General features: G+C 49.0%; 1 long non-coding RNA gene across 1 annotated transcript; it reads right to left on the bottom strand.

Annotated features, from left to right (window-relative positions):
- Window positions 1-17,997: 17,997 nt before the first annotated feature.
- LOC140430168 (uncharacterized) lies at window positions 17,998-69,847 on the bottom strand. The gene is made up of 3 exons (XR_011949351.1): window positions 69,669-69,847; window positions 67,798-67,945; window positions 17,998-18,585 (listed from the first exon to the last, which is right to left on the bottom strand). It is a non-coding gene; the product is annotated as an uncharacterized lncRNA (long non-coding RNA).
- Window positions 69,848-72,089: the final 2,242 nt, after the last annotated feature.

Raw genomic sequence — 72,089 nt, 5'->3', positions numbered from 1 at the left:
CCGAGCTGGGGGATAGCACTATTTGGGGTATCGGATGAACCAGGAGTGCAGGAGCCGAAAGAGGCCGGAGTTCTGGCCTTTGCGTCCCTGGTAGCCCGGCGGAGGATCCTACTAATGTGGAGAGATGCGAAGCCCCCGAGTGTAGAAGCTTGGATCAATGACATGGCAGGGTTCATTAAGTTGGAGAGGATAAAGTTTGCCTTGAGAGGGTCTGTGCAGGGGTTCTCCAGGCGGTGGCAACCATTCCTAGACTATCTCGCGGAATGCTAGGTTAAGGTCAGCAGTGGAAACCTGGGGTGGGAAGGGGGGTTTGGTTTATGTTTTGTTAAAAGGGGACGTTTCCCCCACTTTTGTATTTATTTGTTAAATGGGGTTAATGTATCTTTGTTTGATTTCCTGGAGACAATTTTGGGTTTTTTTTCTTTCTGGGGTGTTTCGGTTGAAAATTGTTGAAAAGTTTGAATAAACATATTTTTTTAAAAAAGAAGTGCGGCTTCCACCACGGCGGCCAACATCGCTGGGTGATGACCAAACATAACGGTCTGCAGGGAGTGGGGGGGTGGGGGTGGGGGGTGGGGGGATAGACGACATGTCACCATTGCCCATACCACCCCGCAGCCAGGTGCCATGGGCTGCATGGTCGAGACTGTTGCCAGCTCGGTACAAGGCCAGGCGGACACCCTCCCCTCTCTCCGCCACGCACTGTCTCCCCAATTCCCCCCCACCTCTCCTCCCCCGGCAAGCACCCTCCCCAATCCCCCCCCCCCTCTCCTCCCCCGGCACGCACCCCCCCAAATCCCCCCCCCCCTCTCCTCCCGGCACGCACCCCCCCCAAATCCCCCCTCTCCTCCCCGGCACGCACCCTCCCCAATCACCCCCCTCTCCTCCCCGGCACGCACCCACCCCAAATCCCCCCTCTCCTCCCCCGGCACCCCCCCCCCCCCCCAAATCCCCCCTCTCCTCCCCGGCACGCACCCTTCCCAAATCCCCCCTCTCCTCCCCGGCACGCAAACCCCCAAACCCCCCCTCTCCTCCCCGGCACGCACCCTCCCCAATCCTCCCTCCTCCCTGGTACACACCCTCACCCAACCCCCCACCCCCTTTCCTCCCCAGCACGCAACCCCCCCCAAACCCCCCCTCTCCTCCCAGGCACGCACCCTCCCCAACCCCCCCCTCCTCCCCGGTACACAACCCTCCCCAACCCCGCCTCCCTCCCCCGGTACACACCCTCCCCAACCCCCACCCCCTTTCCTCCCCGGCACGCGCCCTCTCCAACCCCCCTCCCTCCACAACAGCACGCAACACTGCCCACACGCGCCCCCCCCCCCTCCTCCCAGCACACACCATCCCCAATCCCCCCCCCCCTCCCCGGCACGCACCCTCCCCAGCCCCCCCCTCTCCGCACAGTCCCCCCCCAGCCCCCCCCAACACCCTCACCCCCCAGCCCCATCCCCCTCCCCAGCCCCTCCACCTTCAGCCCCTCCCCAGCCTCTCCACCCCAGCCCCCCTAGCCCCTCCCCTCACAGCCCCTTCCCCCCCAGCCCCTCCACCCCAGCTCCTCCCCCCAGCCCCTCCACCCCCCAGCCCCACCCCTCCCCAGGGCCTTTCCCCCCCCCCCCAGCCCCTACCCCCCCCCGGCACGCACAGTCCAACTGCTCCTGCGAGCCCGCCCACCACCTGCGGCCATGCCGTCACTTCTCCGGCGGCTGCTCGACGCCGACCCCTATCTCTGCGCTGGCCGGCGTCAACCAGCACGACTGGTGTGACGCCGTTAAATAGGTGGTTTTGATTTATACCGGCGTGACCCGAGGTCACCCGGCCCGGGGAATTGGGGCAGGCCCGGTGCGTCGCGCGGGTCCTCGGCATTCTCCAGGGCGCGCGGCGCGATTCCCGTCAACGGGAGTTTTGAGGGGCCGGAGAATATCGCATAGCGGCCAGGCGGGATTTACGCAGCCTCCCAGCGATTCTCCGACCCACCCCAGGTTTGTAAATTGAATTACTGCTTACTTATAACAAGGCAGAATGGTAGCACAGTGGTTAGCACAGTTGATTCACAGCGCCAGGGTCCCCAGGTTCAATTCCCAGCTTCCGGTCACTGTCTATGTGGAGTCTGTACGTTCTCCCCGTGTCTGCGTAGGTTTCCTCCGGGTGCTCTGGTTTCCTCCACAGTCCCAAAGATGTGCAGGTTAGGTGGATTGACCATGCTAAATTGCCCTTAGTGTCCAAAAAGGTTAGTGGAGTGACTGGGTTACAGGTATAGGGTAGAGGCGGAGGCTTAAGTAAGGTGCTCTTTCAAAGGCCGGTGCAGACTCGACGGACCGAATGGCCTCCTTCTGCACTGTAAATCCTATGGTTCTATAGTTCCATGGATTAATGATGAAATGTGCAATAAATACTTTGGGATAACAACAAGCTAACTGGATACACCCCTTAACTGTCCCACTCTCTACCCACACACACACAAGACAGACAAACACAGAAGGGGTAAAGGGGTGAAAGCAATAAAGACAAAGGTTGGAAGATAAGAGTATTTGCTCTCAATGGTAGTTCTTTATCACACATTCCTCACAGCACGATGGTTGATCAAAGTCCTCGGTTTGTAGCCCATAATGATCTTCTCTGTAGTTTGGAAATGTATAACTCACAGCTTTTCCTGGAGAGGCTCTTTTGCTTCACATCAGACTTTGATATCAATTTGTGTTTGTTTCCCGGCCTCTGTCTTTTCTGGAGAGAGAGTTTGTTGGTTTACATCAGCCTTTTCTGCAGAGAGAGTTGGTCGGTTCCCCCCTGCTTGCACAGCCTTTAATTCTTCTCCTGAACAGAGCGACAACAATATTCTTCTCCTGAACATAGATTCATCCCGGCTCACTGCCAGATCAGAAACACAGACTTTCTGGAGAAAACGTAGAGGGGAGAGGACAGCAAGTCCTTCTTCAGTCTGCCAGGAGCCAGACTAAAACCAAAATTCAACCCTTGAAGCTCTGAAACATTCCAGTGGGATCAGATCCAATCACCAATTGTTACCAGGCAGAGCTCAGCCTTTTCGGCCAATTCATCAGGCATTAGCCAAATCAATCAAACTGAGTCACCACTTATACCAGCCAATCTCTGTCATTGGAGCCGCTCCTTCTGAAATCACCAATTTAAATCAGCACAGCCTTTTGGATCCTTCTGTTTGAATTAAAGGTACAGGCGACCTGAAAGACACAGGTCCATTAAACATCCATGGATCCAAAATGTCACGGCAAAAATAAAAGAAAGGGGAAATAAGGGGGATAAGCAGGGAATAAACAAGAAGGACCCTTATATATGTCTCAAATTCAAAATTGAAAATAACTCATTTCGGGTTGGATTAAGAAAGTTGGCAAACATTTAAGAATTAATGTTGTGTTATTCTTCCAGACTCAAGCAATTAAAAGATTGCAAAATTATATCGTTTTGCACATAGACTAGTTTTCATTCTGAAATATAGCAGACGGGTTGAGCACAGTAAGGGCCCATCAACAGCAATGTGATACTAATTAGAGAATCTGTTTTTTAATGGTGTTGGTATGAATATTATGTCAGGACAGCAGAGAGAACCTCCCTACTGTTGTTCAAGGATGTGTGTGGGATTTTTTAATTCATCACAAATGGCACAGTGTAATTCCCTATTTGAAAGACAGCACCGAAATTCCTTTAGTTTTGCACTGTCGTGTCAGCCTGGATTTCGCATTTGTGTCCCGGGAATGGGGCATGAATTCCAAACCTTGTGATTCACAAGTGGCCATTATTACCACACTATCAATGTGATAGTTACTGCAAAGACCTTCTGTCTGACCATAGATGACTCCCCACATATGGAAAATTATTCCCAGTTTTCCAGAGCTAAGTGAAAAGGTGGGTTAAACATTCTTCTTTTTTTTTCTTTCTTTTTTAAAAATAAATTTAGAGCACCCAATTCATTTTTTCCAATTAAGGGGCAATTTAGCGTGTTCAATCCACCTACACTGCACATCCTTGGGTTGTGGGGGCGAAACCCACGCAAACACGGGGAGAATGTGCAAACTCTACACGTACAGTGACCCAGAGCCAGAATCGAACCTGTGACCTGTGACCTCGGCGCCGTGAGACAGCGCCACCGTGCTGCCCTGTGTTAAACATTCATAACAGGCACGAAGAAACTCTTTGTGTTAATATCTCAGTTGCTTTGTTTCCAGTACCTCAGAGATGGAGATTATTTTCTCTATGTGCAAGAAAAGCAAAGAAAAGCATAATCTTAACACTAACTCCTCCCATATCTATCTTCCCATGCTGAGAGGTGCATGAGACAGGTCAAGCACGCACAGCTATTTCCGTAACTTGTTTTTCCTGAAACAGGTTGTTAACCTGAAGCTAGAGGCTATCACTTGAGGGGCACCAGTCACATTAAGCATGGCTGACCAGGAGACTCTCTCTCTCTTCCCACCTGCTATAGGCGTGTTGGAAAGATTTGTAGGTTGGTAATCAATCTGTTTGGCTGTCCAATGAACACAACTTCCATGGCAATCAAATCCAGGAGTGGGTCTTAAGCCTGAAACTTCTGACACCAAGGGCAATGACACTACCCGCTGTACCACTAGGCCTCTTACTCTTATATAGCTACCATATAATATAATCAGAATAGAAAATGCTGCAAGGAGGAGCTCGTATTCCGCAAGGACCACGGGGAAGATAATCATTCCCATCCTGTAGGTGCCATGTGGGATATTACAAGGGGAGTGTACAATGAGACTTTGGTGTCCTTGTACACTGAAGATAAGCATGCAGTACACCTGCAGTCGGTAAAGAAGGCAAATGGTATGTTGGCCTTCAATGTGAGAGGATTAGAGGACAGGAGCAGGGATGTGTTGTTGCAATCATACAGGGCCTTGGTGAGGCCACACCTAGAATATTGTGTAAGTTTGGGCCTCCAAACTGAGAAAAGGAGGGGCGGCATGGTGGTACAGTGGTTAGCACTGCTGCCTCACAGTGTCAGGGACACGGGTTCGATTTCAGCCTTGGGCGACTGTCTGTGAGGAGTTTGTACTTTCTCCCCATGTCTGCGTGACTTTCCGCTTGGTGCTCCGGTTTCCTCCCATTTTCCAATTAGGTAGATTGGCCACGCTAAATTGCCCCTTAGTGTCCAGCAATGTTCAGATAGGTTACAGGGTTAGGGTGGGGTGGACGTGGGAGAGGAATAGGGTAGGGTGTTCTTCCAGAGGGTCAGTGCATAGTAAATGGGCCAACCCCTCCAAATGGCCTCCTTCTGCAATGTAGGGCTCCTATGATTCTATGATGTTCTTTCTATCGAGGGAGTGCAGCAAAGGTTAACAGACTGATTCCTGGGATGGCGGGGCTGAGGTATGGGGTGAGTTTGAGTCGATTCAGATTATATTCGCTGGAGATTAGAAGAATGAGGGGGAACCTCATAGAAACCTATACAATTAAACCAGGACGAGACAGGGTAGATGCAGGAAGGATGTTCCCGATGGCAGGATATGGGCTGAACCATTTAGGACTGAGATGGGGGGAAATCTATTTACCCAGAGAGCGGTGAAAGAGGGAATTCAGTACCACAGAAAGCAGTTGAGACCAAAGTGTCACAATATACACCAGTATATTATGGTGCAATCACATACACACACTGATGGACATGCAGTAGGATCAACCAGCGTACATAACACCGCAGCCAATCACCAGTGAGAGCACAAGCACTATAAAGACAGGGGACAGGAGAGTTCCCGCTCATTCTAGCAGCAGCACAGAGCTCACAGCCTGCATCACAGACATTCACCATGTGCTGAGTGCCTCACCATAGCTAGTGATAGGAAAGGGTTCATAGTTAAGCTGGTATTGCTTATACCCATGTTTACAGTACGTTAGCATAGTTGAACAGTTAACAAAATAGCGTTACACCACTTCCAGCATTGTTGTCTTGTTTGTGAACTAGAACACCCAACATGACACGAAGCATTGTGGATGTGTTTCACCGTTGGCCTACGCCGGAATGAGGAAAGGCGATTGGGTGGAGAATCGGTCGTGAGGCCGAAATCGTGGCCGGAGCCAGGCACCCGACAGAATGCCATGATCCGCTGCCTCGACAGCGGCGTCAATGTGTTCTACTCCGTTTCATAGAATATTTCATAGAATTTACAGTGCAGAAGGAGGCCATTCGGCCCATCGAGTCTGCACTGGCTCTTGGAAAGAGCACCCTACCCAAGGTCCACACCTCCACCCTATCCCCATAAACCAGCAACCCCACCCAACACTATGGGCAATTTTGGACACTAAGGGCAATTTAGCATGGCCAATCCACCTAACCTGCACATCTTTGGACTGTGGGAGGAAACCGGAGCACCAGGAGGAAACCCACGCACACACGGGGAGGATGTGCAGACTCCGCACAGACAGTGACCCAAGCCTGAATCGAACCTGGGACCCTGGAGCTGTGAAGCAATTGTGCTATCCACAATGCTACCGTGCTGCCCCACGTACAGTAAACACTGTTCGTACATCAATAGCGGGCCTGACCCGGTATTCTCTGGGGCCTCCGCGATTCTCCACCTCCGGCAGGAGGAATTTCACTTGTGGTTTTAAAAATCGGGAAACAGGGCCATAGCTGATGAGGTAGAGAGAGGAGGCAGGACAGTTAGAGGCATAACCATGGGCTGCCTGGCCTGCCACTGGCATGACTGCCTGGGGGGTGCCTCTGTCAGGCCCACGGCGATGGGCAGCGTTGGGTGACAGGGGGTGACCAGGAGATGGGCCTTGGGGCCGGGGTGACAGCCCAAGGGACCGGGGTGTCCAGGCACGGACCGCAATTGCCATGGCTGAAAGGCAGCCATCTTGCTGCGCCCCCCACTATCTGCCCTTCATAGCCCCTGATTGAGCAGAGTGACACCGGCCGTATGGGTGCGCTCACATCACAACTCCCTGTACCCCAGCCCCACCCTCCATCCCATCACCCCCGCACCCCAACCTCCACCCTCCACCCCACCAGCCCCGCATTCCACACTCCCCTCCACCCCTCGAAACCCGCACCTCAGCCGCCACCCCAACAACCCCCCCAACTGGCCGTCACCCGCCGGGGGTCATCATGTGGCCCACCCAAGATAAAAGCTCACAGTAGCCCCTGAAGGTGGGTGCTGGAGGGTGAGCCATAGAATAACCCCAACCAACGGTACCCCCTGGCAGCAGGGGGGTGCCAGGGCAAGAAGCTTCTTCGGTGTCGGGCACCGACGGGGCCAGTAACGGCCAGGGTTGGGTGTGTGAATGGGGGAGGGAGGGGGACATGCGGGGGCAGAGGTTGCAATGCAGACCGGGACCACCATGTTGCCCGTTGGACCTGGTTGGGAACGGGGTTATGCAACATGCTAACATGTCTGCCTTTAACCCCCTGTAGACAACGGCTCTCAGAATCCAATCAGGAATGGTGGCCTTCACCCTGGTTACTGCAGCCCAGGGGGGATATACTGAAGCTGTACGAGCTGGAGCTGCTCGAGGAGAACCCTGCAATGATGGAGCCTGCCCCAGAGGAATAGGAGGCAGCCGGTGAGGATGGAGAGCCGGCCACCCAACAGGCCGAGGAGGAAGTGGGAAGGGGATACCATATCAGGCCTCATGTGTGCCAGAAATGGCTGTTGTTCGAGGACCTGCTGGACCGGGCATGCCATTGAAGACTCAGGCTGAGCAGGGGGACCATGCGGTACATCTGCCAGATCACGGTGCACCTGGCACTACGGGGGAATGGGGGAGGACACCCGCTCCCGATGGCCGTCAAGGGGTGGGGGTTATAGGGTGGAGCGGGATGGGGGTTGAGCACCAGAGCGCTGGCTGAAATGGGGCCCCTAGACAATACCCACCCCCAATGTCCGCCCATCTCCCCCTTTCCCCAGCACCCCCTCTGCAGCCATCCCTCACACCCTTCTGTCAGAGCGCTGAGCAGGTGGAATTGTTCTGAACAGGTGTTTATTGGGAAATGGTGAGCATCTGAATACAGGTTTGTGCCCTAGTCCCTAATGCTATACTGAGCTCCAACCGTGCCAACCTTTCTGGCCTTACGGACCCTAATGCTATGTCTAGGTGGATCCGCAAGCAGTAGACCAGGAGTGGAGATGGCTGCGGTTCCCGCCCTGTGACCTGGATCTACTTTAGCAGCCGTCTTCTGGGGCGACCGGGCCTGGATGGGCCCAACTGCTGCTCAGGTGTCCCAGGTGGTATGGTGCCGCCCTGTTCTGCCCGCTGCCCATTGGTTGCACAGGGACGAGGTGGGGTGTCCGAGGCTCTGTGGTGTTCCAGAACCACCCCTGCGAGAGTCACCAGCACGGGCCCCATCACCTCCTTCTCCCCCGGGGTGCCCGATGGCCCAGTGCTACTCCATGGGACGGGGGCTCGAGTGGAGCTATTCCCTGAGGCTCCCCCGGCAGTCCTGGAGGCCCACTCCAATCTCAACCTGGGTCTCAATGCTCGCGGCCATAGAACACAGGGAGCGGACAACGTCCCTCTGGGATGTGCCACATCAGCCGGTGACTGTGACACCTCCCTCTGTGCCTGGCTCAGGTCTGCCAGTGCTAGGGCAATGCCGCCGATGCCCTCAGCCATGGCCCCCTGTGGTTGGGCCAAGCTCTGTAATGTCCAGGTGGTCCAGGTGCATGGCTGCCTGTGACAGGGTAGCCCTGTCCTGGCCCTCGGCCACCACCTGCACAGAGTGCCCCAGGCCTTGGATATCCTTAGCCATGGTGGATACCTATGCCCTGAAGGCCTCCACCACAGACGATACCCAGGTGATGGATGGTTGCAGTCATCCCCTCATGCTCTGTGACTGCATCTCCACGATCGATAGTACTGTCTGTTCCAGAAGCCAAAACCCAAGTGAACAGTAGCTAGTCCCTGAGATCGGGCCGCCCGTCAAATGTCCACCCCCTATGGGATTCCTATATCCACCTGATGTATCTCAGCGCTTCGCTAAAGTGCCCAACCGAGGTGAGTGTCTCTGGGATGGTGGAAGGTTATTGGCGATAGCTGTGTCTATTCCCCACCAGTCCCCCTAGCCCCCGCCAAAGTCCCCCTCCCGGCCAGTGGAAGGGCTCCCCTTCCCCCCGCCCCCGACTGTGGTGGCACTGGACACAGTCCACAGCCGCCACGCGGGGTTGACGAAACCTCAGACCACAAGTTATCCACGCCGTCGGGAAGTCGGCCCATCGGGGGAGGGCCTTCAGGCGACACCCTGAGGCTGTCCCAATGATGTGTGACATACTCACCGATGACGCAGTGTTGGAGGAGGCGGAGCAACCGAAAACAGGCCCCCCCCCCCGCCCTGATTTCGGCGTCAAAAGGGATTCCAGCCCAATCGCCAAATGTGATTTTGGCGTTGGTAATTTTCCAGTCCCTTTGGCAACAAGCTTGGAGGCAATGGGTGGGAGTGAGGAATATTGCGTAGGAAGACGTTGGCCTGAAAGCCTGAAGTTGTCACATTGTTAGCAGATTTTCCTGATGGCGGGAGGACATGCACATGAACATGGCAGGAAGGTAGTTCAGACAATTAATTGGCCAATTCAGAGGAATTTTATGGAGGGGTTCACGCCGATTTTCCTGTCGTGAAAACAAGTTAAACTTAAGAGGAGAGAAATTCTAGACTTCCTCTGATTTCCAGCAAACTTTGTTGGGAGTAAAAGTTGCAGAGAAATGGATGTTTATGCTCTTTCTCCAAGGTTTCCAAGGAGATTAGAAGAATCCTTCTCAGAAAATCTATTCCAGGGTGTTTGTGTTTAACAAAGATTGATCTGTACAAAATCAGTTTCTATTGGGCCATTAAATTCAATTATAAAAGGGTCTTTATGATGTATCAAAGTATATTTTATTGATATCCTACTGTTTTGCATTTCCGCAAAGTTTTTGTGCGGCAGATTATTCTTCAGCGAATTAAATACGTTAAAAGTTTTTCTTTGTTGATTTTCGCTTTGAATTATGTACAAGCCTTGCTTCTTTTATTAAAGTGGCTGATTGAATAAAGGTAACTCCAGGAACTACTTTACACAGTATTCCCTGCTGAAAAATGTTTTTTCAGTCATAAAGAATATAAGAATATGATTTATCTGTATATTTAACAGAATGCAAACACCAAAAGCACAGGATGTGGAGATGCCGGCGTTGGACTGGGGTGAGCACAGTAAGAAGTCTCACAACACCAGGTTAATGTCCAACAGGTTTGTTTCAAACACTAGCTTTCGGAGCATTGCTCCTTCCTCAGGTGAATGAAGGGGTATGTTCCAGAAACATATATCTAGACAAAGTCAAAGATGCAAGACAATGCTTTGAATGCCAGCATTTGCAGGTAATTTAGTCTTTACAGACCTAGAGATAGGGCTATCCCCAGGTTAAAGAGGTGTGAATTGTCTCAAGCCAGGACAGTTGGTAGGATTTTGCAAGCTCTGGCCAAATGGTGGGGGATGAATGTAATGCGACATGAATCCAAGGTCCCGGTTGATGCCGTACTCATGTGTGCGGAACTTGGCTGTAAGTTTCTGCTCGGTGATTTTGCGTTGTTGCGCGTCCTGAAGGCCGCCTTGGAGAACGCTTGCCCGGAGATCAGAGGCTGAATGCCCTTGCACAGACATGGGTTGGCATTGTTCAAATGCTATGAGGTTTATTTTCGCTGCAGACATCTTGGTGGCAGAGAAATCCAGCAGGGTAGCTGCTCCCTGAGAGCTCTTACAATTTTCCAAAGGAGGTTTGTGGCTTCATTCGGGAACCCTAGATTCTCTGTACAACCATTGAGGTGTAGAGCAAGTGACCAGCCGAGAGATTCTCATTCCCTCCAATGAGTGATGGCTGCTTGGATAGATGTCTCTAAGGAATCACTGGGCGGGATTTGCCGTCCAGCGACGCAGGAATCGGGAAATGTGATTGGCCGGAGAATCGTGTGTGAGGCAAAAATCGTGGCAAGCGCCGGGCCCCTGGCGTAATGCTATGCTCCTCGACAGCAGCGTCAATGTGTTCCACTTCGCACGTACAATAAACCCCGTTGGCATATCACTAACAATAATAATAATCGCTTATTGTCACAAGTAGGCTTCAATGAAGTTACTGTGGAAAGCCCCTAGTCGCCTGTTCGGGGAGGCTGGTACGGGAATTGAACCCGCGCTGCTGGCCTTGTTCTCCATTACAAGCCAGCTCTTTAGCCCACTGTGCTAAACCAGCCCCTAACAGGCCCGGCATTCTCCGGGCCCCCGCATTCTCCGCCTCTGCCAGGAGGAATTACCGATGGTAAGTTTCACTATTGGTTTTAAAATTCAGAAAACAGGCGCAGTGGCTGCTGAGGGAGAGAGGAGGTAGGGCATGTTCCCAGAGGCGCGGTCATGTGCTGCCGGTCCTGCCGCTGGCATGCTGGCATGGCTGGCTGGGGAGGGCATCTGCCAGGGCCGGGGGGCGGGGAACGCAGCAAGTGACCAGCGGGTGGGCCGTGGGGTCGGGGTGACCTCGCGGGGTTAGGGGTGTCCAGGCGCGAATCGCCACTGCCGCAGCCTGCAAGGCCCATTTTGCTATAGAACCCACTGACCGTCACCATGGCCATGCTTGCGCAGAGTGACACCGGCCATTTGCGCGTTCCAACCCCACCATCCCATCCCACCCCCAACCCCTCCCTCCTCCACACCTCCACCACATAAATCCACCCCCTAACTGGATGCCACCCGCCAGTGGGGCATCATGCAGCACACCCAAGGGCAATGTCTATGACAGCCCCTACAGGAGGGTGCCGGATAGGGGCCACAGAGCATATTGCTGGCATGGGTAGAGCCAGCAACCGGTACTGCTGCGGGCAGAGCTGGGTGCAGTGCGGAGGGCAGAGTGCTGCGGAACGGCCGGAGGTGGGGGTGAGGGAGCAGGGTCTGCGGTGCAGGCCGGGCCACCGTGTAGCCCAGTGGACGTGGTTACGCATGGGGATACGCACCATGCTAACATGTCTGTCTTTCACCAACTATAGAAAATGGTCTTCGGAATCCAACCAGGATTGGTGGCTTTCATCCTGGCTGCCGCAGCTCTGGGGAATGCTGTACAAGTTGGAGCTGCTCAGGAAGCGTCCTGCAGTAGCGGAGCCTGCCCCAGAGAAAATGTGGTAGTTGAGACACTTGGAAGGTTTATATTGATAAGGAGGAGATACTGGTTAGGCTCTCTGTACATAAAAGTTGCTAAGACTACTACTGGACAGACTACTGACTGCGAGCGAGCTAACAGACATGTACGGACGATTATTGGAAGAAACGCGCTCACCCCTGGACGAGACAAGGGAGAAATGGGAGGAAGAACTAGGCAGGGAGATAGAGGAATGATTCTGGATCGAAGCTCCACACGACCTCCATGTGCACAGGGATGAGTCTAATGCAACTAAAGGTGGTACACAGGGCACACATAACCGGGATGAGAAGGAACGGGTTTTTCCCAGAGGTGGAGAACAAATGTGAATGGTGCCAGGGAGGCCCGGCCAACCACTCCCACATGTTCTGGTCTTGCCCCAGACTTGTCGGATACTGGACGTTCTTTTTCGGGGTGATGTCCAGGGTTGTGGGCGTGAGAGAGAAGCCTTGCCCACTGGTGGAAGTTTTTGGGGTATCAGAACAGCCAGAGCTGTTCATGGGGAGAGGGGTGGACGCCCTGGCCTTTGCCTCCCTGATCGCCCACTGGAGACTCCTCCTTGGCTGGCGATTGGCAGCACGACCCAAGGCTGCAGACTGGATGTCCGACCTGGCAGAATTTAGCAAGCTAGAGAAAACAATATATGCTATCAAAGGATTGTAGGAAGGCTGCCACAAAATGTGGAGGCTGTTGACCAACTTGTTCCAGGACCTGTTCGTAACCAGTGCCCAGTGAAGAAGGAAGGGAGGAAGGGTGGGGGAGGTGGGGGGACGCAGGACAGGCCACAAAATAAGGGAGAGAAAGGGGAAGGGGAAGAGCAGGAGGGGAGGCATGACGGGGTTGGGGGGAATAAAAGCACCAAAGGGAAACGCAGAAAAGATGAGAGACGAGAGGGCAGCAAAAGAAAGAGCGCATTCAGCGGACACGCCCACTCCCCCACTATTCAGCGGACACGCCCACTCCCCCCCTATTCAGCGGACACGCCCACTCCCCCCTATTCGGCAGACACACCAACTCCCCCCCTATTCAGCGGACTCGCCCACTCCCCCCCTATTCAGCGGACACGCCCACTCCCCCCTATTCAGCAGACACACCCACCCCCCCCTATTCAGCAGACACGCCCACTCCCCCCTATTCAGCGGGCACGCCCACTCCCCCCCTATTTAGCAGACACACCCACTCCCCCCCTATTCAGCGGACACGCCCACTCTCCCCCTATTCACCGGACACGCCCACTCCCCCCTATTCAGCGGACAGGCCCACTCCCCCCTCCTCCAGCATGACTAAGTGCCAGGGGGAATCCAGTGCGGGGGGGATCTGGGGGGGGGGGGGGCGGGGGGGATGGTAACCCACACAACAGTAATGACCGACCGCCGGGGGCATCCAAACAGGGATCCCATCCCAGGGAGACACAGCCAGATACTGGCCTCACACGACCGAGTGGGGATACTGCAGGCCATGGTCTGGCCCAGCAAATGCTCAGCAGCATTTTCATTGTAAACTACCTTTGTCTGGATCATGTACGATTACCTTATGACTGAAGCCAACACATTGTGTATGACAAGCTCCACGTATCGAGAGGATACATCCTACGGAAATTGCTAAATCTACAGCTGCTATCTTCTTATAGATACACGTTCTAATTTTGTCTTGTTGTGTAACTTATGATATGAAATGTCAAAACTCCAATAAAATATTTTTTTAAAAGTTGATAACGCGCCATGTTCAGATGAGATGCGTCCAAGGGTGTTAAGAGAAGCAAGAGTGGAAAGCCAGAGGAAATTGCTGAGCCGCTGGCCAGAATTGTAGCCTTCTTTGGACTCAGGGGTGATGCCTGAGTTATGGAAAATTGCAAATGTTACACCCTTGTTGAGCAAACATGATGTAACGATAACTCCAGAAACTATAAACCAGTCAGTTTATGAATAGTGGCAGGAAGCTTTAGGAAGGATAATTCAGGGGTAAAAAAATAGTCACTTGGGAAAATGCAGGTTAATTGAGGAAAGCTTAACTCGTCTCTGAGACAGCTCTCCCATTTTTGGCAGTAGCCCCAGATGTTAGTCAGGAGGGCTTTGCAGGGTCGATAGGGTGGAGTGTGCCATTGTCGTTTCTGGTGCCTGCGTTGATGCCAGTTGACCACCCAGTTTCATTCCTTTTAGACTTTGCCGCGGTTTGATACACATGAATAACTTGCTGAGACAATTCGGAGGGTCTTTAAGGGTCAGCCACATTTGTCCGAGTCTGAGGTCATATGTAGTCCAGATCAGGTAAGGACAACTGATTTCCTTCCTAAAGGGCATTAGTGAACCAGGTGGGTTTTTACAATAATTGACAATGGTTTCATGGCCATCGTTAGACTTTTAATTCCAGATTTGATAATTGAAATTAAATTCTACCAGTGGTCATGGTGACATTTGAATCTTTGACCCAAAGCATTAGCCTGGGCCTCTGGATTGCTGGTCAAGTGCCATTACCGCTATACCACTGCCTCCCCAAAATTACGACTTCATTGACGAATGCTTCCTACCACTTCTATATGATGCATCCTGTGAGGCTTCAGCAGAACTTGAGGTATTGACAAGCTTCTCAGCTCCTTTCCACCCCTACCAAACACTGCCCACCTGCACATACATGGGGGAGAGTGGGGTCGTAAGGACAGCATGTCAGATACCAGCTGAGTTATGGCAACAGACCAGAAGTAGTAGTGCCGTGAGTGGTATCCCCAATTCCTTACTCCCTTTAACTATCACCCTTCCTGTGCCAGCACCAAGTCACTCCTACCACTCTGTTGCAGGGCAGATTGGCAATGATCAATGATGCATTGTAAGGCCACAAAGGTCAGTTGACTTGTAGATTTCCTCCCCTTTAAATTCCACTCCTCTCAGTCCCTACCCTTTGGGGAGCCAGCTTCAGGTTAATATCTGCTGGAATAATAATAACAAAATGAAGCAAAATAAATTATTGATGCCATTGATTGCAGCGGAACTGAATATCAGATGCTGCGAACAATGGGCAGCCGATCCAATACTTTCCGCTCTGATCCGCAGCTGAATGTATTTGTACCACTTATCATTGAAGCACAGTACGAAGTCTTACAACACCAGGTTAAAGTCCAACAGGTTTGTTTCGAGGTCACTAGCTTTCGGAGCGCTGCTCCTTCCTCAGGTGAATGAAGAGGTATGTTCCAGAAACACATATATAGACAAATTCAAAGATGCCAAACAATGCTTGGAATGCGACCATTAGCAGGTGATTAAATCTTTACAGATCCAGAGATGGGGTAACCCCAGGTTAAAGAGGTGTGAATTGTATCAAGCCAGGACAGTTGGTAGGATTTCGCAGGCCAGATGGTGGGTGATGAATGTAATGCGACATGAATCCCAGGTCCCGGTTGAGGCCGCACTCATGTGTGCGGAACTTGGCTATAAGTTTCTGCTCGGCGATTCTGCGTTGTCGCGCGTCCTGAAGGCCGCCTTGGAGAACGCATACCCGGAGAGCAGAGGCTGAATGCCCTTGACTGCTGAAGTGTTCCCCGACTGGAAGGGAACATTCCTGCCTGGTGATTGTTGCGCGATGTCCGTTCATTCGTTGTAGCAGCGTCTGCATGGTCTCACCAATGTACCACGCTTCGGGACATCCGTTCCTGCAGCGTATGAGGTATACAACGTTGGCCGAGTCGCACGAGTATGTACCGCGTACCTGGTGGGTGGTGTTCTCACGTGTAATCGTGGTATCCATGTCGATGATCTGGCACGTATTGCAGAGATTGCCATGGCAGGGTTGTGTGGTGTCGTGGTCACTGTTCTGAAGACTGGGTAGTTTGCTGCAAACAATGGTTTGTTTGAGGTTGCGCGGTTGTTTGAAGGCATTGAAGCACAGTCATCCCAGTTTTCTACACGATAATCAGGGGACCTAATCATCACCGCTATACCACTGCCCCCCCCAAATTATGACTTCATTGACAAATGACCTAACCAGTTCTGGAAAGGTAAGTGCAGATTGATGGATTACTGTGAGGCCCTGAAAGCGCATCTGAATAATAATAATAATCTTTATTAGTATCACATGTAGGCTTACATTAACACTGCAGTGAAGTTACTGTGAAAATCCCCTTGTTGCCACACTCCGACATCTGTTCGGGAACACAGAGGGAGAATTCAGAATGTCCAATTCACCTAACAGCATGGGCGGGATTCTCCCATCCCGCGGCAGAGTGTCCACGCCGTCGTAAACGTCGTTGTGTTTTACGACGGCGTGAACGGGCTGCTGCCAGGAGTAATTCTGGCCCCTACAGGAGGCCAGCACAGCGCTGGAGCGGTTTGCGCCACTCCAGCTGCCGATCCCGGCGTGAACTATGCGCCGTGGGATCCGCGCATGTGTTGTGGCGCCGGTGCCAACACGTGCATGCGCAGTGGCCTCCATCAACGCGCCGGCCCCGACGCAACATGGTGCAGGGCTACAGGGGCCGGCGTGTAGTAAAGGAGGCCCCCAGCCAGAGAGGCCGGCCTGCCAATTGTGGGCCCCAATCGCGGGCCAGGCCACATCGGAGGCCCCCCCCCCCAGGGCCAGACTCACCCTCCCCCTCCCACAGGCCCCACCAGATTCTTCAACGCCGAGGTCCGCCGGCTCAGAGCAGGTTAGAATGCCACCGGCGGGACACGTTTTCTTTCTTACGACTGCTCGGCCCATTCGGGCCGGAGAATCGGCGGGCCGGCTGCGTAGAGTGGCTCGCAACCGACAATGTGCCAACCACGCCGGTGCCGATGGCGCCGATTCTGTGGAGAATTGCGTGCCGGCGTCGGGGCGGAGTGGCACGATTCGCGCAGCCCACCGCCGATTCTCCGACCCGGCACGAGGTCAGAGAATCCCGCCCTATGTCTTTCGTGACTTGTGGAAGGAAACCGGAGCACCGGGAGGAAACCCACGCAGCCACAGGGAGAACTTGCAGACTCCGCGCAGAGAGTGACCCAAGCTGGCAATCAAACCCAGGTCCCTGGTGCTGTGCAGCAACAGTGCTAACCACTGTGCTACCATAGCATTTTCATGTGAGAGTACCTTTAAGAAATGGGTGCTTATTACTGCTGTGATGTCAGAGAGTGTGTGGAGCTGGGCTGTCTGTCGGCTTTTTACTTTCGTTTTAGGTTGTTTGCTGCAGGGTGTGTTTTAGTTTTGTTTTCAGAGCTGGATAGCTGCAGTCACAGCCAGAAGGTGTATTAGAGTCTCTCTCTGCAATCGAAAGACTGTAAATCGATCCTGGTGATTTAAAACTAATAACAGTAGTGACTTTAACCTGATGTGCTTCTGGTAAAAGGTGTTTTAAGTATTATGGATGTTAAAAGGAAAGCTTAAACGGTTACTTAGTGTTCTTTTCTTTGGGGGTTGCATTTGAATTAATGGTTGCTAAGATGTTCCCTGTGTGTTTTAAAAAGGTTAACTTGAATTCATAGAATAAACATTGTTTTGCTTTTAAAAAATACTTTTCCATTTCTGCTGTACCACACCTGTAGAGTGGGCCATGTGCTCCCCATACCACAATCTAGTAAAAGTTGTGGGTCAGGTGAACTCCATGATACTCTTTGGGGTTCTCTAAAACCTGGCCCATAACAACATCCAGAGCTATGATGTTCAACAGACTAAGCTTGTAATAGAAGCAGATTGTGTTCTATGGATTAATGATGAAATATGCAGTAAATACTTTGGGATAACAACAAACTAACTGGATACACCCCTTAACTGTCCCACTCTCTACCCACACACATAAGACAGACAAACACAGAAGGGGTAAAGGGGTGAAAGCAATAAAGACAAAGGTTGGAAGATAAGAGTATTTGCTCTCAATGGTAGTTCTTTATCACACTTTCCTCACAGCACGATGGTTGATCAAAGTCCTCGGTTTGTAGTCCATAATGATCTTCTCTGTAGTTTGGAAATGTATAACTCACAGCTTTTCCTGGAGAGGCTCTTTTGCTTCACATCAAACTTTGATTTCAATTTGTGGTTTGTTTCCCGGCCTCTGTCTTTTCTGGAGAGAGAGTTTGTTGGTTTACATCAGCCTTTTCTGCAGAGAGAGTTGGTCCCCCCCCTGCTTGCACAGTCTTTAATTCTTCTCCTGAACAGAGCGACAACAATATTCTTCTCCTGAACATAGATTAGTCCCGGCTCACTGCCAGATCAGAAACACAGACTTTCTGGAGAAAACGTAGAGGGGAATTCAACCAAAATTCAACCCTTGAAGCTCTGAAACATTTCAGTGGGATCAGATCCAATCACCAATTGTTACCAGGCAGAGCTCAGCCTTTTCGGCCAATTCATCAGGCATTAGCCAAATCAATCAAACTGAGTCACCACTTATACCAGCCAATCTCTGTCATTGGAGCCGCTCCTTCTGAAATCACCAATTTAAATCAGCACAGCCTTTTGGATCCTTCTGTTTGAATTAAAGGTACAGGCGACCTGAAAGACACAGGTCCATTAAACATCCATGGATCCAAAATGTCACGGCAAAAATAAAAGAAAGGGGAAATAAGGGGGATAAGCAGGGAATAAACAAGAAGGACCCTTATATATGTCTCAAATTCAAAATTGAAAATAACTCATTTCGGGTTGGATTAAGAAAGTTGGCAAACATTTAAGAATTAATGTTGTGTTATTCTTCCAGACTCAAGCAATTAAAAGATTGCAAAATTATATTGTTTTGCACATAGACTAGTTTTCATTCTGAAATGTAGCAGACGGATTGAGCACAGTAAGGGCCCATCAATAGCAATGTGATAATAATTAGAGAATCTGTTTTTTAATGGTGTTGGTATGAATATTATGTCAGGGCAGCAGAGAGAACCTCCCTACTGTTGTTCAAGGATGTGTGTGGGATTTTTTAATTCACCACAAATGGCACAGTGTAATTCCCTATTTGAAAGACAGCACCGAAATTCCTTTAGTTTTGCACTGTCGTGTCAGCCTGGATTTCGCATTTGTGTCCCGGGAATGGGGCATGAATTCCAAACCTTCTGATTCACAGGTGGCCATTATTACCACACTATCAGTGTGATAGTTACTGCAAAGACCTTGGGCGGGATTTTCCGAGCCCCCGCCGGGTCAGAGAATCGCCGGGGACGGCGTGAATCCCGCCCCGCCGCCCCGGCGCCGGCTGCCGACTTCTCCGACGCCAAGGTTTTGGCTGGGACGGGAATCCTGGTTCCTCAGCGTTTTCAATAGATTTTTTTTACCACGGTTACAATGGATGATCGGGAGAGTCCTCACCCCAAAGCAATTCAATCCTGCAGCGTGACAATTTCCTGTGAGTTTTTAAACAGGATGGTGTAGGATGGAGTGAACCTGGGATGGGTTGGAGATTTCTGAATCTTTTCTTTAAGCAATCTTTCCATTCCCAACCTTTGCAAGAGTAATTAAAATGACAATGATGAATCAGCTCCCTGTTTTGCATCAGTCCCAGTTTCTATTCTGATGAGGCCGAAGATTCAAGTTCAAAGATGTGCAGGTTAGGTGGGTTACGGGGATAGGGCGGGGGAGTGGGCCCACATTGGGTGCTATTTCAGAGGGTCGGTGTAGACTTGAAGGGCCAAATGGCCTCCTTCTCCACTGTCAGCATTCTAAAATTCTCAAGCCTCTGGTACATGTAATCAGAATTGTGCTTGTTTTAGTGCATAATTACAATTTAGACTGTTATTTGCATGTCGACTTAAATTCTAAATAGAATCTTGCAAAATGTAACAGCATCTAATTGTGTGATACTCAAAGGCACTTTAAAAAGTTGTATATGATGTCTTCTAATTCCCGCAAGTTCAAAATAATCACACCTTAAGACTCAAAATGCTGGAGATACATCTCCATCTACATCCACATACAATTAGTTCCTAGCTGGTTACAAATGATATAATGCCTCTGTAGGAATAACATCCATATAATTAACCTTTTTAATATTATATTTAACTAAAGAAGATTAACAATAGACTTTTATAATTAAATTGAATATCTTTAGAGTATGTATTAGCTTGTTACATTTTCCCAGTTTCAATTAGGTATTAGGAAGCAGTGTCTCTACATTATAAATCTGGCATTCGTTGCTCACAGTGATGAGTTAGCAGGCTGCACAGGCGATATTGTGCATGTTGCTGCTTGTGTTGTAGGAGTTGCTAATATTGTGTGAATTGCTGGTGAGGTTGATGCTGCCCCACTGTTGGCGATGATGTTGATGTTGTCTCGTTGGTTAGTATTGTTGCTAATGTCATTCATGATCTTATCTGCCTTTCCAATTCAGGTGTAGGTCAAATATTGATTCTGTTCCTTCTCATTTGCTTTCTGGTTTCGGTCTCAATGATCTATGACCTTGGAGTCCCATCTTCACCAAGATCTTTTGTTGCGTTCCAAGGGCCTGAATTTTTCAGATGGCAGAGTCTGTCTTCCCTTCATTGGGGTTGTGTTCTCTGCCAACTCCCAGTTCCTGCAGGTGTTTCACACTTGAATGAATATGAAGTGGATACAGGCAGGATTCCCATGAGTCAGAGAAGTTTACAGCATGGAAACAGGCCCTTCGACCCAACTTGTCCATGCCGCCCAGTTTTTACCACTAAGCTAGTCCCAATTGCCCGCAATTGGCCCATATCTCTCTATACCTATCTTACGCATATAACTGTCTAAATGCTTTTTAAAAGACAAGTTGTTCCCACCTCTACTACTGCCTCTGGCAGTTCGTTCCAGACACTCACCACCCTCTGTGTGAACAAATTGCTCCTCTGGGCCCTTTTGTATCTCTCCCCTCTCACCTTAAACCTATGCCCTCTAGTTTTAGACTCCCCTACCTTTGGGAAAAGATGTTGACTATCTACCTTATCTATGCCCCTCAATATTTTATAGACCTCTATAAGATCACCCCTAAGCCCCCTACGCTCTAGGGAAAAAAGTCCCAGTCTATCCAGCCTCTCCTTATAACTCAAACCATCAAGTCCCAGTAGCATCCTAAGTAAATCGTTTTTGCACTCTTTCTAGTTTAATGATATCCTTTCTTTAAGAGGGTGACCAGAACTGTACACAGTGTTCCATGTGTGGCCTTACTAATGTCTTGTACAACTTCAACAAGACGTTCCAACTCCTGTACTCAATGTTCTAACCAATGAAACCAAGCATGCCGAATGCCTTCTTCACCACCCTGTCCACCTGTGATTCCACCTTCAAGCACTTGGGAGGAAGTCCTGCTTTCGAGAGTTGCTGGACAATCTGTTTGACTGATTAACTCCAACCCCGCCTGCAGTGTTGCAGTGGGCAGAAGAAGAAATGCAGGAGGACATCAAGCCTAAGTCCAGGCACCACAGGCCCAGGTATGTTCAAGGGGTCCCAAAGCAGGAAGGGTAGGGAAGCCCTTTGGGAGCATGAAGAGGGCAATAAGGGTCTGGGAGGGAGAGGCTGTAGAGGGGGTGGTGGATGTAGTCGCGGAAACTTCGAGACCTTAACAAAGTGGTGCCCAACTTCTGTTAGAGGTTTCTGATAGAGGTGTTCCCCCCCCACCCCTTCCTGCCTGAGATGTAACTCTGGTGATCTTCGGCCTTCCCCCATACAAGTTCAATCCTCCTACCGGCCTAAACATTGAGACTGTGTGGGAATTGGGGCAAGAGAGGGTTCCTATCCGAGGCCTTACCTTCCCCAGTGTAAAATTGCTGTGTTGTCAGGACAGGCAGGAATCTTGTCCCTTCAATTTCATGCAACCCCCCCTCCCCCCACATACACACCAAAAAACCTGCCGGCGGAAGATTGTAACATTTTGACGCAGGTGCATGTACATTTTGTCCTTTCAACAATTCAGGCAGGGATTTAGCATGTTTGTTGACGGGCTGGCCTCCTTCTATCTGCGTGTCAGTGAGTTGTTGTTTTACTCCCTTCACTTGGAGAGAGTATCTTGTTTAGCAGAGATTTGCAGGCAACTTCATGTCAGTCTCAAGAGGTGCAATTGGAGTAACAAAAATCCATAGTATATCCACTAAAATACCTACAGTGCAGAAGGAGGCCATTCAGCCCATCGAGTGTATACCGACCCTCCAAAAGAGCTATCTTGGCTCACACCTCCACCCTATCCCTGTAACCATACCTAACCTGCACATCTTTGGACTGTGGGAGGAAACCGGAGCACCTGGAGGAAACCCAGGCAGACACGGGGAGAACATGCAGACCCCGCACAGACAGTCATCCAAGGCTGGAATTGAACCCAGACCCTTGTCACTGTGAGGCAGCAGTGCTAACCACTGTGCCATCAGGCTGCCCTTAAGCGTTTGGGTCTTCCTTTGCCTCTCAGCATTTTGTGAGGTTCATTTTGACTATCCGGATATTTCTCTCTATGAACCCATGTCCTCTTGGCAACATGTTGATGCTAATGATATTTCATTGTTGTAAAATTTCCTGAGATTCTCTGGAGGTGAATTGGGTTCCGTTGTCACATATTATCCTTTCAGGAATCCCTTCTTCAGTGAATAGGGCTTGCCTGCTGAGATGATTGTTGTCGCTCTCTTTCAGCTTTTAAATTAAAGGGAACTTCAAGTAGTAGTCTGCAAACATGAACTACCATTGTTTGCGAATAAATCAGTTCTCACAATAAGCCAATATCTAGATGGTACTTCAGTCATTATCATCGCCTCTTCCTGCTGTGTATTTCTCTACTTCTGGCATGCACTGCTTGTAAACAGGATTCTTTCAATGTCTTTGTAAATGTCTATCCAGTACACTGGCTTTAAGGTTACATTTTGTCATTTCCATGTGGTCTTCATGTATCTTCTGTATTGGCTTTGATGATTCTGGATCTGGCTAGCAGAACACCTTTGGTGTCAAATCACAGAGGAGAGCTGCTTCCATTTTCTAGCTGCTAGCAAGCAAGGCAAGAGGACTGTGAAGCTGGATCATTTTCTTACAAGTAAGAGACGGCTAGAGACACAAATGGCAAGTGTATCTACTGGCCAGGATCTCATATCTGAATCTGCTGGAGTGAGCTGCTGAGGAGAGTCCAGGACAGGATAGAGCTGTGCTAGTGTTAGCTCTGTACAGATCTCCAAGGCTTCTGGTTAACAGTCTACAAAGGAGGAGCTTAACTCAGGAACAAAGCAGTATATAGATTATTTCTTGTGTTATGATTTTGTCAATTGTGCCAATGCAAATATGGATGTAAAGCCCATGTGTGTTATATGCAGGGAAGTATTGACAAATGAGAAGAGAAGTTTCAGATTTTGAAAGAGAAGTGGTCAGTGTAAATTTCTTTTTGAGGTTCAGATCCCAGAGTTAGTTATTAACTTACAGCTGACTCCAAATTAAAAGACAACATTGCTCTTTCTGAACTGTGATACCACATTAAAACAAGCCAAAAGCCCATGAGGCTGTCAGCATTCTGGAGTCGCATCTCCCAGGAGTATCCAGTGCTGAGTAAAACAGGCATTTTGTTGTTATTGCCCTTCACGACGACCTACATGTGCGAGTTTGGATTTTCCATTTTCACAAAGATGAAGACAGCACAAAGGAACCGGCTGAAGTCTGTATCTGATATGCACATTGCCCTCTCCTGTAAACCTGTTTGGAGTGAGACTGTGAGGACCAAGCAGGTTCCACTTTCACATTGAAAGTAGGTGAACATGGTGCGCATCATGAAGTTCGGCTGGCATAGGTCGCGAAGGTCGGCTGGCATGGGTCGCTAAGAACTGCCGGTTGGCCAAAGTGGGCCCGGGAAAAAAGTTTGAAAAACACTTTTGTGGTGAGATATCATATCCAAGAGTCCAGTACCACCCTATTGCTGGCTGTGTTCACTGTATTTGATCAGGCCATAATATCCAGGCCATCTTATCAGGCCTGGATCATTTTTTGAGAGAGCAATTTGGACCGTAACCGCCTCGGCGTGTCAATCTGTGCTCACTTACCTATGCCAAATTCTTTCCGGGTCTGTCTCGCCTGACCTTCCAGCTCAGGACAGGTGAGATCCAAGCAGCACAGTTATCGCCACAGCCCAGCATCATGGCCCAGCAGAGTCGCAATGAAGGAGGACCCCCCCTCCCCCCTATTTTACAGCTCTAACTGCCACAAACCAGATAGGCTTAAAGGCCCTAGTGAAATTGACAGGCCTGGGAGAAGGTAAGTGGATAGGATTTTGGGAAGGGAGGTATTGGAGGTCAGGTGGGGGTGGTGGAGGTTGGGCATTAGGGGTTTAGGCATTGGGGGAGTGGGGGTTTGGACCTGGGGTTGTGGGGAGGGTTTGGACATTGAGGGGATGAGGGGATGGACATGGGCGGGTGGGGATGTCGGACATGGGGCAGTGTGGGTGACAGACATTGGGGGTGGGGGGTTGGACATCAGGGGATCGGGTATCTGGTGGATTTGACATTCGGGGAAGGGGGTCAGGCATTGGGCAGTTGGACATTGGGGAGTTGAATCTGGGAGGGGGTCAGACATTGGGGGTGGAGGGTTTGGACATTGGGGGGAGTTGGACATGAGATGGTTGGACTTTCAGGGGATATCAGACATCTGAGGAGTTGGACATCAGGAGGGATGGGGGTTTGGACGTTGTGGTTTAGACATTATGGGGTAGAGGGGTCAGACACCGCGTGTGTCGCACATCGGGGGGATGGTTAGACCTTGGTGAATGAGGGACACCCCCCAGGGCGAGATCCCCCTGCGCCTCCCTGAGGACTCTGAAGGCCGCTCGTGGAGCCAGGTCCCGCCGGTAAGGACTTGTTGTGATTTACGCCGGCGGAACCCGCCGAAAATGGGCGGCCACTCGGCCCATTCGCGGGCCGGAGAATCGGCAGGGGCAGCCGCCGACCGACGCACCACTATTCCCGCCCCCGCCAAAACCCCAGCGCCGGAGAATTTGGCAGCCGGCGGGGGCGTGATTCACGCTGCCCCCCGGCAATTCTCGACCCGGCGGGAGATCGGAGAATCCCGCCAGAGATGTCTGGTTGAGTCATGTGGGTGGGGTCGGGTTAGGGTGGGCCAAATATCTAGCTATGACTGACAGCTCCTGACCACATCAAAAGTCTTCAAGTGCTTTTCCGAGTAAGTGAAAGCACTGAACTCCTAGATGTTTATGCACAGTGTGGTTAGGTTCAATGCAGGGCACTTGAGATGCATTCAAGCATGGAGTGAAATGAAAATAAACCTTCCAGACACCTGTCAATTACAGCCTACTAAAACCATTTATCTTTGAAAGTGAAAGAAGGCCGGCAGATAAAGGATCTGAGGGGGTTTAAAGCCTCGTGATGTGTTTTGTCTATCTATGAAGTAACAGTTGCTGATTTCTACACATCTGTCTGAGGAAGCAGGTGTGAGGGACAGCTGAGTGAAAAAGTAGCGATTTTTCACTGCTTCTGCCTGGACTGCTCTTTAGCTCCAGGCAGAGAGACTGATGGAGGAGCAGTGTAGCTGATATTGGCGGTCTCTGACAGGGGGGACTCTGATATGGAGCATCTCTGATATAGGGGTCCCTGATGGGGGTATAATGGGGGTCTCTGATCAGGGGTCTGATATGGGTCTCTGGTGGGGGGGTCTGATGGGGGCTTCTGATGCGGGCTCTGATCGGGGGGTCTGATGGAGGAGGCTGGAGGTGGGGTGGGCAGGATTTGGGTTATGAGGAGGAGGCGGCCCTCTGATTGACTTTGGGGGCACCTACGTTAAATATGTACCTCTTGACCCACTGCGAGGTCCACCACATCAGGACCATGCTGGCAAATACTTGCACCAATCCCGATGGCTGGCACCGATCCTGATTTCTGCCCAACACGAGATTCTCTGCTGCATCAGGAACTCCACTCCCAGTGGCGGGTGGCGGAGAATCCCGGCCCACATCTCTGAACCTCTGCAGGTGTGTTGGTGATCTTTCTCCCATGGAGGTATGTGTGGAATTTCTCTCAGCTATACATGACTGCCAAAACCTCGCTCTCTATGGTGGCATATCTGGTCTCAACTGAAATTAGAGCAATAATGTGAATGCTATCAGTTTTCCCTTTTGTACAAGTGCGACTCAGAGTCCTTTTCTGGAAACATCTGCTTGCAGCTTTCTCTTTTTTATAATGTGACAGACTTGTCTTCTTGCTTATTACTTCTCTGAATTTGTTGAAACCTCTCTGATGTGACTCTGGCCACCGGTTCTCAACACCTTCTCACATCAGCTTGCATAGATTTGCTGTGTGCTGTGATGTGTGAAGTTTGAAGGAACTCATGTACTGAAACAAACCAAGAAAACGTCTCAACTCTTTCTTGTCTTTTAAAGCTTCCATCCCACGTTCAGCTGCTTTTTCAGGACTTGTGTACAACATGGTGAAGAACTGGCATTCGGTCATCTTCACAATGCAATTGTCTGCGTTTAACCTGAACCCAGCTTTCCTGGCTCTCCTCATGTAGATGGTGATTATATTCTTTCCATCTCCTCCATAGACCTGGATATCATTAGCTTTTTTACATCGCCTGCATGTCTCGTGTATTTTCTGCTGGAACACATCCTATCTCATTTTATTGCTGTTATGACCCACCAGGGAAGTAAGGGAGTGTGCAACATCAGGGGCGAGATTCTCCCACCCCCCGCCGGGTCGGAGAATCGCCGGGGGCTGGCGTGAATCCCGCCCCCGCCGGTTGCCGAAGTCTCCGGCACCGGAGATTCGGCGGGGGCGGGAATCGTCATTTCCGTGCCAGCTGGCGGGGCACCAAAGGCCTTTTCCGCCAGCTGGCGGGGCGGAAATTCGTCCGGCGCCGACCTAGCCCCTTAAGGTTGGGGCTCGGCCCCCAAAGATGCGGAGAATTCTGCAACTTTGGGGCGGCGCGATGCCCGTCTGATTTGCGCCGTTTTGGGCGCCAGTCGGCGGACATCACGCCGTTTCCGGAGAATTTCGCCCCTGGTTCCCATTAACTCATAACGAGTAGGAACTCCCTGGGTAATTGGGGGAGGAGCTTCCCCTTAACAGGGCAGGCTCCACAGTATAAAAAACCCGTCCTGGGTGCAGGTTGGGGAGGGTGACCCTTCGGGGTGCAGTAGTGTATCTTAATAAATCTCTTTCTTGTATTCTACCGTGCTTCCTGTGAGTGTTTCTCATCCATCGGATTCTACACTGGCGACGAGGCTGAAGTAGAGTTACCGCCGGCACTCCATGTTCCATACCCAGACCACTTTGTCAGGGCTGCAAGAGGCCTTATCCAAACTGACAGAGATGCCTCATATAGGAAAGCTGGAGGCCTTCGACGTGAGTTACGATGATTGGGTTCAATAAAAAGAATGTGTGCAATTTATTTTTGGACCAACGCCATAATTGGAGAATGACAATAGATCGTAACCCTACTAATAGCAGTTGGCGGGCCAACGTATGCACTTATCAAAAGCTTGACATACCCAGGTGTGTCTGACTCCCAATCTTTTGCAGCTTTGGTAGAAAACCACTTAAATCCAAAATCGGCACTCATCTTTACAGTGGGCAATTGAGATTGCCGTCTCCCACAAGAGCGCAGAGCTGGGAGTTTCAAGAGCTTCAAGGGATGGCAGGATTGAATCTGGGGCACTTTGGAAGATGCCGCCACGATCCATCCCAGCCAGATGACCGGGAGACCCGGCAATGGGGTGCCTGCCCAAACGTTGGTGGCCGCTGCTGCAGAGCAACCGTGGAGTGCAGGGACGAATCCACTAAGCAGGGGTACCCAGACAGATGTCCAGGCCCAAGGCCTAGTGGGCCATCCTGCCTGCCACCCCTTTAGACAGTTCCGCCCCCACCCCCTCATGTTAGGCATGCTATGTCAGAGAGCGCGAGGAGAACCCCTACCAACAACTACACAGTGTCATGGCACCCCGAGTCGCCCCAATTCGAGTGTCCCTTTTGGTAAATGGGCACCCCATCGACATGGAGCTGGATATTGGAGCAGCTATGTCCACGATGAGTCATCGCACATTTGAGAACATCCGTACGACCCTCTACAGATTGAACTTCCGTGACACCGAGGCAAGTTGACAACCTACACCGGAGAGCCACTGGCCATTGAGGGCACCGCCCAGGTACCGGTGACTTATGGGCTCCAATCCACTAACCTACCATTGGTAGTCTGTGGTGGGGGACCAGGTTTGCTGGGTCGGGACTGGCTGCGACATTTGAAACTCGACTGGCAGAGGGTATGCCGCATGAACCTGCAGGGTCCCGAGGGGGTCCTCACCAGATCCCCCAAGGTCTTCGCAGATGGACTGGGGACATTCAAAGGAGCTGTGGCTTGAATTAGCACAGCCTTGTTATTTCCGTACTCGTTTGGTCCCCTACGTATTGAGGCCAAAAGTCGATGCCGAATTAGATTGGCTCGAACATTTAGGAAAGTGCAATTTGCCAATTGGGCTACCCAGGTCATGCCAGTCTTCAAACAAGATGGTTCTGTGCGTCTCTACAGGGACTATAAGATGACGGTGAACGCCGTTTCCCATTTGGACCGATAACTGGTCCTCCGCATTGAGGACCTCTATGCAAAGCTGAGCAGATGATGAACATTCACAAAACTGGACATTGAGTCATGAATATCTACAGTTAATATTGGACCCAGACTCCCACCGGTTTATCACCGTGAACACCCACAGGAGTTTATAAAAATATACCCGGTTGCCGTTTGAAGTCTCGTCCTCATTTGCTAGTTTCCAGCGTATGATGGAGAACATCCTGCGGAGATTACCCAGGGTGGCTGTCTACTTGGACAATGTTCTCATCACCGGGGCATCCGACCAGTAACATCTGGCGAGCCAGACTGTAGTCCTCTGGCGTTTTGATCAGGCGGGTGTCTGCCTCCGGCAGGAAAAATGTGTCTTTCATGCCACCAAGGTCACTTATTTGGGGAACCGAGTGGACCAGAACGAGTTACACATTGTAGAGGACAAGGTACAGGGGATAAAATGGATGCCCGTCTCCGGCAGCCAGACAGAACAGCGCTCTTTCCTCAGATTAGTGAATTATTACAGGCAACCCTCCTCAGTCTCCTCCACCTCTTGCTAAAGAAGGGCTAACCGTCGGACTGGACACCATCTCAACAGTGGGCATTCAACGCGGTAAAACCTGCCGTCCTCGAAACTATTAACGCACTTCGACCCCGCCAAGCTGCTTCTGTTGACATGTGATATGACCCCTTATGGGGTCGGCGTGGACCTTGCCTACCGCATGGCTGATCGATCAGAATGACCAATCACATTCGCATCCCGCATGCTCACTAATGCGTGTGCAATTATGTGCAGATCGAAAAGGAAGGGTTGGCGGTCGTCTTTGGAGTCCGTACGTTCCATAAATATGTTTACGGACACACTTTCATGGTCTACACTGACCATAAACCATTATTGGGCCTAGTCCCCTCATCGCGTCTGTCAGGATCCAACGATGGGCCCAATTGCTGGGAGCATATGAGTACAGCTTGGAACAAAGATCCCACACGCGGCTGTGTTAAGCCACCGTCCCCTCTCCACAAGGCTGCCAATGCCCCCGTCCTTGGAGGAGGTGGTGGCTGAGCTCCACTTTATGGACTCATTGCCGGTGATGGTGCCCCGGATAAAGGGTCAGACTCAGACGGACCCATAGTTGTCCCGGGTCCGCCATCTGGTGCTGTACGGACTCAAACAGACTGGTCGAACGGGCGGTCCAAACATTTGAGAGGGGGATGAAGAAGCTGACTAACGGAACCTGGGAAACGGGAAATGGGCATTGGGCCGAGAATCTAACTGCCATGTGGACCACATCCGTGACCACCTCCAAGAATTGCCAGCACCCACCACTGACGCCCAGATTCCACGGATCCCCCAGCCACAACCTCTGCCACAACCGGCGTTCCCCCCCACCGTCAACAGCCAGGAGGTAGACATGCCCAAAGCCATTTTCTTGGACCCCAACTCGGACTCTGACATAAACATCCAGCAGCAGGAAGATGCACATCTGCGCCATCGACACCCGCGTCCACTCCTCCTCCGACACCAGCCACACCGGTCCAACCTCGATGCTCCGTCTGGAAGGGCCACTCACCTCCTGGGCCAAGCCCTTCAATGCCAGAACGCTGACACCAGACAAAACAGACAAAGGGTTCCATAGATTGGCCATAAGACATTGATATTTCTCCGGACTTTGTTGGGGGGTGGGTGGGGGTAAGGGGGTTAAGACCCCCTGGGAAGTAAGAGAGTGTGCACCATCTGGTTCTATGATTCTGTCCAGATTTCCTTTTAGCTCTATTGGCTCTGCGGAGGATGAATCAATGGTTTCTTCATTGGATCACTAGGGTGCGATACTCAAAATCTTCAAAGTATCCAACCGTCTCATCAAAACATTCTGGGTACATTTGTACCAGATCTTCCTTTCTTCTGATCAATAGGTGCACTATCTTCAATCCTCAGTTCCACCTCCATCTAATGATTTACTGAGGTAATCTGCAGCTCATTGCAACTACTGAACCCCTGGACAACAGTGATGTACAACATACAATTAACATATTTTTCCTTTGTGTATCCCACTGATTTGGGTTGCTCCAAGCTATTTTATCTCCATTTCCCTGTGTGCAGTTAGCATGACATTGCTTGCCTTCAAAGCATTTTTCCTTGGGTATCCAGTTTCTTTCAAATTTTCAAGGAACATCTCTTGGTATAGTCTGAGTAGGAGGATATTATTCTGTGTTCCGGTGTCCAGCTTCAGGTCTATGGCTGTGGATTTATTTCTCCCCCTCTTCCTGATCTGAATGGTAGTGTGAATTACTTCTCTCTGGGATCTGCAGCATCCAACCAGTTCATGCAATTATGTGGTTCCTTTGTCCAATTGTGTTCTCAAACTCATCATGACCTTCCAAGGTATCGGTATTGGTTTATTTTCCTGCTCATTCACTCTGTTGCTCTGCCTCTGATAACCCTCTTAGCATCTTCTTGGTTCTGCACACCTTTTGCCAGTGATTGAGCTTTCCAAAAACTCTACAGTTTGATGCATGTGCAAAACATTTCCTTCTGTCAGAACAACTCCTATGCATCTTTCCCTCTGACATGTATTATTTTGCTGCGGTTCCACTCCATGCTCTTCTCTTGACTTAACAGAAGGCTAGCCATTTTGTTAGTCAGCATCGTCACCTGTCTGTTCAAGGCTTCATGTATTTCTAATAAAACTTGTTTTGTATTTCAAAGTGTGCAGAACCCCAAATGAGCTGATCTATCTGTCATCTGTTTCCTTGAATTTTCTGTCTGCATTTTGCAATCTTGTGAAGAAATTGTCAACAGGCTCACCTGATTCCTGCCACAGGCTTTGAAATTCATATTAGTGGATCCGATGGTTTGACTTTTTGTGCTGAATTTCTCGAAAAATTGTCTGAATTGTTCTGTCAACCTCACTGATCTCTTAGCAATTAAATAAATGTAATCCTTTCTCTCCTGCTCTTCGCTAGTGCCCTTTAGAAAGCTGTTGAATGTCAGTCTGCACTTTTCTTTCTTCTCCTGGCTTTTACCATGTTACTTGGTCAGCACAATGCTAGTTAATCACCTCAATGTCAACCATCATTTTTTGGGGGTGTGGAGAGTGATTTTACAGCTAGTTGCCCTTCCTGTTTTCCCATTTATCTGGGGTTGGGGACTGGAGCATGGCTAACCAGCAGTCGCTCCTGCACTTATGGAGCAGCATGGTAGCACAGTGGTTAGCACTGTTGCTTCACAGCGCAAGAGACCCGGATTCGATTCCCAGCTTGGGTCACTGTCCGTGTGGAGTCTGCATGTTCTCCAGTGTCTGCGTGGGTTTCCTCCGGGTGCTCCGGTTTCCTCCCACAGTCCAAAGATGTGCAGTTTAGGTGGATTGACCATGCTAAATTGTCCTTCATGTCCAAAATGATTAGGTGGGGCTACTGGGTTACAGGGATAGGTGGAAGTGTGGGCTTAAGTAGGGTGCTCTTTCCAAAGGCCGGTGCAGATTCGATGGGCCGAATGACCTCCTTATGCAGTGTAAATGCTATGACTCTATGATTCTTACTACCTTCCATAGGTGCGTTGGAAGGATTTATAGGTTGATAATTATCATGCTTGGCCATGTTATGAACACACCTTCCTTGATCATTGAGTTCTGGAGTGGAGCTTGAACCCAGAGCTTCTGCCTTAGAGATAGGGATGTTATCGGCTAAACCTCAAGACCTTCAAGCTGCACTTTTCCTTAAATGTCCCAAATGCCTGTACAACATTTTGAACTACAGCATTATGGACTGTAGCTGTGTATTCATTGCTGTGGTGGTGGCCACTTTGTTTTTGCATTGTCATGTGAGAGTACCTTTAGGAAATGGGTGTTTATAAATGGGTGTGTATATAAATATCTGTAGTGAGAGTACCTTTAAGAAATGGGTGTTTACTACTGCAGTGATGTCAGAGAGTGGGTGGAGCTGGGCTGTCTGTCAGCTTTTTACTTTCGTTTTGAGCAGGCTGCAGGGTGTGTTTTAGTTTCGTTTTCAGTGTTGGAGCTGAAACCAGACCAAGCAGATGTATTGCTGTTCTCTCTGCCAACAAAAGACTATCTCTTGATCATTTCGTGAATTCAAAATTATAAATGTTCTCAGTAGTGAATGTAAACCTAATGTGCCTCTGTTGAAAGGTGTTTCTTCTGTCTCCTGCATGTTGTTTGGGAAGCTTAAAGGATTACTTAGTGTTGTAATCTTTGGGGGTTGTATTTGAATTAATGGTTGCTAAGATGTTCACTGTATGTTTTAAAAAGGTTAACTTGAGTTCATAGAATAAACATTGTTTTGCTTTTAAAAAATACTTTTCCCTTTCTGCTGCACCACATCTGTAGAGTGGGCCGTGTGCTCCCCATACCACAATCTATTAAAAGTTGTGGGTCAGGTGAACTCCATGATACACTTTGGGGTTCTCTAAACCCTGGCCCATAACAAATTGGGGGCTCGTCCAGGATAAATGTCTATCTATTGGATTGGCTTAGTGAACTTAAAGACAGTGAGGGGTGAGCATATTATGTTGCTTTTCACGTGTGGTGTTTTAGTTTAAGTAGGGAGTGTGTTGTGGACAATAGCTCTTTCAGAGGCTCAGAAATTTGTGGGGGTGGAGACGGTCACACGCAGTACCTTACGGACAGAGATAAAAAGCAGACTGTTAGATTTGGCAAAAACATTGCAGTTAACATTACCTGACAAAATGCGAAAAGTTGAGGTCATTATGGCGGTGGCTAAGCATTTAAAGTTGCCTGAGATACAGTTTGACTCATTGGGAATAGCAAAACTTCAGTTGCAAATTAAACAAATGGAACATGAGAAACAATTAAAGCAGCTTGAATATGAAAGAGAGAGAGAGGAAAAAGAAAGAGAAAGAGAGAGGAAAAAGAGAGAGAAGAAAGGAAAACAGAAAGAATAGCCCTAGCAGAACAAAAAGAAAGAGAAAGGGAGATACAGATCAGGGAAAAAGATAAAGAGAGAGAGTTAGAACTTCAGAAAATGGCCATGAAACATGACAGTCAGTTAAAATTGGCAGACGTAAAGGGAAACGTACAGTTGGATGATAGTGATGAGGATAGTGAGAAAGGGCGTCAAAGTTGAAGGCTTGGTGGGGATCTATTTAAATATGTCCAAGCATTGCCAAGGTTTGATGAGAAGGAGGTGGAAGCCTTTTTCATTTCATTTGAGAAAGTGGCTAAATAAATGAAATGGCCACAGGACATGTGGGTATTACTGATTCAAACAAAGCTGCTAGGTAGGGCTAGTGAAATATTTGCATCACTACCGGAGGAGGTATCTGGGAGGTATGAGGAGGTGAAGAAATCCATCTTAGGTGCATAGGAACTAGTGCCTGAAGCCTACAGACAATGGTTTAGAAATTTAAGGAAAGAATTTGGTCAAACATACGTGGAGTTTGAAAGGATCAAAGAGAGTAATTTTGTTAGGTGGATAAGGGCTTTGAAAATAGACCAAACATATGAAGCTCTCAGAGAAATTATACTTTTGGAGGAGTTAAAAAATTCAATTCCTGATGTGGTGAGAATTCATGTGGAAGAGCAGAGACTTTAAAATGTGAGATTAGCAGCAGAAATGGCAGATGATTATGAATTAGTTCATTAATCAAAGCTTTGTTTCTGACATCAGTTTCAGCCTGTGAGAGATAGAAATACTCAAGTGGTAAAGGTGATCTGATGGGAGATAATAAGGAGAGTGTACCTCAGATTAAAAAAGAAATCCAGGAGGGTGGAAAAGAAATGAAAAGTTTCAAATGTTTTAACTGTAATAAACTAGATCATGTAAAGTCACAGTGCTGGTGGTTGAAGAAAAGCACTGGGAAGGCTGAGGTGGTAAAACAGGATAAGACAGTGGGGTTTGTTAAAGTGGTAAAGGAAGGTCCAAGTGAAACAAAGGAGGTGCAAAAGATTGTACAGCCTGATCAAGAGGTGATTGCTAAGAAGGTGCCAGATCTCTTTAAAGAATTTAATTGTGTGGGTAAAGTTTACTCATGTGTATCAGGAGGAGTAGGTAAAAAAGTCACAATTTTAAGAGATACGGGAGCTGGTCAACCTTTAATGGTAAGAGGTGAGGAGTTATGTAGTTTGGGAAGAATGTTGCCAGAAAAGGTCATAATATGTGGAATTCAGGGTGAGAGGAGTAGTATTTAATTATATAAGGTAAGGTTGGAAAGTTCAGTGAAGAGTGGTGAAGTGGTAGTAGGAGTAATAGAGAAACTATCTTGTCCAGGAAAACAGTTTATCTTGGGTAATGATATGGCTGGATCACAAGTGGGAATGATGCCTACTGTGGTTGATAAGCCAGGGGAAAATCAGACAACTGAAGGACAAATATCCTGGGATTTTTCCGGATTGTAGGTCGCAAAGTCACATGTTAAGACAAGAGGAGAAATCAAAGAGTGAAGATGAAGTTGAAGTGCACTTATCAGAAACGATTTTTGATCAGATGGTTGAAAAAGAACAAGAACAGGTGGAGGATGAGGCGGATATTTTTAGTTCAGGAAAATTGGCGGAGTTACAACAAAAAGATATAGAAATAAAACGGATGTATCAGAAAGCATACACGAAAGAGGAATCTGAGTGTATACCAGAGTGTTGTTATCGTAAAAGTGATGACTTGATGAGAAAATGGAGACCTTTACATATGCAGGCGGATGAAAAGTGGACAAAAGTTCATCAAGTAGTATCGCCGGTAGGGTATAGAAAGGAGGTGTTGCGAGTTGCACATGAGATACCAGTGGGAGGTCATTTGGGAATAAGGAAAACTCAAACTAAAATCCAGAAACATTTTTATTGGCCTGGACTACAGAAAGATGTAGTTAAATTTTATCAATCATGTCACACATGTCAAGTGATAGGGAAACTTCAAGCAGTGATAAAACCAGCGCCCTTAATACCCATTCCAGCATTTGAGGAACCTTTTACAAGGGTCCTAATTGATTGCGTAGGACCGCTTCCGAAAACGAAAAGTGGGAATCAATATCTTTTGACTATAATGGATGTGTCTACTAGGTTTCCAGAGGCCATTCCAGTACGTATTATTACAGCTAAAAAGATTGTGGAGGAGTTACTTGAATTCTTTACTTGATATGGACTACCCACAGAAATACAATCAGATCAAGGATCAAATTTTACCTCGCGGTTATTCAGAGAAGTTATGGATAGCTTAGGAATAATACTATTCAAATCAACTGCGTATCATCCAGAATCGCAGGGAGCGTTATAAAGGTGGCATCAGACATTGAAGACAATGTTGAGGGCTTATTGTCACAATTATCCAGAAGATTGGGATAAAGGAATTTGATTCGTACTGTTTGCAATTAGGGATGCACCTAATGAGTCAACTAAATTCAGTCCCTTTGAACTAATTTTTGGTCATGAGGTAAGACGAACACTTAAATTGATTAAGGAAAAATTGGTGAGTGATAAATCAGAAATTACATTATTGGATTATGTGTCAAATTTTAGGGAATGATTAAATAGAGCTGGTGAATTGGCTAGACAACATTGAAAAGTTGCACAACATGGGATGAAACGGGTCGCGGACAAGAAATCTAAAGTTCGTAGTATTGCCAGTGGAGATAAAGTTTTAGTATTGTTACCAGTGGTAGGTGAACCTTTAAAAGCAAGGTTTTGTGGACCTTATCAGATTGAAAGGAAATTAAGTGAGGTGAATTATGTGGTAAAAACACCAGATAGATGGAAGACTCACCGAGTGTGTCATGTGAATCTGCTTAAAATGTACTTTGAAAGGGAAGGAGATAAAAGGATGAGGTTTTAATGATTCTAACTCAAAGTGACGAACCAAATCCAGATGACTGTGAATTTGACATACCTCAAATTAAATTGGAAAACGAGGGTGTTCTTAAAAAATGGGGTAAATTGTTACCTTCCAGAGGAAAAACGGACTGACCTTAAAGCGTTATTGATATCACATGGGCAAGTTTGTGGAGATAAATTGGGAAGTACTAAAATGGCTATACATGATGTAGATGTGGGAAAGGCTGTTACAATCAAACAACATCCATACAGACATAACCCTTTAACATTGGCACAGGTTAACAAAGAGATTGAGAGTATGCTTCAAAATGACATAATTGAAGTGGGTTGCAGCCAATGGAGCTCACCCATAGTGATGGTACCAAAACCAGATGGTACCCAACGGTTGTGTGTGGACTATAGAAAGGTTAATGTAGTTACAAGAATGGACTCTTATCCTATCCCACGTTTGGAGGTTTGCATTGAGAAAGTGGGACAATCAGCTTTTATTTCCAAACTGGATTAGCTTTAAAGGTTACTGGCAGATACCTTTATCCGAAAGGGTGAAGGAGATTTCAGCTTTTGTGACTCCAGATGGTATATACCAATTCAAAGTTATGCCATTTGGCATGAAAAACGTCCCAGGCACATTTCAACGGTTAACTAACAAAGTTGTTTCAGGATTATCCAATTGTGCGGTATACATCGCCGATCTGGTAGTTTTCAGCCAGACATGGACAGAATATTTGAAACATCTGATGGAGTTACTTGATCAACGTCAGGAGGCGGGTTTGGTGATATACCTAGCCAAAAGTGAATTTGAAAAAGCCCAAGTCACTTTCCTTGAGGAGTTTCCGATACCCTCAAGATGAAGGGAAATAATGCGATTTCTTGGCATGAGTGGATTTGATCGAACATTTGTGAAAACCTTTTGTCGCGTGGTTGCTCCACTGATGGACTTGCTGAAGAAACGTTGAAAACTTCAGTGGACAGCAGAGTTTCAACAGGCTTTTGACTGCCTGAAAGCTGTGATAACAAATGCTCCTGTTTTGGAGAATTACAAGGGACTCTGTGATCAGATTGAACTAAAGTATCTGACTTTAAAGAGAAATGCCGAGGCGTAGAGAAATGGACGGATCGTGCAAGGACCTTCTTGTTCAAAGAGACTGTCAATCGAGAAGGATTTCAGTTGGAGGAAGAACAAAAATGGACTATATTATTATACCTGTTTGCGTGTGTTGTTTTTTTTAAACAAAAAAGTATATTTACTGTGTGCATTTGTTAAATGATAGTGAAAAGGTGAAAAATGAAACCATCTTGAAGTTGATGGTTTATTTTTTTTTCTTGTGGGTGGTGTCATGTGAGAGTACCTTTAAGAAATGGGTGTTTATAAATGGGTGTGTCTATAAATATCTGTAGTGAGAGTACCTTTATGAAATGGGTGTTTACTACTGCAATGATCACAGTAAGAAATCTTACAACACCAGGTTAAAGTCCAACAGATTTGTTTCGATGTCAGTAGCTTTCGGAGCGCTGCTCCTTCCTCAGGTGAATGAAGAGGTATGTTCCAGAAACATATATATAGACAGATTCAAAGATGCCAGACAATGCTTGGAATACGAGCATTAGCAGGTGAATAAATCTTTACAGATCCAGAGATGGGGTACTGCAGTGATGTCAGAGAGTGGGTGGAGCTGGGCTGTCTGTCAGCTTTTTACTTTCGTTTTTGAGCAGGCTGCAGGGTGTGTTTTAGTTTCGTTTTCAGTGTTGGAGTTGAAGCCAGACCAAGCAGGTGTATTGCTGTTCTCCCTGCCATCAAAAGACTATCTCTTGATCATTTGGTGAATTCAGAATTATAAATGTTCTCAGTAGTGAATGTAAACCTAATGTGCCTCTGTTGAAAGGTGTTTCTTCTGTCTCCTGCATGTTGTTTGGGAAGCTTAAAGGATTACTTAGTGTTGTATTCTTTGGGGGTTGTATTTGAATTAATGGTTGCTAAGATGTTCACTGTATGTTTTAAAAAGGTGAACTTGAGTTCATAGAATAAACATTGTTTTGCTTTTAAAAAATACTTTTCCATTTCTGCTGTACCACCCCTGTAGAGTGGGCCGTGTGCTCCCCATACCACAATCTATTAAAAGTTGTGGGTCAGGTGAACTCCATGATACACTTTGGGGTTCTCTAAACCGTGGCCCATAACAGCATGATTCACTTAGTTTTTGTCTTTCTCTCTGGCACCACATAGAGCTGATTTTTCTCAATCTAATTCAACATTAAATCCATTTAAAATATTTGAGCTACTCATAGACACCTTGCTGCCACCATGTTATGTTTTCTGATTCCGATGAATTTGAAATAATCATACTTTTAGACACAAAATGCTCGAGCGTCATTGAGTATATTCCTTGTTGTTCTTCACGTTTGTAGCTCCACACCTGACTAGGACACCCTGGATGTATATTCTCATGGCAATTACTTCCTGGCTCTTTACAAATACAATATAACTGGATGCTTTGCTGATACTTTGCGGAAGATCTTCAGATTATCTTGTAAATATTTCATTGTCACCAGTGAGTTAAAAGATTTGCAAAATCTTTCTTGTATCAGCAGGATATGGGTTGAAATGCAAAGTTTCACATGAAAAATTATTTACAAATTTGTCCTCCACAGGGTTTTCAGATTAGGGTTATATGTTACAGGAAATTACATGATTGTTTGAAGAAAGATTTTAATCATTTACACATCTTTGCGGCTGTGAATGACTTGGTGTTGATGCATCTATTATTTTCTCAAGTGGCATATGCATTCTCTGCGTGGAGCCATGGAACATACGGAATACCGGTCATTAATTATACTGCAACTGATGAAACCCTCACTTGCTGATTTCAATTTCCTGGATTTAATATGCATATTGCACATTTTATGTCTATAGTGGTTAGTGCATCTTTTCAGGTGCTGTGAAGGACATACTGTGGTTTGCCATTACTCTAACTCCTGTAAACCGATTTTGCAGCACATATAATCATGGGGCGATCCTTTCAGAATAATTAGATATCAGAGCATACATATTTTGTGTACTTGTCGTAAAATCTGTCAAACTTTTTACGGTTGCTGTATTAACTCAATGTTAAAACGTGAGTGTCTCAGAGATTTGGGGGTTCAGCTGCATAGATCCTTAAAATTCCACGAACAATGCAGAAAATAATCACAAAGGCTAATGGAATGCCAGACTTTATATCCAGAGGATTGGAGTATAAAGACACAAAAATTATGCTGCAGCTATACGAAACCCTGGATAGACCCCACTTGGAGCACTGTGAGCAGTTCTGGGCACCACACCTTAAGAAGGATATCTTGGCCTTTGAGGGAGTGTAATGTAGGTTTACAAAAATGATACCTAGACTACAGGGGTTACGTTAGAAGGAGATACTACACAAATTAGGCCCGTTTTCACTTAAATTTAGAAGGTTAATGGGTGATCTGATCGGAGTATTCATGATATTAACAGGGAAAGACAGAGTGGATAAAGAGATACTATTTCCATTGGTTGGAGATTCTAAAAGGGGGCATAGTCTAAAAATTATGCCAGAATGTTCAGGAGAGATATTAGGAAGAACTTCTTCACTCAAAGTGTGTAGAGGTTTGGAACTGTCTCCCACAAACAATTGAAGCTAGATCAGTTAATTTTAAATCTGAGATAGATTTTTGTTAATTAAACATATTAAGGGATATGGGGATAAAGTATATGGGGCAGGATTCTCCAATAATGGGGCTATGTTCCCACTCCAGAATCACTCTGAACTTTCCTAAAGAAAGTCCAGAGTGATTCTCCTACCTAAAGGGGGCTAGCAGAGCCCCGGTGTAGTCCTCGCAGCTCCGGCTGCTGATACGGGGCCTTGCACTTCCGGTCGGGGGTCCGCGTGTGCGCATGGTGGCGGCCTGCGTCAACCGCCTCACGCGACATGGCGGACCCACACCGCGGAGCGCCACCAAAAAGATAGGCCCCCCGAGATCGCATGTGCCCGCAGATCGGTGGCCCCCGATCGATCGCCTGGCCGTCTGTGAGGCCCCCCCGGTGAATGACCCCCCGCCACCCCCAGCCAGGGCGGCCGCGGACTGAGTCCGCAGCCCCTACGCCGAGTTCCCGACGGGTGCGAGCATGAGAGAACCACGCCGGCGTGAACTTAGCCAGCTGCACTCAGAGAATCGCCGCGGGGGCCGCTTTCAATGGCCCCCGACCGGCGCCGCATCAACTGTGCGCTCGTGATTGCCAGTGATTCTCCGGGTACCGGAGAATTGCGAGAGCAGTGTCGGACTCGATCTTGGGTTTGACGCCCATTCTCTGCCATCGCGCCGATCACGGTTTCGGCGCGGAGGCTCGGACAATCTTGCCCATGGAGTTAGAGCACAGATCAGCCATGATCTCACTAAATGGAGGTGCTTAATGGCCTACTCCTGTTCCTATGTAAAAACTTTACCGTTTCTGGAAGTGTGGCGATTGTCCCTTTAAAGGTGACACGCAGAGTCAAGGTCACCTGGTCTGGGTGGCCAATCGGGACTCAGAGTGGGGAATCACTCCAGGCGAAGGAGCTTTCTCCTGCATAGTGGTATTCTAGAATTAGGTGCAAACGTGCTCTTGCTCTACTTCAGAGACTAATTGAAGTCTCTGAATATTCAACATGTCAGGAATCATGGGCGAGATTCTCCCCTACCCGGCGGGGCGGGGGGTTCCGGCATAATGGAGTGGCGGAACCACCTTGAGGGGCTAGGCCCGCACCGGGGTGGTTTCCGCTCCGCCGGATGGCGGGAAAGGCCTTTGGCGCCACGCCAGCCGGCGCCGAAAGGTCTTCGCCGGGCGACGCATGCGCGGCAGCGGCCGCTCACGGCATCCCCGCGCATGCGCAGGGGAGGGGGTCTCTTCCGCTTCCGCCATAGTGAAGACCATGGCGAAGACGGAAGAAAAAGAATGCCCCCACGGCACAGTCCCGCCCGCGGAACGGTGGGCCCCGATCGCGGGCCAGGCCACCGTGGGAGCACCCCCCGGGGCCAGATCGCCCCGCGCCCCCCCCCCCCAGGACCACGGAGCCCGCCCGCGCCGCCTTGTCCCGCCGGTAAGGTAGGTGGTTTAATCTACGCCGGAGGGACAGGCATTTTAGCAGCAGGACTTTGGCCCATCCGGGCCGGAGAATCGCGGGGGGGAGGCCCGCCAACCGGCGCGGCGCGATTCCCGCCCCCGGCGAATATCCGGTGCCGGAGAATTCGGCAACCGGCGGGGACGGGATTCACGCCAGCCCCCGGCGATTCTCCGACCCGGCGGGGGGTCGGAGAATCTCACCCCAGGTAACCGATACAGATGCTGACTAACCGGCGCCACTCCCTTTGCTAAGAAAGCCCAAACAGCCAAGGTCAATGAACGCTCAGGACACACCCAGCCCTCAAGGCACCCGCCCCTTTATTGGCCAAAATCGAAGGCAGTGATTGAAGCCTGTCGAATTATTGGGTCCAAAGGGTAGGACCGCTCCAAAGAGCGGGAAATCCCAGAGGGATAAAAAGACACACAGCCATGTGTTCGGTCTCTCTTGGCCCCGGCCTACGCCTAAAACCAAGTGTAGCATTACGACCAGAAGACAAGTTCAAGACCAACATTTTCAGCAGGCCGATGCACCACTCAATGACAGCACGGGTGACAGCACATGGGGTGCCACTTCCAGCCCCTGTTGGCCTTGCTGTTGTCTCCGGCGTTTACCAACCTCGGTTGCCACCAACGATATGAGGGCAGCCTCCATGGATTTATTCTACCAGACATAGTTTTACCTGTAAGGAAATGGAGGAGAGAGACCAACAATCAGTTAGGGCTTCCACCCTGGGGCCCTCAAATCCCCTGTCCTCCCCCACACTTATGTGTCCGCCTTCTCTCAGAGTGACATCCAGTGAGCCAGTTGCGCTGGCAGACCTTGCTCTGCACATGTATCCCCGGCCACATCAGGAGACCCTAGGGCCTGAGACCCCAGGCCTCTGCTAGGAACATTAGGGAAGCCATGCTCAGGTGCCCTCCTCTAATCCATATCGTTACCCTTTAGTCGTGAGAGGATTCTCAGTGGTGAAGCCTTGCTGTTCAGTGTTTGATTGTTGGCAACTGCCTTTATAGTGCCGATACTCCCAGAGTTCAGGCCACTGTTCAAGCTTCAAAGGTTGCTTCAAATGCAGTGCACAATCATCCTCTGAGACATGACACGTGTGCCCTCGAGGAGGCTTTTGAGAGTTGAGGAGCATGAAGTGCTCTCACAACTAACAAGGCTAATTCCTCATTTGTAATAGCCTTCTGCTGTGAAGCTAGAGGCTACTCACAGTCAAAGGGAGTGAAATTGACTTTCAGGATAGAAGCTGCAGCAGGGCTCTGTCCTGGGTGAGTCTGGCTGGACAGACAGGCTGCAGCTGGGGCTGCCCTGGTATGGGTCTTCTCAATATTTAAAGATGGCTTAAAGGTCTCACAGACTCAAAGACGCTCACCCCCCAGACCCAGGGCAACCCCGGACCTAGAACACTTCATCCACCCGACTAAACCCAAACCCCCCTGATGAGTTCCAAGGACTGGGGCAGCTGCTCCGGTGTCCTTGAGCTGCATGCCGGAAATGGAAATGGCCACTCACCTCCTCACTTACCCTCAGTGGCCATTGCACCAGCTTCACATTTTTGAACAGGTGTGCTAAATGACACCCAGATGACTTCTGACCTGCGAGTTGGGTAATTCCCAGGGGTTCGCTGCATTCAACTTCAATCTCATTAATAAAAGTGAACTAAAGCAAATGAGGGTTAATTACATTCTCGCTATTTTTGCGTGAGATCTGGAACTCGCCATCAGGAGGGGGTGGGGCGAGTTGCGAAATGGTTCGCATCTGGCGGAAACGTTAATTTTGGCCTTTCCCGCTGTACACTTGGTCTGCCCAAATCCATGCCAGGTGCAACACAGAGGTTAAACCGTGCCCATGGAGTTTTACAGCACAAAAGGAGTCCCTTTGGCCCATTCTGTTATTACGACACCCTGGGCTAGTGCGCAGTCAATTCCAGCCCCACGTGCCCCGGAGTCACAACACAAGTGAATCAACCAGTAACTTTTATAAAAATACCTAAAGTCTTGGCTGCCCAATAATTACAGCCACCAGGTTTTGTAAATGTAAGTTTTTATTTATAACCAGAACCATAATGAAAAATACAGTAAGCACAATTGGTTAGCGATCATCTCACCCCTGAATCCCACTTTCACTGCCCCACCCTCTACCCACACAAACAAGACAGACAAACACAGAGGGGGAGGGGAAGGGGAAAAATAAAAAGGATGAAGGTCATCTTTCCTTCAGATGGTGTTTTTTTGGGGGAGACATTTTCTTCTCAGCAAGATTTCAGATTAAAGTCATTGATTTGCAATGACCTTCTTTGTAGATTCATCGAATTCAGGATCTTTGTAGTTTAGAAAAATGCAGGGGGCTTTCTGGACAGGAAACTGATTGCTATTCAAACTTTACTTTCAGTTTGAGGTTCGCGTTCAGTTCTCTATCTTTCTGCAGAGAGAGTTGGTCAGCTCTGGACTCTGCTTCCACAGCCTGTAATGGTGCTCCTTTGCGTAGATTCATCCAGTCTCTCTGCCAATTCAGAAACACAGCCTTTCAAGAGAAACCCAGAGGAGAGAATAGCAGAAATCCTCGGGGGCTGCCAGGAGTCAAACTGAAACCAAAATGAAACCTCAGGGGCGGGATTCTCCATTGCCTGACGCCGAAATTGTGAAATGCGATTTGGGCGGTGTGGTGTTCTTTGTGTTGCTTATTTCAGGATGGTTGGCGCAGTGTTCACAAAGACCACAGAATAGCTTTTAACTTAAACAAAGCTATGATTTTATTTACACTACTAAACTGGGATTCGACACTTAGTCCTTAACAACAAACAACTGATCAATAACATCTAAATACACTCACCTACTGCTAATCTCACTACTGGTATAAACTGTAATTGAACCTTACTCACACTATCTGCTCTTATGACCTTCACTGGATGTCTCCTGCAATCACTCCTCCCCTAAGGTCCAGCATCAATGCCTTATATAGTTGTATTTGCAGCTCCATCTAGTGGCTACTCTCGACACTATATTAACCTTGAAATGCTGATAGTTATAATAATGCCACAGGCGGTGAATAGGTTCTGCACTAAAATCACGGTGGGCGCCGATTTGATGCCAAATTGCTTCTCCGTCATCTTGACAGCAGCGTCTATACAGTAAACACCATTTGTGTATAATTAGCGGGCCTGACCCGGTATTCTCCGGGGCCTCCGTGATTCTCCCCATCCAATAGCCTGATTTCCTGACCTCGCGGTTCACGTGTGCTTTTAAAGATCGTGAAACCGGTGTTGAGGCTGCTGAGGGAGAGATAGGGGGTCCAGAAACTGTCCAACATCGCCATTGTCTGCTGACAGTTGTACCATTGGCCGGGGAGTGTTGCTAACTTTCTCCTTGGTTCAATTGCTCTGTTTTATTACCTTTGCTCTCGCGTCACCAGGTATCTTTATGATACCGCCACGAGGTTCAAGTCCGAGTAATGATCAATAACCCAATACACCGATTAGTAAGATTTAAATCAAAGCACATTTATGATACACAGTAATCGCTACTCATGTATAAATTCTACGTCTAAGCTACTTCTACAACTAACAGGCCTATATTTAACTTCGGACTGGCCCACCAGGTCAGGGGAACAAATGGCCTTTCGTTCGGGTTCTGAGTCTGCGAGATTCGAAGTTGGTACGGATTGGTAGTTAGGAGTGCCTATCTCGTAGCGAGCGTTGAATTAAGACTTACTTTGTTCGGGGGTCACTGCACCGGTCACGGTCAATGTTGGTTCGTGTTGCTGGGTGACCCGGGCAGGACGCAGAGGTGAAGAGAGCTGAAGAGAGTGATTTGAACTTGGGGCTTAACTCTTATAGTCCCCAGGGGCTTCCCGCCTTTCGGGACGGACCCTGTACCTGGTCCCAAGTGATTGAACTTTGTCCCAATCGCTTGGTTCGATTTTCTCTAATACTGGAGCAGTTCCCTGATCGATGGCGGTCTTAAGGTGCTCGTTCACCTCCTTTGTGTTGGCTCCTGCTGGCGCCGAGGAGTCTGGCTTAGCTTTGTGTGTCAAAATGTTACTTATTGTTCCCGGGGATTCCTCATCAGTATGCAGATGGCTGCTACTTTGTTATGCTGATGGTCGCTGGTATCGAGGTTGTCTGGCCTTTGCAGAGGTAAATAGACAGCAAACCTGCAGCTGCTGGTTTCAGTCTATGTTGGCTGACTTTCCCATCAGCCTTTGCCGTTCGCCATTTTAAATCGGGAGTTGGCCAATTTAGGTGGCTACAGGAGCTTCTGCCAAGGCCAGTGGGAGGAGCAGGGTTTGTCCAGGAGATGGGCTGTGGGGTCAGGGTGAACGGACACACACCATTCCGGCAGCCGGAAAGGCAGCTGTGCAGCTGTGCACACTGCTGACAGCCCACTGTGAACTTAGGGCCATGGGTCGAATAGGTGTCCCCCCAGGCCACTCCCATAGGTGCGCTTTGGCCCCTGCCGATCCATCAGCTGTATGGGCACGCTTCAGCACAACCACTGCCATCTTGTTGGCTGGGATGAGTGTGCATGGGGACTGGAATGTGTATATGCAGCTGCAGCTGGTCAACCTACCGAATGTCAATCACGGACACCACGAATTCCGCACCATTTTTCATTGAAGTCGATTGTGTTCCACATGGCGCCGGTGCTAGCCCCACAGTTGCTGATTCGATCCACTTTTGCTGTCGTGGAAGTGCCAAAATCTGCATCAGCATCAACACTTAGTCTCAGAAACGGAGAGAATCCCACCCCAGTGGAATAAGATCCAATCACCACCGGTTACCGGGCAGAGCACAGCCTTTTGGGGAAATCCATTGGCCATCTGCCAATCAATCAAACCGAGACCACACCCATCTTTCTCTGGCACTGGTCAGTCTCCAGTTTAAACCAGCACAGCATTTTGGATTCCTCTGTTTAAATTAAAGGTACAGGCTGCTTGCCTTAAAGTGAGATGTCCATTACTCATCCAGGGGTCAAAATGTAACGGCAAAAATAAAGGAAAAGGGAAATAAGGGAATAAATGGGAAGGACCCTTGTAGTGTCTCCGCTCACCATCAAGCACCTATCTATGCCCCGGTTATTGACCTCTGATGCTCGATCAATAACTCCAGAAGCAAGATTGGATGACAATTGAAGGCTTTATTGGACTAGATGTTTCCCCCAGCAGCGCAGGTACAGAATGCGACTGCTAGGGAGACACAGACTCTTATACTCCGCATTACTGGGCAGAACCAGCAGGCAGGCTTCACCAATGATCTTCATGTCTCAGGTATCTCCCACACCAATGGTCTTACAGCCTCAACCTAGGTACCCTAATACCCCTAATACAGACTACCACATTCACCCCCTGTTAAAAAAGAGTCTGGTGGGGGTGGTGGTCTCGTGTCATACAATGGTTGAGGTTATGGTGATACCCGTCGGTGGTACAGTATTTTGCCTTATTACATGCCACAACTATTTACAATATTCATTTTACAGGTACATGTCAGAATGCAGCAATTAGTCGATCGGGGGCCCTGGTTGTCCTCTGTGATCATTGCAGTTTCGGCGGTGGTGCAGGCGCCGGCTCGGGCATCTGTGACTCCGGGAACGGGACTTTGGCTTCTTCGGTAGCTTCATCACCCCTGGGTGGGACCAGTGGAAGAACCGATCCACCTGGAAAAGGGGCAGCCGTGGGGTGCGCCGGTGGGAGGGAGGGTGGGGTTGGTGGGAGGGTGTTGATGGGGATCCAGCGGGCGCCAGGTCCTGTTGGGAGACCGTATCCTGCCGGCCATCGGGGAACGCCACGTAGGCGTACTGAGGGTTAGCGTGAAGGAGGTGGACCCTCTCTACCAAGGGGTCCGACCTATGCGCCCACACGTGTTTGCGGAGCAGAACGGGTCCAGGAGCTACTAGCCATGTTGGGAGCGGGGTCCCGGAGGAGGTCTTCCTAGGGAAGACAAGGAGACATTCATGAGGTGTTTTGTTTGTTGTGGTACACAGCAGTGATCGGATGGAGTGCATCGGGAAGGACCTCCTACCAGCGGGGGACTGGTAGATTCCTGGACCATAGGGCCAGTAGGACGGTCTTCCAGACCGTTCTGTTCTCCCTCTCTACCTGTCCATTTCCCCGGGGGTTATAACTGGTCGCCCTGCTCGAGGCGATGCCCTTGCTGAGCAGGAATTGACGCAGTTCGTCGCTCATGAAGGAGGACCCCCTATCGCTGTGTATGTAGGCGGGGAAACCGAACAGGGTAAAGATACTGTGGAGGGCTTTTATGACGGTGGCTGCGGTCATGTCGGGGCAGGGGATGGCGAATGGGAACCGGAGGTATTCGTCAATCACGTTCAGGAAGTACGTGTTGCGGTCGGTGGAGGGGAGGGGCCCTTTGAAGTCCATACTGAGGCGTTCAAAGGGACGGGAAGCCTTTATCAGGTGCGCTTTCTCTGGCCTGTAGAAGTGGGGCTTGCACGCCGCGCAGATTTGGCAGTTCCTGGTGGCGGTCCTAACCTCCTCGAGGAAATAGGGCAGGTTGCGGGTCTTGATAAAATGGAAGAATCGAGTGACCCCCGGGTGGCAGAGGTCCTCATGGAGGGCCCGGAGTCGGTCCACTTGTGCGTTGGCACATGTGCAGCGGGATAGGGCACCAGGAGGCTCGTTTAGCTTCCCGGGATGATACAGGATCGCATAGTTGTAGGTGGAGAGCTTGATCCTCCACCGTAAGATCTTATCTTTCTTTATCTTGCCCCACTGTGCGTTATCGAACATGAAAGCTGCCAACCGTTGGTCAGTGAGGAGCGTGAATCTCCTGCCGGTCAGGTAATGACTCCAGTGCCGCACAGCTTCTACTATGGCCTGGGCTCGGGCCTGCCCGCTTGGTTGAGGGTGGCCGCCAGAGCTACGTCGGATGCTTCGCTCTCGACTTGTGTATTGTGGCCTTTGCGATGTCCGCCTTTATGCGGCTGAAGGCCTGGCGTGCCTCTGCCGACAGGGGGAAAACTGAGGATTGGATTAGTGGGCGGGCCTTGTCTGCATAATTGGGGACCCACTGGGCGTAATATGAAAAAAAATCCTAGGCCGCGTTTCAGGGCCTTAGAGCAGTGGAGGAGGGGAAATTCCATGAGGGGGCGCATGCGTTCGGGATCTGGGCCTATGACACCATCATGCACTACGTAGCCGAGGATGGCTAGACGGTCGGTGCTGAACACGCATTTGTCCTTGTTGTGGGTCAAGTTAAGGGTTTTTGCGGTATGGAGAAATTTGCGGAGGTTGGTGTTGTGGTTCTGCTGGTCGTGGCCGCAGATGGTGACATTGTCGAGGTACGGAAATGTGGCCCGCAAACCGTACTGGTCAACCATTCGGTCCATCTCCCGTTGGAAGACCGAGACTCCATTTGTGACACCGAAAGGAACCCTTAGGAAGTGGTAGAGCCACCCATCTGCTTCGAATGCAGTGTACTTGACGTCATCCGGGCAGATGGGGAGCTGGTGGTAGGCGGATTTGAGGTCCACCGTGGAAAAGACCTTGTATTGTGCAATCTGATTGACCAGATCAGATATGCGGGGGAGAGGGTACGCGTCGAGCTGCGTATACCTGTTGATGATCTGACTATAATCTCCCCGGACTTTACAACCACTACTTGAGCTCTCCAGGGGCTGTTGCTAGCCTCGATAATGCCTTCCTTCAGTAGCCGCTGGACTTCCGACCTAATGAAGGTCCGGTACTGGGCACTGTACCTCTGCTTCTGGTGACGACAGGTTTGCAATCCGGGGTGAGGTTCGCAAAAAGGGAAGGTTGACCTTGAGGGTCCCGAGGCTGCAGACAGTGAGGGGGGATATAGGGCCGCCGAATTTAAAAGTTAAGCTCTGGAAGTTGCATTGGAAGTCTAACCCCAGGAGCGTAGCAGCGCAGAGGTGAGGGAGGACGTAAAGTCGGAAGTTTTTAATTCTCTTCCCTGGACCGTGAGGTTCGCTGCGCAGAACCCCTTGATCTCTACAGAGTGAGACCCGGAGGCCAGGGAGATTTTTTGGTTAACTGGGTGTATGGGAAGAGAACAGCACCTTACCGTGTTGGGGTGTATAAAGCTCTCTGTGCTCCCGGAGTCGATCAGGCAGGATGTTTTGCGTCCGTTGATGAGTACGGTCGTCGACACGGTCGAGAGTGTTCGGGGCCGAGGCTGGTCCAGGGTCACCGAGGCGATTCATGGTACAAATTGGCGATTTTCCTCGGGCAGTGTGTAGTCATCCGAATCGTGGTCCTGAGACTCCAGCCAAGATGGCGGCGCCCACGGATCGCATATGGCTGGGGATGGGCAAGATGGCGGCGCCCATGCATCGCATGTGATCCCTGGGGAAAAAGAAGATGGCAGCGTCCGCGGCCCCACATGGCCCGTGGAGGGAGTTGTGGTGGCGGCCCCGGTTCGCCCCCGGAGACAGCGGCAACAGCCCGGGCCTGGCATTCTGCCATGAAATGGCCCTTTTTGCCACAACCTTTGCAGGTGGAGGAGCGGGCCGAGCAGCGCTGCCGGGGGTGTTTGGCTTGCCCACAAAATAACAGCGGGTCCCCCTGGGGTTGCCTGGTAGCCGCGCAGCACAAGCTTGTGGGGGAATGGGGGATGCATCGGGGTCAGCCGCAGGTGGGTTCCACGCTGCCCAAGGGTCTGCCGCGCGGTCGGGAACATACGCGTGGGCGTTTTGGGAGGCCACGTCTAGGGAGCTAGCAAGGGCCCGTGCCTCTTGAGGCCTAGTGTCTCTTTCTCCAGTAGCCGCTGACGGATTTGGGAGGGCAGCATACCTGCAACGGATGCATCCCAGATTAAACGTTCTGTGTGGTCGCTGGCTGAAACTTGCGGGCAGTCACAGTTCCTACCCAGTGCCAGGAGCGCGCGGTAGAATTCATCCAATGATTCTCCCGCAATTTGTCGCCTTGTCGCTAGCAGATGCCGGGCGTAAATCTGGTTTACTGGGCGAATGTAGTGTCCTTTCATCAGGGCCATCACGGCTTCGAAATCGTCCGCATCCTTAATGAGGGTGTAGATCTCTGGCCTCACCCTCGAGTGGAGATCTTGCAGTTTCTGGTCCTTTGTGGGTGCAGTCATGGCCGTCCTGAGGTACCCTTTGAAGCACGCCAGCCAGTGTTTGAAGGTTGCCGCTGAGTTTGCCACGTGGGGGCTGAGTTGCAGTCACTCCGGCTTGATTCAGAGCTCCATTCTTTAAAATCTAGTCCAATAAATTGATACTCGATCAATAACTCCAGAAGCAAGATTGGTTGACAATTGAAGGCTTTTTTGGACTAGATGTTTCCCCCAGCAGCGCAGGTACAGAATGCGGCTGCTAGGGAGACACAGACTCTTATACTCCGCCTTACTGGGCGGAACCAGCAGGCAGGCTTCACCAATGATCTTCATGTCTCAGGTTCCTCCCACACCAATGGTCTTACAGCCTCAACCTAGGTACCATAATACCCCTAATACAGACTACCACACCCTCTATTAATCGGAAAAACTCCTTCCAATTCGCCCTGTCTCTGCCCCTCAGAATTTTATACACCTCGATCAGGTCCCCCCCTGAACCTTCTCCAACTCCAGCCTAGCCAGCCTCTCTTGATAGCTGAAGCACTCCAGCCCAGGCAACATCCTGGCGAACCTCCTCTGCACCCTCTGTAGTGCAATCGCATCCTTCCTACAGTGTGGTGATCAGAACGGCACACAGTACTCCAGCTGTGGCTTCACAAGCATTTTATACAGCTCCAGTATAACCTCCTTGCTCGGCTGCCAAAGGCAAATATCCTTTAGGCCTTCTTCACCACCTTATCTACCTGTTCTGCTGCCTTCAGGGGTCTTTGGTCAGGCACCCCAGTGTCCCTCTGGTCCTCTGTACCAGCATCCTACCGTTCATTGTCTATTCCCTTGTCTTGTTAGTCCTCCCAAAATGCAGCACCTCACACTATTCAGGGTTAAATTACATTTGCCACTGTTCTGCCCCTCAGACCAGCCCAGCCTACTTATATTGTCCTGTAATCTAAGACTTTCTTCCTTGCTATTTACTACACCACCAATTTCCTTGTTTGCGGTGGCTTTCATTTCAGCATTGTGCTCAAGCAGATGTTGTGATACTCAATGTATTACACCTGGAACAGTTGAGGCTCAGTATTGTGCCACAGATGACGACCACAGGCCCGGGTACATAAGCCACATGCTGCATGGTAGCTGCAGGTGTCCTTGCAAAGCTCGCCACCACCTTATATTGGCAGCAGTTTCTCGTGTCAGGAAGAGTTGGAAAGCATCAGGCAATCAGACTATGCTTCCTGCTGTTCAATTGCTCATCCTGGCATACAGTGTGACTAAAAGAATGACAGTGATTGGGCTACTTCCAAGGAAATATCTACTATGGTGCTTAGTCAGAAATTCAAATATTTTCAATGATGTTATTGCACCTGTTGTCAAACACATCAGAGAACAATTGTGTCTGAATGCAGTGCTCATCTAACACAAGGTATATTTAATACTATATTGGGCAGGGGGGGGGGGGGGGGATTTTCCGCACCGCCCACCGTGGGTTTCTCAGTGATGGGAGGCAGCCCATTGTTGGCTGGCAGTGGGATCTTCTGTCCCACTGCTGTCAATGGGATTTCTCATTGAATCCACCCCACGCCGCTGGGAAACGCATGGCTGGGGTGCGCCATCGGCGGGACTGGAAGATCTTGCTGGTGACAATGGCTGGGAAATCCCCCCCCCCCCCCATATTGATTTGATGTGGGTAATAGCAGGTGGGTGCGGAACATCTCTTATGCAACATGATGTTCCTGGTATCCATCTGTTGGATCAAAAAAATAATCTACAACAATTTGTACAATGTTCAGAATAATTTAACACAACAAACAAAAATCTGAAAATGATTCAGAACAAATGAACTTGCATTTATGTCCTAACACATTTCACATCAAAGAACAAAGAAAAGTACAGCACAGGAACAGGCCCTTCAGCCCTCCAAGCCTGTGCTGACCATGCTGACCGACTAAACTACAATCTTCTACACTTTCTGGGTCTATATCCCCTCTATTCCCATCCTATTCATGTATTTGTCAAGATGCCCCTTAAATGTCACTATCGTCCCTGCTTCCACCACCTCCTCCGGCAGCGAGTTCCAGGCACCCACTACCCTCTGCGTAAAAAACTTGCCTCGTAAATCTCCTCTAAACCTTTCCCCTCGCACCTTAAACCTATTAGGCAGCACGGTTTTGTGAAGTGGAGGTTGTGTCTCACTAACTTGATAGAGTTTTTCGAAGTGGTCACAAAGATGATTAATGCAGGTAGGGCAGAGGATGTTGTCTATATGGACTTCAGTAAGGTCTTTGGCATGCACATCGTGTTAGGTGTCACAGGCATTAAGCCTTTCAGTCTGATGTTTATCTCAACTACATTCAACCACGTTTTCTCGAGCTCCTTCGAGACCTTTACCAAACACAAATCTGTCGCTCACACTTAATTTTACTTGGTATTCAGTCAGAAGTTGCAGATTTCCACTACCGTTTGAAAAGATCCTTCCTGACCTTTCTTCTCAATATCCTAGACTGTGCTCCTATTTCTGGATTGTCCCAACAGAGGAAGTGTTACAACTACAACGCTGGCATCTTGACAAATTGAAAAATTGCCCAAGTACTTCTCTCCAGAGAAAGCAGGACAGATCCAATCTCAGCCGTTATTCCTTCATCAGTCTATTTTAAGCCATCAGCAAAGTCAAAGGAGTTTTTGTCAACTGTGTAATCAATGACTTGTACTCGGCGATAACGTGCTCATTGATGCTTATTTTGGATTTGCCAGGAACACTCAGCTCTCATCCTCATTATAACTTTGGTGCAACAGGGAGAAAAGAGCTGAATTCAAGAGGGTTGGTGAGAGAGACCTCCCTTTACATCAAGGCAGCATTTGACCGAATGGACATCAAGGAGACCTATGGCACAATTCACCCAAAACATTTCAAAGCACGGTTTCAGGCACATTTGGTGGAGTGTTTCACGATGGTCGCAAAGCAGAGATGCTATTCAACGGCACTTAGCCGTTTTCTTGGGCTTTGGGAGGTTTCACCCGCTTGATGCGGCACTTTGAAATGTTCCCAGCACTGGGGAGCTGAGCTCCCAAGCAGGACCAGCATCTCACAGATTGGGCCGCCATTTTGAGAGGCTGCCATGATCTCTACATAGCCCCCAGGCCCTGATCCTAGGCACTGCCAGTGTCTGGTGGGATTGCCAGTGTGCCCAGGTACAAGGGGAGTGCCAGGGTACTATCCACCCTATCCTTGACCACCTCAAGGGCTCTAATGGCCTCCAAAACCTCCAGAGGTGCCGTCACGTCAGGCCCCGCTTGTGGAAACCAATACTAATCGGTGCCCGGGTGAGGCCTCACAGGCGTGGCCATAGACTCCCAGGCGCCAGGTTAATGTGGTGTCAGGATATTTAAATGAGCCTAATGGCTCATTTAAATATCATTATCTGGACACTCCCAAAGAGGGTGTGATCCAGATTATGTTGGATAAAGCAAGCTGGATGACTTGTGATAGGCACGGCGCCTGGCACAAAGCCCTATTTGGGCCTCTCCTGGGATTCACCTGGTGGCCGAATCATGCCAATAGTTTTTTTTGAACCCCCCAGTCCGCCACCACCTTCTCCATCTGAAACTTCACCCTCTTGCCCACCAATACCACTACCCTCGAGCCCTACTATCGAACCCCAAATGGATCCCCTGACTCACCCAACCCTTCCTAAGCCTCACCTGATCCTTCACCCTCAGGTGGGTCTCCTGCAACATCACCACGTTGGCCCTTAAGCTTTTTAAATGTGTAAAAACCCTCAACCTCTTCACCGGCCCTTACAACAAACAAAGAAAAATACAACACAGGAACAGGCCCTTCAGCCCTCCAAGCCTGCGCCGACCATCCTGCCCGACTAAACTAAAATTTGCTGCACTTCCAGGGTCCGTATCCCTCTATTCCCATCCTATTCATGTATTTGTCAAAATGCCCCTTAAACATCACTATCGTCCCTGCTTCCACCACCTCCTCCGGCAGCGAGTTCCAGGCACCCACTACCCTCTGTGTAAAAAACTTGCCTCGTAAATCTCGTCTAAATCTTGCCCCTCGCACCTTAAACCTATGCCCCCTAGTAATTGACCCCTCTACCCTGGGAAAAAGCCTCTGGCTATCCACTCTGTCTATGCCCCTCATAATTTTGTAAACGTCTATCAGGTCGCCCCTCAACCTCCATCGTTCCAGTGAGAACAAACCGAGTTTATTGAACCGCTCCTCATAGCTAATGCCCTCCATACCAGGCAACATCCTGGTAAATCTCTTCTGCACCCTCTCTAAAGCCTCCACATCATAGAACATAGAACAATACAGCGCAGTACAGGTCCTTCGGCCCACGATGTTGCACCAAAACAATAGCCATCTAACCTACACTATGCCATTATCATCCATATGTTTATCCAATAAACTTTTAAATGCCCTCAATGTTGGCGAGTTCACTACTGTAGCAGGTAGGGCATTCCACGGCCTCACTACTCTTTGCGTAAAGAACCTACCTCTGACCTCTGTCCTATATCTATTACCCCTCAGTTTAAAGCTATGTCCCCTCGTGCCAGCCATTTCCATCCTTCTGGTAGTGTGGCAACAGCATTGAAAACTGTACTCCAAGTGTGGCCTAACTAAGATTCTATACAGCTGCAACATGACTTGCCAATTTTTATACTCAGTGCCCCGGCCAATGAAGGCAAGCATGCCGTATGCCTTCTTGACTACCTTCTCCACCTGTGTTGCCCCTTTCAGTGACCTGTGGACCTGTACACATAGATCTCTCTGACTGTCAATATTCTTGAGGGTTCTACCATTCACTGTATATTCCCTACCTGCATTAGACCTTCCAAAATGTATTACCTCACATTTGCCCGAATTAAACTCCATCTGCCATCTCTCCGCCCAAGTCTCCCAGCAATCTAAATCCTGCTGTATCCTCTGACTGTCCTCATCGCTATCCGCAATTCCACCAACCTTTGTGTCGTCTGCAAACTTACTAATCAGACCAGTTACATTTTCCTCCAAATCATTTATATATACTACGAACAGTAAAGCACTGATCCCTGCGGAACACCACTAGTCACAGCCCTCCAATCAGAAAAGCACCCTTCCATTGCTACTCTCTGCCTTCTATGACCTAGCCAGTTCTGTATCCATCTTGCCAGCTCACCCCTGATCCCGTGTGACTTCATCTTTTGTACCAGTCTGCCATGAGGGACCTTGTCAAAGGCCTTACTGAAGTCCATATAGACAACATCCACTGCCCTACCTGCATCAATCATCTTTGTGACCTCCTCGAAAAACTCTATCAAGTTAATGAGACACGACCACCCCTTCACAAAACCATGCTGCCTCTCACTAATACGTCCATTTGCTTCCAAATTGGAGTAGATCCTGTCTCGAAGAATTCTCTCCAGTAATTTCCCTACCACTGATGTGAGGCTCATCAGCCTGTAGTTCCCTGGATTATCCTTGCTACCCTTCTTAAACAGAGGAACAACATTGGTTTGTTGCCTTTTATACCTGCTATAAATATGGCAGTCAATGAGGTTGTCCTCCTTTCTTTGGATATCAAGATTCTATTGCTTAGAGTCGCCAGATATGAAATGATACCACCACAAGGTTCAGCCGGTCATCGATCAAAGAGCCAAACACCAATTAGTTAGTTCAAGGTCAAGGGTACTTTATTTACACACAATTATCATGCAACATAAACACTACTAGTTAAACTACACCTATCAACTATGACAACCTGTACTTAACTTCAAGCACCCGGGTTAGGTCAGAGGAACAGTGGCCGTTGTTCGAATCTGGATCTATCGGGTCTGTAGAAGTAACTGCTGCTCAACTGGGCTCATCGGTCTGGTAGCGGGCGTTGAACTTGAACTTGCTTCTGGTGGTGCTGCACCTGGAAGTGGATGTTGCCGGAGCTCCAGGTCCAAGAGAGGCCAAACACATGGTGGACTCTCTTTTTATTCTTGTGGATTTTCGCGCTCTTTTGGGCGGTCCTTCAGTTTGGGCCCCACTAATTGCCTGATTCCTGATCGATTTGAGCCAATAAAGGGGTGGGGGCCTTGATGGCTGGGCGTGTCCTAAGCGGTCATTGACCCTGTTGTTTACGCTTCCTGAGTACAGGGAGTGACGCCGAAATGTCTGGGATTGTATCGGTTACTCAAGCATCAGTCCTTTGTCTTACGGAGATGGGCCATCAAAATGCTAATCGGTTGGGGGTTTCGATGCTGTTTGGATTCCTCACTCACAAATATACATTCAGGCTCTGAGCCTGCCTGAATCTCGCATTGTCCATTTTTCCCGCTATGCTTTGCGACTTTCTCTGTTCCTGGTTGTAAGTGGCCATCCAAGATGGCTACATTCCGTCCTCTTGATCCTCAATGCGAAGCATGAAGGATCACACTACTGAATCTTTTCCTGTTCCCTGACATGCCGGGTGCCCTCAATCAAGGATAGGTTCTACCCTACTCTGTCCTATGGGTCAAAATATTTACCTACGTTTCCCTAATACAACACATATCTCTAAAAATTCCAAGGGGGCATTTAACATTCAAACATACACTTCAGTCTCTTTCCACAAAGGGGGAACCTCGAACTGTCTCTAACTAAACTACACTCATGCTGCTATCTAATAACCAAAGAACTTAAATACAATACAAAATAACCACTAGCAGCATCACATTCTGACTTATCACTAATGTCCATGTACAAAGAAAGTAACTTTATTGAAAAAAAACAACAATCGCGGAATTTATTAGGGAGGAAGGGTTCAGAGAAAGTGTGGGGTTTTCTGGAGTCCGAGGAAAGGGGCTCTAAGTGTGTATACTGGAGGGCGGGAGGCTCTCCTTCGCCATTTCCGAAGTCTGATCATCTGGATGACACTTCAAAGTATAGCTATAAACAGTAGGGCCTCTACTGTGTACGAAAGAATTTTGAAAATTATTCTCCGAATGGGGTGCGTATGATCCGTGGCAGGGCAAGAATGGGTGGAATCCCCGGGTAGGGCGGTGATCAGTGCTGTTACTCCACTACACGAGCTTGGCTGACCAAATGTATAGGGGGTCCTCAGGCAGGGCGGGGATCAGTGCCGTTACTCCACTGCCTGAGTGACCTTCCAAGAGTGGTAAGAATTTGAGAATATATGGACTTCAGCAAACTTGTGCCTTTAACTGCCATGTGGCGTCAGAAGAGTAGTCATTACTGTATCAAGAAATTTTTCGTGAGGCCGACACACAAAATCATACAAGAGCGAGAACATTCAATATTTTAAAAAACTGAAGAAGAAAGCGGGCAGGTTCCATCAGGGAATAGGACACCGTAAATCCCAATCGGTTCCTTTCTCTCATCATCAGGACACCTCAAGGTTCCATTCCAAAAAGGGTCTCAAAGGGGTTAGCATGGTGGGAGTCAGACTCGGAGTCATCACCATCTCACGGGATCCAAACTCGTGCCTGGAGTTTTAGTGCCAATGCGGTGTGTGCCGATGTGGGGTCCATCTCGTCATTCCGCGTCAGACGACAGGAATTGTCGCGGTGCCAATGTTTCGCATTGTGAAGGGCGGTGGGGGCAAGGGGGGGTGTCGCTATCATCGGGTGGTGGGTCAGGTTCTGGTAACGGCAAATAAATTGTCTCTAAGTGGCTGAACATATCGTGGTCGGTGTCACTGGGGCCTGGTCTGTGTTTCCTTTGTTCAGGTCTCTCAAGGGTGTCAGTTGTGCTGTATCTGTCGCTATCGCTGCCGCTAGCAGCCGAATCACGTGTTAGGGTGAAATTGGACTCTGGGGGCGGAGTCAAGGTCGTGTCTGTGGACGTGCTGTCCTGGCTGGGAGAGGGCTGGATTGGGTTGTCAGTGGGCGGGTCTTCGCTGTCTGCCATTGCCAATGAGAGGTGGTGCGAGTGGCTGCACTGTATTCCATAAACCGTAAGCTGGTTTATATGGAACCATCCTGATTTACCATTAGGATATGTGATAACAAAGAACAAAGAAATGTACAGCACAGGAACAAGCCCTTCGGCCCTCCAAGCCCGTGCCGACCATGCTGCCCGACTAAACTACAATCTTCTACACTTTCTGGGTCCATATCCCTCTATTCCCATCCTATTCATGTATTTGTCAAGATGCCCCTTAAATGTCACTATCGTCCATGCTTCCACCACCTCCTCCGGTAGCGAGTTCCAGGCACCCACTACCCTCTGCGTAAAAAACTTGCCTCGTACATCTACTCTAAACCTTGCCCCTCTCACCTTAAACCTATGCCCCCTAGTAATTGACCCCTCTACCCTGGGGAAAAGCCTCTGACTATCCACTCTGTCTATGCCCCTCATAATTTTGTATACCTCTATCAGGTCTCCCCTCAACCTCCTTCGTTCCAGTGAGAATAAACCGAGTTTATTCAACCGCTCCTCATAGCTAATGCCCTCCATACCAGGCAACATTCTGGTAAATCTCTTCTGCACCCTCTCTAAAGCCTCCACATCCTTCTGGTAGTGTGGCGACCAGAATTGAACACTATACTCCAAGTGTGGCCTAACTAAGGTTCTATACAGCTGCAACATGACTTGCCAATTCTTATACTCAATGCCCCGGCCAATGAAGGCAAGCATGCCGTATGCCTTCTTGACTACCTTCTCCACCTGTGTTGCCCCTTTCAGTGACCTGTGGACCTGTACTCCTAGATCTCTTTGACTTTCAATACTCTTGAGTGTTCTACCATTCACCGTATATTCCCTACCTGCATTAGACCTTCCAAAATGGATTACCTCACATTTGTCCGGATTATACTCCATCTGCCATCTCTCCGCCCAAGTCTCCAAACAATCTAAATCCTGCTGTATCCTCCGACAGTCCTCATCGCTATCCGCAATTCCACCAACCTTTGTGTCGTGTGCAAACTTACCAATCAGACCAGTTACATTTTCCTCCAAATCATTTATATATACTACAAAGAGCAAAGGCCCCAGCACTGATCCCTGTGGAACACCACTGGTCACAGCCCTCCAATTAGAAAAGCTTGATCTTGTAAACTGAGGGGTTTACTTTGTCAGAAATTGAATAGGGTCCTGCAAATCTAGGGGAGAGGAAGGAACTAGGATTGTACAGGGAGATCATGACTTGCTGTCCGACTGTATACTCCGTCGGGTGTACTGTCTTATCAAAGCAGGCCTTACTCTACTTTCGTCTAGCGCCTAGTCGAACAGCTGCAGCGAGCTGTGCTGCTTTAATATTCTCCAACATGTTTTGGACCGCTTTTTCATGGGTAAGGTGGTGACTGCGGGGCTGGCCAAATCAAGTCCAATAAATACTCGGTACCCTTCATGGGTCATCCAGTCATAAGGGTATGGGGGGCGTAACCTGTCGACCTCGACACCTTGTTTCTAATAAACATCAGTGCGAATGGGAGCACTGTGTCCCATGTTGTATTGTGCTACTGCACCATTTTCCTAAGTGTTGCCTTTAGGGTCCGATTCATGCATTCCACAATGCCGCTAGACTGCGGGTGATAGGCAATGTGAAACTTCTGTTTTGTGCCAAAAATCGTCATGACATTTTTCATGACCCTGCCTGTGAAGTGCGAACCTTGGTCCGACTCAATACTACAGGGGAGTCCCCAACTAGTGAAAATCTGTTCAGTTAGAATTTTTGCCGTGGCTTTTGCCATATTTGTTCTTGAAGGGAAAGCTTCTACCCATTTTGTGAATGTGTCGATGACAACCAACACATATTTGTATCCATTTCTGCAGTGGGTGGGGGGGGGGGGCCCATATAGTCTAACTGCAAGTTCGTCCATGGACCATTGACAGGGCGGGTGTGTCTCAGCTGACCTTTCTTTGCATATCTGTCCGGGTTGTTCTGGACGCAAATCAAACAATTCTCAATGTAATGGGATACGGCAGTTTTTAAATCGGGCCACCAGCAGAGAGGTCTGAGGTGGGCAAGGGTGGATTCTATCCCTTGGTGTCCGTGTCCGTCATGTCCTATCCTGGGTGGGGACCACATAAATACCGTCCTTTAAAACGATTCCTTCATAGATCGTTAAAGTATCTTTACACTTATCATAGGGAGCTGGGAAGTCTCCTTTTCAAATTTCCTTTAGTGCCTCATCTTCTTTTTGTGCTTGGGCTAAGTCTTGAATGTTGGTCTCTGAGACCTGGACCGCGTATACTGGGGCGCTCTCAGGGGGTTGCCAAAAGTGGCCATGTCATGAGCCTGCCTTCGCTCGGGTGCCTGCTTTCACGTTACTGGGTGGGGAGGAACGATGGTGACTTCTAACTTTAACTATTCCGTATTTTCTACCTTTCGCTGTCTGGAGAATGTGCTTGAGTAATGGCGCTGAGGGTAGGGTTTTTCCGTCGGCGTTTATAAATCCTCTAGATTCCCACAGGGGCAGGAATTCTGTCAGGTTGTTGCCGACATACAAACTGTCTGAATATATGCCTGCTGTGGTCGGGAACGAATCGGGGTGCTGGACGATGTAAGCAATTGCTGCTAACTCGGCTGCCTGCGAACCTAAATGTCCAGGCAATTTTAATGAGATTTCCTCTAAAGCGCGTCCCTGCGCGTCCTCTACATAAATTCTACATCCTGTGATTCTTTTCCCATCAAGAACTGTGGAAGAGCCATCTACATAAATTTTCAAAGCTTTGTCTGTGGGCTGGGTCGTCTGTGGTCGGAAGCCTGCCTTTTTCAGCAACGATTTGGGAACAAAGGGGCCTGTGCTGTGTTTGGGGGCTATGACCTCGCACTCATGTGGGGTTCCTGCATAGTGTAAATTGTCGGCCAGAAACGTGTGCGTCTTTGTCCTTTTTACCGCAATGGATACCGCGTCCTTGTAGTAGGGTCCAGCGCGCTGCTCGAATTTGGCTTTCTGTGCCATCTTTTAGTCTACTGTCTAATAAAAGCTGTGTCGGGGTGTGCTCGGTCAAAATGGTTACTGGGTTGAGTCCGGTTATGTACGAGAAGTACTGTGCCGCCCAGAAAACTGCTAACAGGTGCTTTTCGCAGGCTGAAAATCCCTGCTCTACTGGAACTAAAACTCGTGAGGCATAGGCTAAATGATCCCACAAGTGGGTGAAGTTAGCGCTGTCCCACAAGGGGTGCAGTTAGTGCTGTCCCACAAGTGGGTGCAGCCCCACAGGGACTGGTTCAGCACAGTGGGCTAAACAGCTGGCTTGTATTGCAGAACAGGGCCAGCAGTGCGGGTTCAATTCCCGTACCAGCCTCCCCAAACAGATGCCGGAATGTGGCGACTAGGGGCTTTTCACAGTAACTTCATTGAAGCCTACTTGTGACAATAAGCGATTATTATTATTATTAGTTAGTGCTGTGCCGCAAGTGGGTGAAGTTAGCGCTGTCCCACAAGTGGTTAAAGTTCCTGCTGTCCCACAAGTGGGTGAGGTTAGCGCTGTCCCACAAGCGGGTGAAGTTAGCGCTGCCACACAAGTGGGTGAAGTTAGTCTGTCCGACAAGTGGGTGACGTTAGTGCTGTCCCACAAGTGGGTAAAGTTAGTCAGTCCCACAAGTGTGTGAAGTTAGTCTGTCCCACAAGTGGGTAAAGTTAGTCTATCCCACAAGTGGGTGAAGTTAGTCCGTCCCACAAGTGGGTGACGTTAGTGCTGTCCCACAACTGGGTGAATTTAGCGCTGTCCCACAAGTGGGTGAAGTTAGTGCTGTCCCACAAGTGGGTGACGTTAGCGCTGTCCCACAAGTGGGTGACGTTAGCGCTGTCCCACAAGTGGGTGATGTTAGCGCTGTCCTACAAATGGGTGATGTTAGTGTCGTCCCACAAGTGGGTGAAGTTAGTGCTGTCCCACAAGTGGGTGACGTTAGCGCTGTCCCACAAGTGGGTGATGTTAGCGCTGTCCTACAAATGGGTGATGTTAGTGTTGTCCCACAAGTGGGTGAAGTTAGTGCTGTCCCACAAGTGGGTGAAGTTAGCGCTTTCCCACAAGTGGGTGAAGATAGTGCTGTCCCACATGTGGGTGCAGTTAGTGCTGTCCCACAAGTGGGTAAAGTTAGTGCTGTCCCAAAACTGGCTGAAGTCAGCACACTCCCACAAGTGGGTGAAGTTAGTGCTTTCCCACAAGTGGGTGAAGATAGTGCTGTCCCACATGTGGGTGCAGTTAGTGCTGTCCCACAAGTGGGTGAAGTTAGTGCTGTCCCACAAGTGGGTGAAGTTAGTGCTGTCCCACAAGTGGGTGAAGTTAGTGCTGTCCCACAAGGGGGTGAAGTTAGTCTGTCCCACAAGTGGCTGAAGTCAGCACACTCCCACAAGTGGGTGAAGTTAGTGCTGCCCCACAAGTAGGTGAAGTTAGTGCTGTCCCACAAGTGGGTGAAGTTAGTGCTGTCCCAGAAGTGGGTGACGTTAGCGCTGTCGCACAAGTGGGTGACGTTAGCGCTGTCCCACAAGTGGGTGATGTTAGCGCTGTCCTAAAAATGGGTGATGTTATTGTTGTCCCACAACTGGGTGAAGTTAGTGGTGTCCCACAAGTGGGTGAAGTTAGTGCTTTCCCACAAGTGGGTGAAGTTAGTGGTATCCCACAAGGGGGTGAAGTTAGCGCTTTCCCACAAGTGGGTAAAGTTAGCGCTGTCCCACAAGTGGGTGATGTTAGCGCTGTCCTACAAATGGGTGATGTTAGTGTTGTCCCACAAGTGGGTGACATTAGCGCTCTCCCACAAGTGGGTAAAGTTATTGCTGTCCCACGAGTGAGTGAAGTTAGTCCTGTCCCACAAGTGAGTGAAGTTAGTCAGTCCCACATGTGGGTGACGTTAGTCCTGTCCCACAAGTGGGTGAAGTTAGCGCTGTCCCACAAGTGGGTGAAGTTAGTGCTGTCCCACATGTGGGTGATGTTAGCGCTGTGCTACAAATGGGTGATGTTAGTGTTGTCCCACAAGTGGTTGAAGTCAGCAGATTCCCACAAGTGGGTGAAGTTAGTGCTGTCCCACAAGTGGCTGAAGTTAGTGCTGTCCCACAAGGAGGTGAAGTTAGTGTTGTCCCACAAGTGGTTGAAGTCAGCAGATTCCCACAAGTGGCTGAAGTTAGTGCTGTCCCACAAGGAGGTGAAGTTAGTGCTGTCCCACAAGTGGCTGGAGACTATCAGTCTACGAGAAACATAATTTAAAGCTAAAAGCAAAGTCAAAATTATGAGTTGGGTACACAATTGGAAAATAAAACTATAGAAATGACAGGAACCAAACCAAAATTCACACCTCTTGAAACCAAAGCATTTTTGAATATCACAAAGGAACTTTGAACATCACAAAGGAAAAAATGTAATCAGAGACCTGAGAGGTGAGGTCATGTCAAAATGAATACTTAGTTGTATTTGAATGTTTGGATCAAAGATACATTTTACAATCAAAGTGAAATAAGAGTTACTTTACAATAAAGTTATAAAAACTTAATAACTGTTAGAAAGAGAATATAAACCCAGAGACCAGAGCAGGAACTACCAGATCTCAGAGAGAAGCAGAGAGGCGGAGAAGCCGAGAAGGAACAAGCAGCTCAGAGTCAGATTACAGTCAGCTCGGCCATGGGAAAGGGACAGGGCAAAGCAGCCGAGCTAAAACTGCTAATACATCTAAGGAAGACTAGAATTTAAAGAGGAGGCAGAGTCAGCGCAGAGTCAGCTCAGAGATAGCCAGCTCTCACAGCTCGGTACATGGGAAAGATAGGACACAGCAACCAAGCTCATCAGCGAATACATCTAAAGAAGACCAGATTTTAAAAAGAAGATTGATTGTCAAGTTGGGCCTGAAGGTCCCTCCAACCAACCAGAAGGATCCGGAAGCAAGATCTTTTTACTTTTCTGTAAAGACAGTGATTGCATCTTTTAAAACGAAAAAAATATATAATAAAATAACTTAAAAGTTTTAACCTGAAACAGTGGTTATTAGCCTACTTTACTTACTTAGCAATGCAGGCCCCAGGATATCAATGCTACTGAGGGGTAAGTAGATAAAATTATTCGGTGAAGGTATGGGTTATACCGGGGGATAACTTGAAAATATAGTTTGACCTGAATAGCACCCACTGAAGCCTGCATCGGAGTCAGGAATGAGAATCCCTGTTCACCATTTAAAATATCGACCCTTTTTTGGTATAGGGGGAATTCTAAGAATAGTGGTGAGTTTTTAACTTCACCATGAGGGGGTGAAGTTAGTGCTGTCCGACAAGGGGGTGAAGTTGGCGTTGTCCCACAAGGGATGAGGTTAACGCTGTCCCACAAGTGGGTGCCGTTAGTGCTGTCACACAAGTGATGGGGGAGTGGGGGATCTGGTTGGGGGGGACAGTATTGCTGACAGGCAGGGGCCTTTAAAGTTGAGGAGGAAGAGGGCTGATGACCGTGGATGCCCGAGGGCGGACCAGGAGAGGGGCGGGACATGGGCTGGAGACAGGCCTAGGAGAGGCTATGGCTGATTTGCAGGGGATCCCCCCCGACTAGGCTGGTCACGTGGAGTGCTTGGGGACTGAATGGGCCAGTTAAAAGGGCCCGTGTGTTCGTGCACTTGAGGCAACTGAAGGCGGATGTGGCCATGTCGCAGGAGACACATCTGAAGATGGGGATCAGATTTGGTTGAGGAAGGGCTGGGTTTGGCAAGCATTTCATTCGGGGTTAGACTTTAAAATGAGGGGGGGGGGGGGCGATTTTGGTCAATAAACGGGTAGCATTCGAGGTGGGGAATATAGAGGCGGTCCTGGAGGGAAGGAAGGGGGGGGGGGGAGATATGTTATGGTTAGTGGGAAACTGGAGGGAATCGCTGTAGTGTTGGTGAATATATATGTCCTGAACTGTGACGCCGTGGAATTTATGAGATGGGTGCTGGGGAAGATTCTGGATCTAGATTCTCATTGTCTGGGAGGGGGATTTCAACACGGTTCTTGATGCAAGGTTGGACCGGTCAAGTTCTAGGTTGGGGAAGGTATCAGCTATGGCAAAGGAGCTCCGGGGGTTCATGGAGCACATGGGAGGAGTTGATCCCTGGAGATTCGGGAGGCCGAGGGGTAAGGAATTTTCATTCTACTCCCATGTACATAAGGTGTATTCCCGGATAGTATTTTTTGTGATGGACAAAACGCTGCTGGCAGAGGTGGTAGATGCTGAATATTCAGCAATAGTGGTGTCAGACCACACTCTGCACTGGGTGGACTTGCAAGTTAGTAAAGGAAAGGCCCAGCGCCTGCAATGCAGGTTGGATGTGGGGCTACTGGCGGAAGAGGAGGTCTGTGAGCGGGTGAGATAGGCCATCCGGGGATACGGGTGAGGTGTCGGTGAGGGTGGTCTGGGAAGCACTGAAGACAGTTATCAGAGAATAATTTATTTCAATTTGGGCGCCCAAGGAGAAGGCGGAGCGGGTGGAGTTAGAAAGATTGGTGGGAGATCTTTTGTTACCTTACTGTAGTGTGTTTGGTAGCACAACTGTATGTAACATGCGTTACTCAATCCAGTTGCTGAAGAGGCCTGCACCTTGATGAAGAAGCCTCAAAGTCGTCCAGAGGGAGTGAAAGGTTTATTGAGTAACAGAAGAACAGTGAGTCTTACTTTAAGATCAATACCAGTAGAAAGGTCACAACGTTTATATACAGTAGCTATGTCTGACCACACTAGTAGCCCTGAGCTAGATCTATGCTCCTGCTCTCGTCACAGTCTAATCACCAAGAGCGGCAGAGAGCCGCTTGCGCCTGCTTTTATACCCACAAGTGCTGCCCCCTAGTGATCTTTCAATTTCCCATTAACCCCTTATGTACATACCCATGTAAAGATCACTACAGGAGAAATCTTACAGGTGGACAGGAGAAATGCAGAGACTCTGGAGGATGGACTTTTTAAAGAATTGCAGCTAGAATTTGGGCTGCTGTCCACAGGTAAGGTGGTGGGACAGCTGAGCAGGGTAAGGAAGGGGAGTCTATGAATATGAGGAGAAAGCTAGTAGGATGCTGGTGAATCAGTTGAGGAGGCAGGAGGCCCCGAGAGAGATAGGGAAAGTGAGGGACACAGGTGGGAAGGTGTTTCTGGACCCAGTGGGGGTGAATGATGTGTTTCGGGAGTTTAACAGTAATCTGTATAAATCGGAATCCGGGGAGGAGGGGATGAGAAGGTTTTTTGGGGGGTTGGAGCTCCCGAAGGTGGATGAGGAGTTGGTGGAGGGCCTGGGGGCCCTAATCAGGCTTGGGAAAGTACTAGAGGGGCTGGAGGGGATGCAATTGGGCAAAACTCCGGGACCGGACTGATACCCGGTAGAATTTTCCAATAAGTTTTCCGGGGTGCTGGGGCCGCTTTTGGTAAAGGCTTTTAATGAGTCAAAGGAGTTGGGAGTGCTCCCCCCGACGTTATCGCACGCATCAATTTCTCTTCGCTTGAAACGGGATAAGATCCGGAAAGCTCTGGGTCATATAGACCAATCTCCTTATTAAATGTGGATGCTAAATTGTTGGCAAAGATCCTGGCCACACGGATCGAGGACTGCGTCCAAGGGGTAATAGGGAAGGGCCAGACGGGGTTTGTTAAAGGGCGACACCTGGCGACCAACATTAGGCAGCTCTTAAATGTAATAATGATGCCTACAGAGGGTTTGCAAGGTCAACGTGGTCGTGGCCATGGTGTAGTGGAAATATTTGTGGAAGGTCCTGAGATGGTTTGGGTTCGGGCAGGGATTTGTGGATTGGGTCCTGTTGCTTTATCAGGCACCGGTGGAAAATGTAAGAACGAATCGGGTAGGTCGGAATATTTTAGCTTTTGCGTCGGGGGACGAGGCAGGGGTGCCCACTCTCCTCACTACTATTTGCCCTGGCCATAGAGCCTTTGGTAATGGCACTGCGAGCGTCGAACGTTTGGCGGGGGATAGCGCGAGGTGGGGGTGGACGATTTGCTCCTTTATATAACAGACCTGCTGGGGGGGGGGGATTGGAGCGATTATGGGGATACTGGAGGAATTTGGCCAGCTCTCAGCTTATAAATTGAATGTGGGCAAGAGCGTGGTTTTTGCGATCCAGGCAAGGGGGCAGGAGAGGAGATTGGGGGAGATGCCGTTCAAGGTGGTGGGAGGGTGTTTTAGGTACCTGAATATTCAAGTGGCAAGGGACTGGGGCCAGCTTCACAAATTGAATTTGGGTAGACTAATAGAACAAATGAAAGGGGATTTCTGAAGGTGGGATGTGCTCCCGCTGTCACTGGCGGGGAGGGTACAGCCTGTGAAAATGACAGCCTTCCTGAGATTGCTGTTTGTATTTCAGTGTCTCCCAAAGTTACCGTCTCATCGTTCCCACGTACCTACAGAGTTTTCAGCTGCCCCTTCTGCAAATGTGCGGAGGTTTTGCACTTATTCATTCACAAATGTTGAAGCTATCGTTTTACATGATGTGCCTTGGTTTTGTGTCCACGTCCGCTGTCGGCAGCGAGGGAGCAAATTCACCATTTTCTGTGACAGCAAAATGAATTTGTCAGCTGTGGTACAGCAATAGGACTGTTCTGTCTATTAAATGAACAGAAAGACACCTCTGCATAATTGGGATCACCTTGATAAATTTCCTGATGTCAGAATTCCCTTACATGTCCGATGTAGCCCTGTCACAGGGGTGTACGCTTTCCAATTACCATTGTTGTCAGATCCATTGAGTCAATGTTTGTTCAACTCAGCAAAGGAACAAATACTTTCTCTTTCAATTTGAGGTGGACTGACTATTGGCAGCATAAATGTTTCTGCATTTTTATTTCATATATATTTTACCGATAACCAGTGTGCCCCACTTTAATCACAAACAAAATGTATATTGGAGCTGCTGATTCTCAAAAATAATTGACAGTCACTGATTTACTGCAAAATCTATTTTCAAATCTGTACATGGAAGCCTTCATGCATTCAGGTGACTGTGACATTTTTCTTCAGAAATTCAATTAATTGCAAAGATGTTGCCTTCAGATGTAATTACAACAATTCCTAATGTTTTCACATATTAATGCCTTTTAGGCATTTTAACGAACAGAGGAAATAGTAATTAAATTTTGCAGAAATTGGCCATTACTTATCACGTTCTTCAACAAATCTATTGCAATTTGTATACTGAAGTACTGATTGTTTTAAATGTATGGAACAATAAAAGCCCAGACCTAAAACATAATTTGCTCTTTTTGTCATTCAGAAAAAATTGCAACGTCTGGATCTGCAGCCTACTGAAAGCTCGGAACAAATTAAATGAACTGGAGTTACTGAAATATTTTGTCTCACGCATTATTTCTCAGTATTTCTCTTTTTTTTAAAGACTGACTGAAATCCGGTGTGTAGCTACCCGGCTGCACAGCCCAGTTTTCAGGCCAGAATTTGAGCCACCCTGTAAAAATAAATTCAGGGGGCGTGGTTTATGCCGTCGATGCAGTGGGGCGGGCATAATAGAACTGGCAAGCCTGATTCCACATAGATCAGGGCGCCCTTCAAATAAACTCCCCCAGCCCCAGACCCACCACCACCACCAGCATTTGGGCTTCCCCCCTCCCACCACAAGCATCAGCACCAGGGGCTCCTCCCCCCAACAAATATAACGTGAACTCAGCCCCCAATGGAACTCCCCAAAGTATTCGCCCCGGCATTGCCCTCTGGCACAGGTTGGCACTGCCAGGTTGGCACTACCAGATTACCAAACAGTGTCAGGGAGCAGTGTCCAGAGCAGTGCCAGTAGGCAGTGTCAGGGGCAGTGTCAGGGGCCCTGCCAGAGGGCAGTGCCAGGGCCAGTGACAGGGCACTCCTCAGGCATGCCTCTCTTCCTCTGGGTTCTTGCCCTTTGTGGGCATGAACCTTGTTACGTCATTAGCAAGGAGCGTGGAAAATCAGGAAACGAGATGTCGGCGGTGAGAATCCCGTTTCCAGATTCCCGTGACAATTTGCTCCCATGTTGCCGCTCTCACCTTTGTGGATTTGGACACAAAATCAATTGTCTCCCTGGAGTCTGCCTCATTTCCAAGTTTTGTGGCGTCTGCAAACATTGAAATGGTGTCCTGTATAGACACGCCCAGTTCATTAATACACAACAAAAATAGCATGGATCATAATACCAACCCCGAGGGAGAACCACTGTACACTTCCCTTTCATCTGGAAAAATAAATCCTCTGTTTTCTGTCTCTTAGCAAATTTCCTAACCACACTCACCTTCCCTTTAATCCCATTGATTGTGCTGACAGGTCCATTCTGTGGTTATGTGGTAACCACAGAAAGGCATAAATTATGAAAGCTAAAATTTGGAAAGTTAACGGCCAGGGTTCTTCAAAACGGCGGCTAAGTGTTGGGCCTCTTGGCCCAGCGATTCCGAGGCCCACAGGGGGCCAGCACGTTGCTGGAGCGCTCCACGCAGCTCCGGCTGCCGAGACACGGCCCTGCACTGCCAGCCGCGGGACCACGCATGCGCGCGGCGGCCGCTTCCGCGCCAGCCCCGCGCAACATGGCGGACACACACACTGGGCCAGCGTGGAAGAAGGTAGGCCCCCCACCAGATCACGCGTGCCCGACGATCGGTGCGCCCCCCCCCCCCGGAGACGGATACCCGCAGCCCCCCACCAGGATGACCATGGCAGCAGCGGGCATGTGACTGGGGTTTTTGACACCGATGCCAAAGCCTCCTGATTTGCCCCCACAGGCATCTCCACAATGAGGATGGCTGCCACAGGCATCTCAGCCAGAAGCAGAGACAAGTGAAAAAGCTACCTTTACCTCACCCAAGGCCACAATCAGTGTGCTGTGTAAAAGTAGCCAAGAGCTACCCTGTCAAGCAGAGCACAGATTGCGTCATTTCAGTTTGCCTCATCTGTAAGTGCGATTACTTTCACTGGCACAGTGTGAATATTAATACATGGTGCCAGATGTGTCAGCTTCCATTTTTTAATAGCGAGACTGGAAAAGAAGAGAGAGATGGTGATGGGAAGAAAGGGTCAGTAGGAGTGGATCCATTCAAGGCTGCATTTTCAATGTATGTGTTCGCACAGGCAGCTAAAGTGAGTTCCAGACCATGCCATCCCCTTGGCTTAGTCGTGCTGAAACATGACTAGATCAGAACCCCCAGAATGTTAATGGCATCCTGAGGAGACACTCAAGCTCTAGCCACATCCCTGTGCAGCCGTGGGACCTTTCTGTTCTGTAACTTATCCCCTCTTCTTCCTATTCCTACTCCTCTTCCGTGGCCTGCTCCTTCTTCTGCTGAACTGTGCCATTCCAAGGGCTCACCCTCTTCATGGTCCACATTTGTCAGGATGGTCATAGTTAAAAGCATAGGGAAGATGGCAGCTGCTGAATCCAGAATGATATCAATGATTTGGTTGAGTGGGAGGAGAAGTGGCGAATGGAATTCAATCCGGAAAGGGGTAATGCATTTGGGGGGAAAACAAAGTAAGGGAATACTCAGTAAATGGGAAGATATTGAGAAGGGTTGAGGAAGTGGGGAATGGAGCTCAATAAACACAAGCTATGCACAGCTGGAGTTTTGAGTTCAATTCTGGTCATATTTCAGGAAGGATATAAGTTTTCAGGAGAGAGTACAGAGAAGATTTGCAGGGATGTTGCCAGGTCTTCAAAATTGCAGCTCTGACAGTTTAAATACTGGGATTACAGAGCGGCGACAGTTTAAATACTGCGATCACAGAGCGGCGACAGATTAAATACAGGTATCACAGAGCGGCGACAGTTGAAATACTGGAATCACAGAGCGGCGACAGTTTAAATACTGGGATCACAGAGCCGCGACAGTTTAAATACTGGGATCACAGAGCGGCGACAGTTTAAATACTGGGATCACAGAGCTGCGACAGTTTAAATACTGGGATCACAGAGCGGCGACAGTCTAAATACTGGGATCACAGAGTGGCGACAGTTTAAATACTGGGATCACAGAGCGGCGACAGTCTAAATACTGGGAAAACAGAGCAGCGACAGTTTAAATACTGGGATCACAGAGCGTTGTCAGTTTAAATACTGGGATCACAGAGCGGCGACAGTTTAAATACTGGGATCACAGAGCAGCGACAGTTTAAATACTCAGATAACAGAGCGGCGACAGTTTAAATACTGGGATCACAGAGCGGCGACAGTTTAAATACTGGGATCACAGAGCAGCGACAGTTTAAATACTCAGATAACAGAGCGGCGACAGTTTAAATACTGGGATCACAGAGCGGCGACAGTTTAAATACTGGGATCACAGGGCGGCGACAGTTTAAATACTGGGATCACAGAGCGGTGACAGTTTAAATACTGGGATCACAGAGCGGCGACAGTTTAAATACTGGGATAACAGAACAGCGACAGTTAAAATAACGGGATCACAGAGCAGCTACAGTTTAAATACTCAGATCACAGAGCGGCGACAGTTTAAATACTGGGATCACAGAGCGGCGACAGTTTAAATACTGGGATAACAGTGCGTTGTCAGTTTAAATACTGGGATCACAGAGTGGCGACAGTTTAAATACTGGGATCACAGAGCGGCGACAGTTTAAATACTGGGATCACAGGGCGGCGACAGTTTAAATACTGGGATCACAGAGCGGCGACAGTTTAAATACTGGGATCACAGAGCGCCGA

The sequence above is a fragment of the Scyliorhinus torazame genome, chromosome 1 (genome assembly GCF_047496885.1).
Source record: "Scyliorhinus torazame isolate Kashiwa2021f chromosome 1, sScyTor2.1, whole genome shotgun sequence".
NCBI classification, from domain to species: Eukaryota; Metazoa; Chordata; class Chondrichthyes; order Carcharhiniformes; family Scyliorhinidae; genus Scyliorhinus; species Scyliorhinus torazame.
Note: the sequence above shows the minus strand (reverse complement) of the source record. Positions and strands in the feature narration are given on the sequence as shown.